General features: G+C 35.4%; 3 protein-coding genes and 3 pseudogenes across 4 annotated transcripts; 5 read left to right on the top strand and 1 right to left on the bottom strand.

Annotated features, from left to right (window-relative positions):
* The first annotated feature begins 7,413 nt into the window (after nucleotides 1-7,413).
* LOC112863639 (olfactory receptor 6C75) lies at nucleotides 7,414-12,684 on the top strand. 2 transcript variants are annotated; one of them, XM_086713143.1, is made up of 2 exons: nucleotides 7,414-7,434; nucleotides 11,743-12,684. In XM_086713143.1, the coding sequence occupies exons 1-2, from the start codon at nucleotides 7,414-7,416 to the stop codon at nucleotides 12,682-12,684; spliced, it is 963 nt and encodes a 320-aa protein (XP_086569269.1). The 2 variants fall into 2 exon arrangements, with proteins under 2 accessions (XP_086569269.1, XP_086569270.1); XM_086713144.1 differs by lacking the exon at nucleotides 7,414-7,434 and having other exon boundaries at nucleotides 11,746-11,960; nucleotides 12,009-12,684.
* A 15,125-nt stretch (nucleotides 12,685-27,809) lies between these two features.
* Nucleotides 27,810-28,745, top strand: LOC112863640 (olfactory receptor 6C76-like). Its single transcript, XM_025926796.1, has one exon. It carries the CDS (start codon nucleotides 27,810-27,812, stop codon nucleotides 28,743-28,745), a length of 936 nt encoding a protein of 311 aa, XP_025782581.1.
* Nucleotides 28,746-35,995: 7,250 nt separating this feature from the next.
* On the bottom strand, nucleotides 35,996-36,936 carry LOC112863645 (olfactory receptor 6C70-like; annotated as a pseudogene).
* An 18,829-nt stretch (nucleotides 36,937-55,765) lies between these two features.
* LOC112863977 (U2 spliceosomal RNA) lies at nucleotides 55,766-55,860 on the top strand (annotated as a pseudogene).
* A 1,136-nt stretch (nucleotides 55,861-56,996) lies between these two features.
* LOC112863737 (olfactory receptor 6C2-like) lies at nucleotides 56,997-57,944 on the top strand. Its single transcript, XM_025926878.1, has one exon. The coding sequence runs from the start codon at nucleotides 56,997-56,999 to the stop codon at nucleotides 57,942-57,944; it is 948 nt and encodes a 315-aa protein (XP_025782663.1).
* Nucleotides 57,945-65,025: 7,081 nt separating this feature from the next.
* LOC112863647 (olfactory receptor 6C2-like) lies at nucleotides 65,026-65,946 on the top strand (annotated as a pseudogene).
* The last annotated feature ends 6,143 nt before the right edge of the window (nucleotides 65,947-72,089 follow it).

Below are 72,089 nucleotides of genomic sequence, written 5' to 3'. Positions count from 1 at the left end.
TTTGGTTAATAAGATATACCATCTCCATCTTATAAAATTTCAGGCAATGGATAAGAAGGTGGACATTTAGATATAGAATGAATCTTTATAAAAACATATACCAAGGGCTATATCAATATAAAATATGGGATTGCTCACAATATTTGCAGTAATGAAGTAAGAACGCCAATTCGATGTAAGAAATATCATCAAATGGATATTCTGGACAAGGAGAATAATGATTGCAAAAAACACAAATGTAAAAGTGAGAGAAGTGAATGTGAACCATATGGAAATAAATGGAAGGTAACAAGTAGCCACTACTTCTTTTTTATGTTTTCCTTGAAAAGCTAATTTTATTGATTCAATTTATTATACACAGGTAAAATGATGCTATAAAACCAATACTCACTTTCCTCATGTGAGTATCGTATGTTTTAAATGATATTAAACATTTTATCTACCCCTATGAGTGTTAACAATCCCCTCAAGTGGGTATGTTTCTCTTCTCCTTTTAAAGAATGAGACATAGAAATTCACAGGAAACAAATAATGTATATATGGCCAATATATATTAGAACCATGATTCAAATCTAGCTATGTCCCCAAATAAGCCATTGTGCCAATTCCTGTGGGAAGGGAGAAATCTTGCAATATAAACATATACAAAGAAACAGACTTTCAGAATAGGATGGCATTCTTTCACGAAAGTACTTTCTTTCACAAGAGTACTAAATAAGTCCACCAAAATGCCACACTTGGCTTATGGGGATTTCTCTCAAAATAACATCTCTCAGAAAATTAAAAATTCAGAAGACAAGCACTCCTTTGAAATTAAAATTAAATCCCTAAACCTAAAACCAGAAAAATAGCCAAAGAAACTCAGAATCCCAAACTTTTCCATTGCTAGTCTCAGATACAACATATACCTGTATGATAATATAGACACTCAATTGGCAAGACTCTCTGTTATTTTTGGATTGAACACTGAGTTATCCACAACAACAACTGCAGCCATCACCATAGAATATGCAATTGATAATTCATTATCTCACTCATAGATATTACTTAGTCATTCTCCATCATTCTGATTTGAGTCAGAGTAAACCTCTGTATTCTTAAATAATCAGAACATTTTGGTGTTCATCATGCCCTCCATCACCCTCTGATGGTAAATCTCCAGTGCTAAAGTTCTCAAGCTCACTTGCCTTTTTGGCTCCATCTATAAAACTGGACGTGGATTGTTATAATTTACAGTCATATAGGATTACATGATCCACGTGGTACAGTATACTTATCAATATAATTAGAAGTTTTCACAATATACTTGAATTTCAGTTTTCATGACTATATTAGTAGACCATGAGCATTTTTCTAGCAAAGGGAATACTATGTCCATTATTGCCTACCAAAGGGTTTACTGTAGTGTAGTCATTTACTCAAATATTTGTTAAATTAATCAACAAATGGATGAAAGTGTCAAAATGCCTACTTCCTATCTAAATGATTGGTATCTCCTGCCTTGAAATAATCATTCCTCTGCTGATACCTTGTTTGAATAAGTTTCTGTATCTGGGTTTTCTAGGACTCCTTGTGTTTAGAACCAAAGACAGAAATTGCTATACCCCTTCAAACAATACCAACACCTCTTAAACTCCTTACTCAATAGATAGGACCTCTCTTTTATTTATAGGTCTACCTCCCAGGATCTCCACTGTAGACATATTTAGGGCAAAATCCTATCTTTTAATCATTAAGGTACCATATGGAACCCCATGATTAGACTATCATGGTTATCACAATTTTAATGTTTTCTTAACTTGAGATGTTTTCATATAGACAATAGTGAAACATCACAATGGTGCTCAACAGTATTATTTACTTAGCAGATATAAGTGGCTTCCTTGAGACAGATTTCTTCAAGTCTCAGCAGCTCATCTACTCTATCATTCACTCTATATAATCCCCAGAAACACAATTCCATTTGTGAGACTTTGGAAGAATTAGCGCAACTCTCAATGAGTCAGCTTCAGCTTCCTAACATAAAAATTAAGGAGAATAATAGGATTTCCTCTGGTGGTAGTTGTAAATATTTATTTAGACAAGGCTTATAAATGGCTTACAAACATGCCTGGTACCTTCCAAGCACCTGATAAATTAAAACTAATACTATTATTTTACACAATGTCAGTTTTAACCACATGGTATTTACTCAAAAATAATTCAGCTTTATGTATCACAACAGTGTCTGCAGGAAAACTGTCCTTCTACAGCACATTATATGCTACTCCCACATCTGTAAATTGAGGATTACAATAATGCTTACTTGATTTATTGATGTGAATAATTTAAATTTATCTTTCGTCTATCACTACTCTAAAAACATTATGAACTTAAACATTTTGCATCTTCCAAATTCCATCAAATATGTCTATCTATATGCAAGGACTGCAAAGACTACATTTTAAGTTGTCCTTGAAGCTAGGATTCTAAATGTAATTTTAGTTCTTCCAATCAGATACATTTGTAAAAGGTACAAACTCTAAACTTAGTAGCAGTTAAATATCTGTATTGCTAGTATAGATCATAGTAGATTCAGATGACTCTACATTTTGTAGCAATAGTACTAGATTCCTGAGGAGCAGCTCTCATGGGCTCAGTTTTGTGAGGCAGCTTTGAGATCATTCCAGAAAGCTCATCCTAAAATCTGCCTTCAGCTGTCTTGATAATTCCTTAAGCCATACATTATACAGATAGTTTTACAGTTAGCAATTTTATATCCATGCAATTTTAACCACCCATAGAACAGTAAACAACCCATAGCGTGTGAGTTCACCAAATGAAAGCAACAAATAATCACCCAGGATGTCAGTGGAAATCAAGAGGGACATACACTGACAAATAAATCTATTTTATAAAGAATGAAGTCTGAAGAACCGACATTGGAGGGATCATGAACTTACATTCGTTTTACATAAAGTTGTTCCTCCTTATTCAGACTCCTTATTTGTACATTTTCCTACTCTCTAGCATGTATTTGCAACCCCAAAATCAATCTATGGGACACTTTTTGAGCCAGTCCAGGACATGTGCAGAGCAGCAAAAAGTTTGAGTTACCCATTACACCTGTTCCCAGCAGAGGTTAAACAAGGTGATGCTCTGCCTTCTTGCTTCAGCTCTCATACCTTAAACAAAGTCTTTGTCAAGGCCTACATAATGCCACATTTTTCACATTTTTTTTGTTTTAATTATTTCACTGCTTTTAAAGAACCCAGAGCACAGTGCTATAGCACTGTCTTGAGAGCAAGAACTGTGATGTGACTTACAGAGAAAATACCTATCTATTGGGTAAGTTTGGGCCAGGCATGAGTTCTAGGACTGTTGGCTTAATGCTAATAGATCAACAACATAGTACATTCAGAAAAAGGAAGAGGAAATTTTGTCACTCTGTACGTGAGGCTTCTATTGAAAATGCTAAAGTAGCATCTTTACTGTGTCATGAAGCCATAGAGAAGATGAAAAGCAGACAAATTTGTAGACGCATGAAATGAAAACAGATTTTATACTTTTTTTTAAATCCAAATTAGTAACATATAGTGTAATAATTGTTTCAGGAGTAGAATTTGGTGATTCATCACTTACATAGAACACCCAGTGCTCATCACAACAAGTGCCTTCCTTAATGCCCATCACAAATTTAGCACATTCCCCCACCCAACACCTCCAGCAATTCTCAGCTTGTTCTCTGAAAACAGATTTTAAAAAAGGAGGGGGGGGGCATAATGACAACATTGTAAGTCTGAAAGCCGAAGAAATTTATGGTCATGTTTTCTCATTATTAGGAAATGTTAAACTCTACAGAGCTAGTGCTGTTGACTAACATTTTTCAAAAGGTGACAAGGTGTAAGAAATGTTAAATTTGCAGGTTAGGCAAGCTCTGAAGATCAAGAGGCTGTGGAAGAATTTTTAAATATCTCTAAGATATCATACAGGAAAATGATTATGTAGAGCAGGGTTTCAGTGCTAATTAGACTGGTCTGTTCTAAAAGGACACTGGAAAACTAAGCCATATAGCACAAATTGCATATAACCTATATAATAACAAGTGGTTTGAGTTGGTGAAAATGATGTGACAGAGGCTTGAAGGAATGTACCTTTCTATTCCCCCTAGGAACAAAAACTCAATATTGCTAATTCAGTGTGGAGAGCTTATGGAGCATAACTACCTGGAATAATGAGAATCAATACTCTCTACAAATGTATTTGTATTTGTAGGGGGACCTGGGGGCTGGGTCAGTTGGGCATCTGACTTCAGCTCAGGTCATGATCTCATGGTTGGTGAGTTTGAGCCCTGTGTCGGGCTCTGTGTTGACAACTCAGATCCTAGAGTCTGCTTCAGATGCTGTGTCTCCCTCTCTCTCTGACCCTCCCCTGCTCATACTTTGTCTCTCTCAAAAATAAAATAAACATTAAAAAAATGTACATGTGTATATATAGGTATACTGATACATAAATGCATGCTGATGCTTTGTATACATGGATTAGTGTGCACAGAAAGATTTCTCATCACTGTCCACTGACAGACCCTAGGAAAACCTCAAAACTCAAAAAAAAATTTTTTTTAAGATGGAGTCAGGTTGAAATGATTCAAGAGCCATTGAAAGATCCAAAGGCCAAAGATAGAGAATTTAAAAAATAAAGAATCTAGTATTATATTATAATCCAAAGGATACAATTTATATTCATTAGTGTTGGGGCGCCTGGGTGGCACCTGGGTTGGTTAAGCAGCTGACTCTTGATTTTGGCTCAGGTCATGATCTCATGGTGGGTTTGTGAGTTCAAGAACCATATCAGGCTCTGTGCTCACAGCGCAGAGCCTACTTCAGATCCTCTGTCTCCATCTCTCTGCTTCTCCTCCATATACTCGTTCGCTCTCTCTCAAAAATAAATAAGTGTTTGAAACTTTTTAAAATAATCATTTGGGGCGCCTGGGTGGCGCAGTCGGTTAAGCGTCCGACTTCAGCCAGGTCACGATCTCGCCGTCCGTGAGTTCGAGCCCCGCGTCAGGCTCTGGGCTGATGGCTCAGAGCCTGGAACCTGTTTCTGATTCTGTGTCTCCCTCTCTCTCTGCCCCTCCCCCGTTCATGCTCTGTCTCTCTCTGTCCCCCCCCCAAAAAAAAATAAACGTTGAAAAAAATAAAATAAAATAAAATAAAATAAAATAATCATTTGTACATACTATAAAGAAATGATTGTATAATTAAAGTGGAAAAAAGTGAATCCTTCTTACAGAATAATGCCAATTAACAAATACAGGGAAAAAAATGACAAATACAAAATCATTACCTTAAAACTATAAGCAGAAAGAGTTTGGGGTCCCCTGAAAAAGATGAGACATAGCTTTCTTGACATAAGAAAAGTTGTTTTAGGCCCCCTGCCATCTTGGGACCTATACCTGAGCAGCACTACTTGTCCAAAGCACATTTCTTGCAGAACTTCCTAGGATATGTTGAAATTGCAGAAGAATAGACTTCAACAGTCAATAAAACAAGGTAAGACCAAATAGCCACTATAAGGTCAGGAGACAGCACAGTCATATGAGAAACAATAAATCAGTGGTAGAACTCCCAGGGCTGATTCAAAAGTAAAGATTGGCCTGATGCATTCTTGTTATCTTTGCAGGATTTAAATGCCTTTGAACAATTTAAGAGATCACACCAACCAAAGCCAGAGAAGTGACCCTTGCCAGCCCTGCTGATTTCAATTAACTCAGTCACCTTGGAATTTTCTCCCAATCCCATGCTGAATTTCCCATTTTGCAAGCCTCTGGATGAATATGTATTCACCCTTGGTTTAAAATTTCTCCAGTTCTGTTGATGAAGGACACACCGCTTTAGGAAATATCCCAGGTGTTCTCCTTTACTTGTTGCAAGTAAAACCCTTCCTTTCCTATTCTTTAACTTGCTCATTGTTTTTGGCTCAACATCCACCTAAAGGCAAACCCAGTTTCAAGTCACAAAACCATGTGATAATTCTGCAGCGAGATCATTGTAGAATGATAAAATTAGGAAAATATTGTTTAAGACATTTTTTTCTGATTGGGGGTAAGCCCTTAGATGTCTAAGAAGCATCGTGTTGCTTACAACAGAAGGTAAAATGAACTACTGAGCCACATGAGTAGAAAGGAGTTTATTAATATGCCATATATAAACTTGACTCATTTCTTCCTTCCAACTGTCTTATTGCTTATTTATAATTTTGTATATATTCATTGTATTCATTTTTATTTCACAACTTTAAATGAAGGTGAATACTAGATATCCATATAGTTAATATTTTTACTATGCATAGTGGATAGCCAACTGATGAAGTGTATCACTTTAATCACTGGTGGTGGGGGTGGGAGGGATGGTCTCAGGTGTGAATTTAAAAGTAAACTAAAGCTAAAATACAAACATATAGGTCTTATCATGAATAACTTATATTGCATGCCATTGATTTAAGACAATCTTTAATCTTTGGTGGATATGTCGTTAAAAGATAAAAGATTAAGGTTTTCTTCATTGATAAGGTTATGCTTAATGTAACAGCTTTATTACTTATATTCTGTCAATCTTTATGCATCTCCCTATAATCTATTATTGAAAATATTGATATAAAAGCAAATTCTGCTAAAAAGTTTGAGGCACATAAGTTGCTCTGCTCCCTGGAAATACATTATTGCTTAAACTGTTACTAGAAGTATCTGTTTGGGTCCTGTACTGCTTTGCATAGTGCCCTTCAAAGGTCATGCCCATCTGAAACCTACAGATATGACCTTCTTTGGAAATAGGGTCTTTGCAGAAGTACTGAAGGGGAGCAGACTATGTCACCCCCTGATATGTGTCTTTGGCATAGGATTATTTTTTGCTGGTTTTGTTTAAGAAATAACAGACAAAGGAAAAGCTCTGGAAGCTGAGAAGTCACTTTTTTGTAAGGTATTTGCATTATGTAAGAAAATTCCATTTGTAAGGGTATCTCCCTCTCTGTACCAAGAAGTGGAGGATAATCAAATCTCTAGAAACTCTTACCAAAGGAGAAGGCAGCAATGCAAATCTGTACAACAACCATACCCTCCTTCACTGTGTTTCCCTTGATAACTTCCTATAACTGGCTCCCTCCCCACTCCACAACATCTTCTTTTGTCTACAGGTGAGGATATTATTAAAGGTGGTGGCTTGAGCCATTTGGGGGAATTACTCCGTTTTCCTGGATCTCTCCCATGTATACAGGAGGTACGCATGCTATTAAACTTCTATTTTTCTCCTGTTAATTTTTTTTTTATTATGGGGGGGAGGGGAGGGCTCTCAGCCAAGAACCTAAAAGAGCAAAAGGAAAATCATCTTTCCTCCCATACATAATCAAGTTGAGGTCATATACATTAAAGCAATTTCCATGTATCTTGATGTGACAACAGTTTCTGTATAACATAAAATTTTAAATAATATGATGACCTACACATAAACGTCATGTAGATACTATTCTGACAATGTTTATAATAAAACATGAGCACAGGGATGCCTGGCTGGCTCAGTCGGATAAGCGCCGACTTTGGGTCAGGGTATGATCTCACAGTCTGTGGGTTCAAGCCCTGTGTCAGGCTCTGTGTTGACAGCTCAGAACCTGGACCCTGCCTCAGATTCTGTGTCTCCCACTCTCTCTGACCTTCCCCTGCTCACTCTCACTCATTCTCTCTCTCTCTCAAAAATAAATAAACATTAAAAAATTTTTTAGAAAACATGATCACATGTATGGCATAGTATTCAAGTTCTTGACTTTTCTCATGAACAGACTAATATACTTTGAATTTAAATAGCTGTTCTGCTTGCTTTAATAGTCTCTTTCTTTAGTGTGTACTCTTTATTACTTAGTCATATACCTTGAATAATTTCATGTCTCCAAAAAAAAATCTTAAAATCTTTCTTCAGAAATTGTCTAACATTTTAAGATCAAGTAATCCAAATTTCCATTGATTTTAAACTATTTATATGTCTTATGGAAATCCTCTTTTATTTTTTTTTAAATATAATTAATTGTCAAATTGGCAAACATACAGGGTGTACAGTGTGCTCTTGGTTTTAGGGTGTGCTCTTGGTTTTAGGGGTAGATTCCCCCCATCACCCCTCGGTTTGTTCTCTGTCCTCTTTTAAAATAGCAACTAAATATAAGTTCCAAATGATGAATGCAAATGGGATATTACAGACATCTTTTCAGATCACTGCACTGAAAAATAAAATGATGCACGGGATGAGGGACATATCGCTTATCTTGGACATGAGAAAAGGAATCTGAGGTTTCTAAAATAACGTAGAATTCTCACCTTCTGTTGTAAGAAGTGAAAATTATGCGCACAGTTGTCTTTTACATCTCTCTACCCTCAGAACCTAAGCTTGACCCCAACACATAGAAAACATCCCAAAAGTAATCATGGAGTGAATAAATGGTAATGATTATAATCATGACAGGTTTTCTATGTCACCATTCAGTGTAAAAATGTAAAACCTTAAAAAACATGGCATTTCTTAAGGTGTAGAATGATTGAGACCTCAGCCCCAGTCTAAAACATCACAGTGAATTCTTAATATTTTCCCTAAGATTAGAGAAAAGCCCACTTGTTCACAATTTAAAATCTATTGCCATTGAGAAATTGTTTATCTCTTACACCATTAAATTTCTTCTCCTTGTGAAGTTATGGGTTCTTTTTATAATTTACTTTTGTGTCTTAACACTGTGTCTTAACACTGAGTAGGTATACTTAAGTTTTAGTTTTGCACAATGTGAATATTTTTATAATTTAAATTCTTCTATGTATTTTTTCTGCTCTGATTTCAGGCCACAATCACCAAAATAATCTATTCTAAATTATTTACTAATTTGGACTATTGTTGAATGCTGGTGTCTGGAGAACACCAATCTCCATGGTACCTTTTGTTTATTTACTCAGCTAATCCCCCTGAGTCCATTGTGAATGGAGCAGATAAAATGATAACTAGCCTGAATAACATTACTAAGATCATATCATCTTGCCCACCATACCTGGAAAGACATTCCAACTATAACTTCATTTCAACTATAACTTATTTCATTCAACTATAACTTATTTCATTCAACTATAACTTATTTCATTTCAACTATAACTTATTTCATTTCAACTATAACTTACTTCATTTCAAGTATCAAGACAATACTTCTTAAAGTGGCAATAGGTAGGATATCTTGAGAACTCAGATCCTTCGAGAAATCTGGGTTAATGCATAGAAGTAAGTTGATGTATGCCCTTTTTATAAAAATTGCTGAGAAGCTCCCTGAATTATGCTTTATCAATATTTTGAATACTTGGTTACAAGATTACAGAGAAGAAACAGATTGCAAAGACTTTTGAAAATTCCCAAAATTCTTACATTTGAACAAATTAAATAAGCCATTAGAAATGACAATGACTAAACCAACCATATTTACCATAAAAGTATGTCTTGGGGCACCTGGGTGGCTCAGTCGGTTGAGCATCCGACTTGGTTCAGGTCATGATCTCATGGTTTGTGAGTTCAAGCCCTGCATCAGGCTTTGTGCTGACAGCTCAGAGCCTAGAGCCTGCCTCAGATTCTGTGTCTCCCTTTCTCTCTGCCCTTCCCCCACTCATGCTCTGCCTCTCCCTCTCTCTCTCTCTCAAAAATAAATAAACATTAAAAAAAAAAAGTAAGTATGTCTTTAGTAGTTTCTTTCAGGAATGCAATTTTGCTTTAATAGGATAAATTTATGCTTTATGCAAGTTTTCTCAATTATGCACAATACTATATATGACTAAATTAAACCACATAATTTATATGAAATATATAAATGAAATTTTTAAACTGCAACAATGTAATAGTTTCATGCAACATTTTTGTTCATTATAATGTAAATATTCAGTGATTGATAAGACTACATATTTTTGTGTTCTTAATCTAAATGTCTTTTAATAATTATTTTTAATATAATCAATATCAAGATACCATGTAATCATTTTTGTGCAAGATTTGAAACCATTTCATGTGTCTTAACGCTGAGCAGATACATTTTCTGTTTTAATTTTACACAATGTGAATTTTATACAGTGAGGGTTAGCATCCATCATGTAAAGGCAGAAGACAAAAAAAAAAAAAAAACAAAACAAACATGCATATCTTATGACCACGAGGAGGACAGATGATGGAAAGTAGGAATAATCCCCTCCTAGCAATCAGGTAAAGATTTTAATGTGTTCATTAACACACTAAATTAATTGGCTAATCCTCAGAAAATAGCATTCCTTTTGAAAGCTCTGAAACCTCAGAAGGATGTAGAAAACAAAGGAGATATTACAGACTTAGGCTGTATGGACAATTAAGCATTTTTTAAAATTATCTTAGATGACAGCGCATCTAAAGCTTTTATGGAAAATAAAAACTTTAAACAGGAAAAAATCAAATCCTGATAAACATCAAGAGTTGCATTAAAGCCAAAGATGAAAAATAAAAGAAATAAGAAATAATCCTTGCTTCCCAAAAGCGTACCTTTTGTCTCCCTCAAGAAAACAATAGGCAATATTATGGAAAAGTACTAAATGATTTTATTTTTTTTTAAGTTTTATTTATTGAGATAATCTCTACATCCTACATGGGGTTTGAGCTCACAACCCCAAATCAAAAGTAACACGCTCCTTTGAGCCAGCCAGGAGCCCCAAAATCATTTTAGAATTTACAAAATTTACAATTTACAATTTACAAAAATAAAATTAGGACTTAAGAAACAGTAGTGCTTTATGTATCAGAGAGCAGACTCACGATAGGTAGATAGTAAATACAAATATATTTAAGAATATATTTATAATCTTAGAAAAGACCACTATGGCAAATTACTAATTAAAACTAGAATGTCTTGTGACACAGACATTGGAATTCGATTGGGACTACCCTCCCATGCATTAAATGTGTCTGTATACTGTTATCATGGAACATTATTCCACCAGATGGGCAAGTAAGTGGTCTCTGAAGATTGTAAAATTTTGAATGGGAGAAGACAAATGGTTATTCAAAATAGAAAAGTTAAAATATATATGATGAAGAAAGTAACAAAAAATACCTTCAAAATTTTGTAGTATGCTGGGAGTAAGCTGAGTTTTATTAGAAAAGGTTTTCATCTTAGAGGTTTTAATCTTTTTTTCTTGTTTTCAGGTATATACCAAAATATTCAGAAGACAGGGATTTATACTGAGATATGTGAGAATACAATGAAAGATATATAAGAATAATGAATTAATATATGACATACTAACATTTATTATTATATATTATTATATTATTATAAATGTCAGTATCATGTTTCTCTAAAAATATAAGGCAGCAATGACTTAAAACTTACTTATTTATTTATTTATTTATTTATTTATTTATTTAAGTTGGAGTGCCTGGGTGACTCAGTCGGTTAAGCACCTGACTCTTATTTCAGCTCAGGTCATGATCTCACAGTTCATATAATCAAGCCCCAGGTAAGACTCTGCACTGACAACACGGAGACTGCTTGGGATTCTCTCTCTCCCTCTGTCTCTGCCCCTTCCTTCCTCTATCTCAAAATAAATAAACATTGTTTAAAAGTGTGTCTATGTGTTTGTGTATGTGTGTATGTTTTTCTTTTCTGGTGTCGTAACTTTTCTTATTTTTTCATCTATTTTACAGCTACACAAAAATATCATTATAAAGAAGGAAGATAATGAAAAATTACACCTCAGTAACAGAATTTATTCTTCTTGGATTGACAAATGACCCACAGTGGCAGGTTGTACTTTTCGTATTTCTTCTTGCTACCTACATGCTAAGTGTGACTGGGAACCTGATCATTGTCACCCTCACCCTTTCAGATGCCCACCTGCAGACGCCAATGTATTTCTTCCTTCGAAACTTCTCATTCCTAGAAATATCATTCACGTCTGTCTGCATTCCCAGATTCCTTGTCACTTTTGTGACAAGGGACAGAACCATTTCCTACAATGGTTGTGTGACTCAGCTATTTTTCTTCATCTTCTTGGGGGTGACAGAATTTTACCTTCTGGCTGCCATGTCCTATGACCGCTACGTGGCCATCTGCAAGCCTCTCCATTACATGACCATCATGAGCAGCAGAGTCTGCACCCTTCTTGTCTTTAGCTCATGGCTTGCAGGATTCCTGATCATCTTTCCACCAATACTGTTGCTTCTACAGTTGGATTTCTGTGCCTCCAATGTAATTGATCATTTTATCTGTGACGCTTCTCCAATTCTACAGCTTTCTTGTACAAACACTCGCTTTCTAGAACTCATGGCATTTTTTTTAGCAGTGGTAACACTTATGGTCACCTTAACACTAGTTATTCTCTCTTACACATACATCATCCGTACAATTCTGAGAATTCCTTCCACAAGTCAAAGGAAGAAAGCCTTTTCCACTTGTTCCTCCCACATGATAGTGGTCTCTCTCTCTTATGGAAGCTGCATTTTCATGTACATTAAGCGTTCTGCAAGGGAAAGGGTGACTTTAAGCAAAGGAGTAGCTGTGCTTAATACCTCAGTGGCTCCTCTCTTAAATCCTTTCATATATACACTAAGGAATCAGCAGGTGAAGCAAGCCTTTAAGAATGTGGTCCAGAGAATGGCCTTTTACTCAAATAAATGAATGTTATTATGAAAAAAGTATACCCTTAAAAGTAAAGCTGAATGAAGAACTCTCTGCCTTTCTCTACATAAATTCTTCAAACACCTCAATTCATTCTTTCAGTTAGACATATGTATATAAACAACGCCTCTTTTTCTTACTAGCCTAAAAACCAGGTCTTAACTGGCTTTCTGTATAGAAAATAGTCAATCTTATCCTGTGTAACTAAAATTCATGTGTCAATAATCTCCATTGTTTCTCATATCAAAGCAAAGCAGCTTAAACATTCATAGAAAAGATACAGATTGCTATACTATAAGAAGCTACTAAAAACCACAAGCACTATGAAATGTATTTTATGAGAAATAATAATATGTATCAATATTTCTTAAATTTCTACTTCTGTGTCATCAATAAAACGTTTAAAATTAAAAGCATTATTAAAATATCTCCATGAGTTTATCAATAAAATGTAATTAAAACATGCTGAAAAATCAAATAGAAATTTAAGATCAAATCTCCTGCCAGCCTTATCTTTGCCATTTGAAATGAGATGGTATCTATTTTATATTAGTTTTTGTAGGAAAATATATAAGTTTCAGTACAAGACATGAAATTTACCTTTTTCTTCCACTGATATGTTCTTAAAAGAAAATAGATTAACTGAAGAATTCCCTATCTGCCAATCATATTTGAAAGGGAAAAGCATGGTATATAAAGGTAAATTAAGCTATCCTGATAAATGTCATATTTATATTCAAACTCTTTCAACTGATACAAAAATGGTCTTTCCTACTGATATGAAACAACAAATTCATAATCTGGAATGATAGGATATATAGACTCCAAAGAGTTTCTTGGAAATGATGATACATGACTTATTTATGCCTTAGTTTTCCTTTATTAGCAAATCTACACACTGTGTTTATCTGTCCTTTGCCTCTTTTACAGCATGTTCTACCTCCCTCAATAATATCCAAGAAAATGACTCTGACAACTTCAGAATTGTAAAAAATGTGTCCAAGCCTGGCTCCTACAGTTAATATCCCCTTTGGCACCTATGTATCACTAAGAAAACTGGTTGTCTTAAGACAGCAGTTGTGAATATAACTAGATACTAGGTAAGTGGATTTGACTTTGGTTTCTTGATTTCCAGCTTGGTCTGATACATAGGTTAATGTAAAGAGCTGTACATAGTTTCTAACTCCCAGACAGAAATACCTTTTCTTGTATCTCATAGACAAGAGTGTCTGTGAACACTCACTTATTTCTTACCATTGTCCTTTCATGGAATGGGTTACATTTTTTTAAAAAAGGACTTAACATAATATTACCACAAAATGAAAATTAATTTATCATTTTATTCAATTATAAATTCCATATTGGGGCAATTTGTAAGAAATGAAATTATATAGGTTTACTTTTGTAAGAAAATAACAAGTAAGCTGAAATGCAAAAGCAAGAACTTATCAAACTCAATACCCAAAAACAAATAATCCAGTTAAGAAATGGGTAGAAGGGGTGCCTGGGTAGCTCAGTTGTTTAAGCATCTGATTTCAGCTCAGCTCATGATCTCATGGTCCGGTCCATGGGTTTGAGCCCTGAATCAGGCTCTGTGTTGACAGCTCAGAGCCTGGAGCCGGCTTCAGATTCCGTCTGTCTGTCTGTCTGTCTCTCTCTCTCTCTCTCTCTGCCCCTCCCCTACTCACACTCTCTCTGTCTGCCTCTCTCTCCCTCTCTCAAAAATAAACATTAAAAAAATAAAAGATAAAACAAAAGAAATGGGCAGAAAACATGAATAGACATTTTTCCAAGCATCCAGATGGTTAACAGACACATGAAAAGATGTTCAACATCACTCATCATCAGGGAAATGCAAACCAAAACCACAATGAGATACCACATCACACTTGTCAGAATAGCTAAAATTGACAACTCAGGAAACAACAGATGTTGATGAGGGTATGGAGAAAGGGGAACACTTTTGCACTGTTGGTGTAGATGTAAACTACTGCAGCCACTCTGTAAAATAGTATGGAGGTTCCTCAAAAAGCTAAAAATAAAACAACCCTACAACCCAGCAAGTGTACTACTAGGTATTTACCTAAAGGATGCAAAAACACTGATTTGAAGGGGTACATGCACCCTGATGTTTATAGCAGCATTATCAACAAGAGCCAAATTATGGAAAGAGCCCAATGTCCATCGACTGATGAGTGGATAAAGATGTGGCATCTATATACATACATACATACATATATATATATATATATATATATATATAAAATGTGTGTGTGTGTATATACACACTACTCTGCCATCAAAAAGAATAAAATCTTGCCATTTGCAATGACATGGATAGAACTAGAGTGTATAATGTTAAGTGAAATAAGTCAGTCAGAGAAAGACAAATACAATATGCTTTCATTCATATGTGGAATTTAAGAAACAAAACAGATGAACATAGAAAAAAACAGAGAAGGAAGCAAACCATAAAAGACTCTTAATAATAGAGAACAAACTGAGAGTTGATGGAGGGAGGTTGGTGGTGTGATGGGCTAAATGGGTGATGGGTATTAAGGAGGCCACTTATGATGAGCATTGAGTGTTATATGTAAGTGATAAATCACTAAATTCTACTCCTGAAACCAATATTACACTGTATTTAACTTAAATTTAAATAAAAACATTTAAATTATAAAACTGATTATATATATATATATATGTATATATATATATATATATATATATATGAGTGTATACAAACAACATGAAAATGTTAACTAAATGAATATATACTATACATATGGTATATATAATAGGTATGTAGGTAGACATAAGAAAGAGAGGAACAAAAATAAGAGGGAAGGGAAAGGTGATCCTCTTGATTGACAGAAACTTCTCTGGAAAAAGTTGATTCTAATATTCACATTGTTCATAAGCATAAGGTGAAATATTATTGTAAAGTATTATGAAATAATGAAATTTTTATTGCAAATGTGATGGTTGGTGAGAAATGTATCAGATATATGTTATGTTTTAGAGGCTTTCAAAAGTATTAAGTTCATATTATTTTTCACACTAATATTTCTAAAACGCCTTCCCTTTAACGACAAGGGAAATTACATGTATGTAATGATCACACAAACACACTTGTGCCATAACCTTTTTTAAAATCAAATCACAGTTACTGTCACTTTACTGTTTTGTGGTTATTGAAAACATAAGAAATCATTTATTTTCATTGGTGAATTATCATCCTAAAAGTTGATTCTATTAAACATAAAGTGGGAGCTTAGAATAAAAATTTCTTAATAGCACTGCAAATTGGAATTTCATTGACTCCTATTCCCATGAAGCATTCCTCAAGCTCTAGAGATTACAAAATACTCTCCAAAAAGTATTAACCATTCATGGGCCATTGAATCTCTTGGGATCTTAATACCAAGTGATGATTGGCTAAAGAAAAAGTAATCACTAAAACTTACAGATCACAAAATCTAAGAAAGAATCACACAATCAGACAATTTTGGAAAAGCCTTTATTTTGTCTTATAAATGCTCAGGGGTGCCTGGGTGGCTCATTCAGTTGAGCGTCTGACTTTGGCTCATATAATTATCTTGCAGTTTGTGAGTTGGAGCCCCTTGTAGGGGCTCAGAGCCTGGAGCCTACTTCAGATTCTGTCTCCTTCTCTCTCTGCCCCTCCCCTGCTTGCACTGTCTCTCCCTGTCTCTCAAAAATAAACATTAAAAAAAATTTTTTTTAATGCTCAGAAGGAAAAGTGAGCTAGATGAATAGATAATTAGAATAGAAAAGGAAGAAATCAGTTATTTTGTACCTTCCACATTTCTGCATTGATCTTAACCAGGCTGCCTGTACTTAATTAAATTCCTCTAAATACTAATACAGTAAATGTGATAACATTTTTCTAAGGCATTCCATTTATGTTTTCTATAAAAGGCAAACTACATATTCCTTTTTTTAGAAGCAACTTTATAACTCAGGAGAGGTGTGATATTTTCCAGTTCTCTAGAACTACTTTTTATATTATCCATTTGCTTTCATAAATATTCAGCTATTTTTTTTTATCTCTAATACATGCAATGCTAAGGGAAACTTTTCAATTCAATCTTTTAAGAATTCTATCTTAAATCCCTCCTTAAACTGAAGTCATTAATAAAGTTCACGAGGAGAGAGGTAGAAATGGGTGAAAAGGCAGAGGAGGAAGAGCCTAAGAGCACAGAAAGAATATCAAGTTTTGCAGTAAATAAAGTTTGAGTTGGATGCACAAATGAAATTATTTACCATTTAAAATAACATTCAGAGAATATCAGATAAATCATGGTCTTCTTCCCCCTTTATGTGACCAAACATGCTATTTGGCAAATTCCACATGAAAAGAATTATTATTAGAAACTATACATTAGTTAAGAATTAACTTTCCTGGGGAGTGCCTTTGGTGGCTCAGTTGGTTAAGCCTCTGGCTCTTGCTTTTGGCTCAGGTCATAATCTCATGAGTTTGAGCCCCATGTCAGGCTCTGTGCTGACAGTGCAGAGGCTGCTTGAGATTCTTTCTTTCCCTCTCTCTCTGCCCCACCCCCTCTCAAACTTAAATAAATAAAGATTTTTTAAAAATAAATATGGATGACATAGTCTGAATGACACTGCATCTCAAAATTAATGGAAAAAAGGGAAGGGAGAAGGAGCTATCAAGGAACAAAGGCCTTTCTCCAGGAATGCTCCATTCCTTCCTTATGTTGCTCCTTCCCAATTATATAAATATTGAGGAAAGAATTAATCTCTTACCTAATGAAAGACTCTTTCTGTACACTCATCAAAATCAGTGACATCTAGAATCCACATACAAATTACATGATCTGAGTACATCATAAGCCTTGGAACAATATTATGTAGTCAATTCCATTACTATATAAGGGAGAGTATTACTCATGCAACAGCATTTTAAAGTTTTATTCTTAGTTTGATAGCAATAACCAAGAAAACCTTAGGCTAAAGCATGAGGTACTAATCCATACTCTACATTGATATCAGTCACAATAATTTTCATGCATTGAATGAAAGCAGAAAGTTTCTACAATTATTTGATCACTGCATATGTATTATCACATTTCATTCTCACAGGCATCTTATCATCATTGTTGTATTTCACGTAAGTAAAATCAGCCTTGCCTGTCATGTTCCCTGTCCTCCAACCACAAACCTCATGGTATTATTATGTTTCCATGACCATACAATATTGCAAAGGTTTTGAGGACAGGAACTCACGGAGAATTAAATTCCAACAGATGTCAAGTTCACAAATGGAAGCGCTGGGTCTGAAAGTCAGCTTTCTATATACAAAAGATGTACTCACACTCATAAGTGAAAAACAGTAACTTTATAATTTTTAATCAAACAGATCTAAAAATAATTTGAAAATAAACTATATGACCCATTGCAGAGTTTAATTTAACATTTGACATTTTTATCATAAACATAAACAGATCCAAAATTAAATAATCTGGGTATGATGAAAATATTGAGATTTTAAGATTAAACTCTTACATTACCATCTGGTTTGTATTTATTGTCAAATGTATCCTATGTGGAGAAATACATAGGAAGTTAATGATGTTCATTTAAAATGATACCTAAAAAACATGCATACTTCCACTTCCCAGGCTAACATACCAAACACCATATTAACATAGAACCCCCCAACTTTTCTGTCCTCCAAAATACAGATTTCAAAAGACACGTCGACTGTACTGACACTGCTTTGCTTTTCACACTACCAAAATTAACTCTTTATATTTTTCTTTCCTGGGTTTTGGTCAGGTTTTAGAGAATTAAAAATTACAAACAGTAAATTTCAGCTGCATGCTTTTATAAAATTTGACAGATGTATGCAGTTGTGTATCCACAAGCACAGTTGAAATAAATATATTTTGAAAAAATATCCAAAATATTTTCTTATGTACTTTAGTAGCCAATCCCTACATCTTACTCACAGCTCTTGAAGAATCCACTGATCCATTGTCCTATGGTTTTGTTTATTTTGTATTGTCATAGAAAATGAATCATATAGTATGTACCTTTTAAGTGTTCCTTTTTCACCTCATAAAATGCTTTTGAGATTCATCTATGTATGAATATATATATATGATTTGCATATATCATTAGCTTATTCCTTGTTTGTATGAATACATGGATTCACCAGTTGATGGAAATTATAAAGTTTCAGGTTTCATATTTAGGTAGATCTGTTTTGAGGTTTTTGTATAATAAAATATATATGCTGTGGTTCAGATTTTGCTTATGGAAGTCCAATTTTTCCAGCACCATTCGCTGAAAAATAATGTGTTGTCATTGAATCTTTGGGGCACCTAAAATATATATATTTCATATAATCACATTATAAATAATGATTTAATAATTTTATGATATAAAAATTCACAAAAGTATATATAAATAAAATCATGTCTAGTACTCTTTTATTTCTGACATTCTAATACATGCATTAAATCTTTAAGTCTTTAAAGGATATATTAAAATTTAAATATTGCATATTTCCCAGTTTTGTTCTTCTTTTTCAAACTTACTTGGAGTATTTTAGGTTTTTTAGCTTTCAATGGAAATTTTAGATTAGGCTTGTAATTTCAACAACCACCACCACAAAGACTTTCAGTTTCAGCTTGACGTGTAAAGAACTTGGAGTTCCCATTCTTAGAACATAAAATGCTAAACAAACTGAAATTGATGACTTGTCTTTGACCATTCAGAGAACTGAGGTCACAGGATAAACTGCCACACTGCAAACTGAAGAGAGGAACAAATTCAGAGTCATGGCTAAGATCCGCTTACCTGGAACACAACTGCTAGAGCCATTAAATGGTAGGAATTCTTAAACGGTAAGTTTTACAAACTGCTAGGGGCCTAGTATAGACTAGAATTAGAGAATTCTGAATGACCTGACACTTACATGGAAGTTACCTCCAGGGGTAACTTTTTGTTTTGGGAAAAACAAAGAAAATCCCTTCATGCTAAAGGAAATGTAACTGATCTATGTTTTTAATGTTTACTTATTTTTGAGAGATAGATGTGATCAAGGGAGGGGCAGAGAGAGAGAGAGGGAGACACAGAATGTGAAGCAGGCTTCAGACTCTGAGCTGTCAGCACAGACCCCAGGCTTAAACTCATGAGCTGTAAGATCATGCATGACCTGAGCTGAGGTCAGATGCTTAACTGACTGAGCCACCCAGGTGCCTCAGAAAGTAACCATTTAAAAAAAATTTTTAACGTTTTATTTACTTTTGAGACAGGGAGAGACAGAGCATGAACAGGGGAGGGTCAGAGAGAGGGAGACACAGAAACAGGCTCCAGGCTCTGAGCTGTCAGCACAGAGCCCGAGGCGGGGCTCGAACTCACGGACCTAGAGGTCATGACCTGAGCCAAAGTTGGCGGCTTAACCCACTGAGCCACCCAGGCACCCCAGGAATTAACCATTTAAAAAAAATTTTTTTTTTCAACGTTTATTTATTTTTGGGACAGAGAGAGACAGAGCATGAACGGGGGAGGGGCAGAGAGAGAGGGAGACACAGAATCCGAAACAGGCTCCAGGCTCCGAGCCATCAGCCCAGAGCCCGATGCGGGGCTCGAACTCACGGACCGCAAGATCGTGACCTGGCTGAAGTCGGACGCTTAACCGACTGCGCCACCCAGGCGCCCCGGATTTAACCATTTTAAAACACACCAAAATTGTTCCTCATCACAAAAATTTTCAAGGAACTTTACTATATCCTTATCCCACCTGGGCAAAGCACCTTACTCACAGTCCAATCTTCTCTAAACTTCATGTCTCAACTCAAAGGCGAGTATTTGGGACAATTATACCACTGGAGAAACAGTCATGAAAAATCACAGTTTAGAGACACAGGCCTAAGATACTGAGGTGTAATCACAAGATTACAGAACACTATCCCTTTGCCACAACTACCATCACACAATATACAATACAGTAACAGTGGATTACAGCTGCAGAGCTCTTCTCATTCCTGGAAAGAAGCCTGAAGTCAAGAGGGGGGAGACAAAAGCAAAGACACTAAAAGATACGAGAACTTCTTCAACCTACAGCTTCAGCAACAGCAAATAGTAAACACATCGAAGCAAAATTATCCTAGCAAGATTATACTAAATCTTCATACTAATGGCCTATTTACATCAGTTTACATTTTTTTTTTTCAACGTTTATTTATTTTTTGGGACAGAGAGAGACAGAGCATGAATGGGGGAGGGGCAGAGAGAGAGGGAGACACAGAATCAGAAACAGGCTCCAGGCTCTGAGCCATCAGCCCAGAGCCTGACGCGGGGCTCGAACTCACGGACCGTGAGATGGTGACCTGGCTGAAGTCGCACGCTTAACCGACTGCGCCACCCAGGCGCCCCATCAGTTTACATTTCAATGACAAAAAAAATTTACAATACATAGCAAAGGAAACAAACAAAAACCAACAAACAAAAACACCATACCATCTGAAAGGATAAAGCAAGCTACAGAATCAGAGTGGATATGCCACAGATGTTAAAGATATCTAGCAAGGAACTGAAAATAACTATGATTAATATGGTAAGGGCTCTAAAAGAAAAAGTAGAAAACATATAATGACAAATGACAAAATTAAGTGAAGAAATGAAAATTATAAGAATCAAAGGAAATACCAGGAATCTAAAACACTGTAACTGAAATGAAGAATGCCTTTGATAGGCACATGAGTGGACTGAACCAGGCAGAGGAAAGAATCAGTGGTTTCTGAAGACAGCTCAATGAAAAGTTACCAAAATGCAAAGAGAAAAAAGAAAAAAAAAAATTAACAGAGAATATGGGACAATCCCAAAACTTGTGACATAGGCATAACTGAAATACCAGAAAGAGAAAAGTGAGAAAAAAGAAATATTTGATGAAATAGTGGCTGTAAATAGAACTTTCCAAATTAATGACAGAAGCAACTACACAGATAAAAGAAAATTAATAGAACACCAAGCAGGACAAATAAAAAATTTTTTTTCAACTACTCATATTATATTCAAATGCAGAAAATAGAAAGAAAATCTTGAAATAATCCAGAGAAAAATACAGCATACCTAGAGAAGAACAAGAGTGAAATTACAACACATTTTTAATCAGAAAATATGCAAGCAAGCAGAGAATGGAGAGAAATATTTAAAGTGTTTAAAGAGAAAAAGCACTAACTATACACAGTTAAATTATACTTCAAAAGTTAAGGAGAAATAAAGACTTTGTCAGACAAACACGAACTGAATGAATTCACTATCAGCAGGCCTGACCTGAAAGAAGTTTTTCAAAAGTTCTTCCATCAAAGGAAAATTATATAGATCAGAAACCCTATTCTACACAAAGAGGGACACTGAAGAAAAAATAATTAAAAGTAAAATACAGTACACTCACTATAAAAATAAATTAATGAGGACAGCAAGGTATTGTCAAAAGAATATCCATAAAGATCAAAATTAACGAAGACAGCATGGTATTGACAAAAGAATATACCTAAAGATCAATGAAACAGAATAGAGATTCCAGAAATAACACACATGCAGTCAGTTGATTTTTGACAAAGGAACAAAGGCAATTTAACTGAGAAAGGTTAATCTTTTCCACAAATGGTACTGGTAGAATTAGACATCCATATAAAAAAAATAAACCTAGGGGCACCTGGGTGGCTCAGTCGGTTAAGCGTCCGACTTCAGCTCAGGTCATGATCTCACAGTCCGTGAGTTTGAGCCCCGTGTCAGGCTCTGTGCTGACAGCTCAGAACCTGGAGCCTGCTTCGGATTCTGTGTCTCCCTCTCTCTCTTCCCCTCTCCTGCTCATGCTCTGTCTCTCTATGTCTCAAAAATAAATAAAAACATTAAAAAAAATTTTTTTTAAATAAATCTAGACACAGACCTTTCACAAAATTAACTCAAAATGGATCATAGACCTACTATAAAACTTGAACAATAAGTAATTGGATGGTGGGTGGTAGAGTCAGAATTCTCACTTTTGGAATAGGAGGTTACAGCGAAGAAGGGAAGGAAAGTTACATATAGTAATATTTATACATATGTATTTATACACAGGTTATTAGGATCACATGTATTTCCTGGTTCTCTCCTCTTAGTCAAGAAACAATGACACTATGGTAGCAATCAACACACCTAGAGCCCAGATCTTGGTTTCTAATACTCTTTGCCAATAAAAGTAACTGGGTACTGCAGAAATGTTTGATTACAGGGCTGTGGTAAGGAATATACGAGATGATCCTGAAGCATCTTACAGTACCAGAAAATAAGTAAGCGATTTTTTTTTTAATTTTTTTTTCAACGTTTATTTATTTTTGGGACAGAGAGAGACAGAGCATGAACGGGGGAGGGGCAGAGAGAAGAAGACACAGAATCGGAAACAGGCTCCAGGCTCTGAGCCATCAGCCCAGAGCCCGACGCGGGGCTCGAACTCCCGGACCGCGAGATCTTGACCTGGCCGAAGTCGGACGCCTAACCGACTGCGCCACCCAGGCGCCCCAGTAAGCGATTTTTTAAAAACAACTATGATGGATGGATGTCAAATGAAAGAGTAGCCAACTTGAAAGGCCCCCAATGGCCAAAGCTAGAAAAATTTAGCAACAACATAAATTAGTAATGAATATAATTCAAAGTACAAAACATTTCCATGAGTCCATACTGATATAAATAATTGAATAAATTAATAAATGAAAAAGAATACACAAATTTTCCATGTAAAGGAATCCCAAATAATTTACTCCATCTTCTAGGCAGAGTGTAATACCCAACCATGCAGCGTGGACTGCACATACTACAGAGTACAGTGTGGAAAGTGGAGGTAGGTGGGATAGCATCCTTAACAGTGAAGTATCTATCAGTACCTAAGGTGATCAAAGTTCACACCAGCAGTGATAAATCACATTGATTGTACCAACTCATGACATGGATGTGATGAAAATGGTAAATTTAACTCAATGGTCTTCCCCAAAACACATGACCCTAATTTAATCCAAGAGTAACATCATATAAATCCCAGTTGATCAAAATACTTGATCAGAGTTCTCAAAACTCTCAAGATCATCAAAATTCTGATTGTCACAGCCAAAAGAAGCCTAAGGATGATTATAGTACTGTACTATCCTCAAAGAGATCCAGGAATAGAAACAATATATTAGGTAAAAATCAAGGAAATCTAAATAAATTATGTTCTTTAGCTAATAATAATGTGTTAACCCAATAATGTATTAATAACTTATCAGTTCACTAATTGTAATGACTATACCATATTAACGTGTTAATAATAGGAGAAACTGTGTCAGGGATATGTAGTAATTCTCTGTTCTATCTTTACAATTTTTCCATAATTCTAAAGCTGTCTTAAATAAAAAATGTATCCAAAAAAACCCTGATGATATCTTGACTGGAATGTTGTTGAATCTATCAATACATTTGCTAAATATTGACACCTTAAAAATATTGAGCCTTCTAAAGCATGAGGATTTCATAGCTTTCTGTTTAGTTATTATGCTATTTTTTTTATTCTCCATGACAAAGAATTAGTTTATTTTTTTTATTGAAGCAGAAGTAACATTCGATGTTATATTAGTTTCAGGTGTACAACATAGTGATTCAAAAATTCTATACATTACCCATTGTTCACCAAAGTAAGTACTATACTGGATAATATTATCACAATAATGTTGACTATATTCCATATGCTGTATTTTTCACCTATTTGACTTATATAACTGGAAGTTTGTACCTCTTAATCCCCTTTACCTACTTCACTCATTCCCCCAATCACCTCCCCTCTAGCACCAGTTTTTTCTCTGCATTTAAGAGTCTATTTTTTTGTTGTTGTTCGTTCATTTTTTTTTAGATTCCACATATAAGTAAAATACATTATTTGTCTTTCTCTGACTTATTTCACTTAGCATAATAACCTGTAAGTCCATCCATGTTGTTGCAGATGGCAAGATCTCATTCTTTCATATGGCTGAGCAGTATTCCATTATATATATGCCACATCTTTTTTTATCCATTTACCTATCAAAGGACACTGGGTTACTTCCACATCTTGGTGAATGTAAATAATGCTGCAATAAGTATAGAGGTGCATATATCTTTCTGAAGATTACTGGATCATACGGTATTTTTATTTTTAAATTTTTGATGGACTTCCATGTTGTTTTCCACAATGGCTGCAACAATTTTACATTCCCACCAACAGTGCATAACGGTTCCCTTTCTCTTCCACATTCTCACCAACACTTGTTATTTCTTGCCTTTTTGATTCTAGCCATTCTGATAGTTGCAAGGTGATACCTCATTGTGGTTTTGATTTACATTTCCCTGATGATTAATGATGTTGAGGACCTTTTCGTGTGTCTTTGGCCATCTCTATGTCTTCTTTGGAAAAATGCCTACTCAGATCCCCTGCTCATTTTTTATTGATTCCTTGTTCTTTTGTAGATGTTGACTTTGTATAATTTCTTTATATATTGTGGATATTACCTCTTATTAGATTTATCATTTGCAAATACCTTCTACCATTCAGGAGGTTGCCTTTTCATTTTGTTGATGGTTTCCTTCACTGTGCAAAAGCTCTTTATTTTGGTGTAGTCCCAATAGTTTGTTTATTCTCAATATACTTTTATTAACAAAATAATTGAATAGCACATTTTATACACTTGTAGCCCTTTATTCTTTCTGTTTTCTGTTTCTTCACAAGTTTACATGTAATTATGTAATTGGATTATAGTACCTCAACAGACAATTATCTAAGGTCAAAATAAAATAACATTGACAATAGGAAATCCTAAAGAATTCTAAGACTGCTTTTTCCTCACTGCTATTCTTTGCACTTATATACCCCTCTGAAATGGAATGTGGTTGTTTTTGTTTTTTTTTTTTAATCATTTCCCAAGGATACCTAATCAAAATTATTCAACTAAACTTTAGGGTACATTCATCAGGAACATCTCTCTCCAGAGACATTTTAATCGTTTTCCTACAAGAATCCCCTATGACTACTTTTTTTGAATCCCCTGTGACTACTTTTTTTGAACATCAAGAAAGATGATTAATTTTTGAAATTACATTTCACCAGCATACCAAAGTGATCCCTTGTGACTATTTTTAGAAAAAAAGATACCTGTTTGTTTTAGTAACAATGGTTAGAAAACCACAGGAAGGTAATAAAAAGTTTACAAAAATGAACTCATGTTTATTTTATAAAAGTTACTGTGAGTCAGGTAAATGTTTTATTAGTAGGTCTTCCTAGGGTCTAGGGTTAGGAAGGATATTGTTTTTATGGAAATTTTGGAAAACAAGGGATTTTAATGTGTGGTCTTGGATTGTGCAATTTAAGATAGTTTCTTAAGTTTCAAGGATTTTCTGTCTCACAAATTTTTATCCATTCGCAAGCAGTTCACCTCTTTCCTATAGCTGTTATACCTTGACTTTCACTCATGGTTTGAGCCTTTCCTTCTTATGAACAAAGAGCTCTACTTAATTAACGAGCAAAATGGACAACTTTGTCACCCCTATTTCACTGTAACTACTTTTTCTTTATTTTGAGAGTCTTACCCACATTCCAGGAAAGTTTAGTCTCTAGTTCTGCTGTGTAACCAGGCAGAAACTTAGAGCAGGGGTCTGTTTTGCTGCTGGCTCTCCCTTCTCCACCTCTCTAGTTCTATTCCTAAATAATGAGTTAGTGCCAGAGACACTGCTACCCAATGAAAATTTTTTGCAATACCATTTGAGTCTCGGTCTTCCAGACTTAACATGGATTGACTACGTGGGACTAACCATAGAGCTAGTTCCACCATGTGTGTCACCAACTATTTTCTGGATCACCTGTTATAGAACCTCTTGAATACTTGCACCTTCTACCTGCAACTGGGACTGTGTCAACTTTCTATCAGGGCCTCCCTGACTTTACTTTCTCCTGAATTTATTCTTCAGTACGTTCCATCTCACTCTATGTGACCAGGATCATCCTGCCAAATTCCACCTACATGGTACAGAAATATGTTCTTGCATCATAAAATTAAAGGCAGAAACAAATTGTGAAGTCTATAAAATGCTCCAAAAGTAAAGCCTCCAACACTGACCCTCAATTAAAGTAAGGCAACAGGGGCGCCTGGGTGGCTCAGTTGGTTAAGCAGCCGACTTCGGCTCAGGTCATGATCTCACGGTCCGTGAGTTTGAGCCCCGCGTCGGACTCTGTGCTGACAGCTCAGAGCCTGGAGCCTGTTTCAGATTTTCTGTCTCCCCTCTCTCTGACCCTCCCCCGTTCATGCTCTGTCTCTGTCTCAAAAATAAATAAATGTTAAAAAAAAATTTTTTTTTTAAAAGTAAAGTAAGGCAACAGAACATTTGTATTTGAGCAGTTACATTTTTACCACGTGGGATTATATAACTGTAAGTATATTTTTCATTTCTTACCTCATTTTTTTCCAATTTCTAATCAATTTATAACTTAAATCACTCAAGTTTGTCTTCTAAAAAGTAATAGCTTATTATTTAATTCAGAAAGGGAAATGTTTAATTCTTACTTTGCTTAGGATTATATAAATTTTTTATTTTATAGCCCTGATTCTTTTAAGTTGGTAATTCTCTGTATAGGCGGGACTGACATGAAACATCTTGAAAAACTTGTAGAAACTATTTAAAAAAGGAAACTTCAATTGTTTTATTTTGAGAAAAATTATTAGAACATGTAGTCATTGGTAAAATATTTTAATAGAAATAAAATAATATTTTTTATAGTTTTCATATACACATAAGATTTTTAAAAGAAAACAAAACACATTTAAGTATATTTTCATATACAGATGTCAAGTGACTCAGTCAATTTTAAATGGCTAGTGATCTACAAAGAAGATACTAGGTATAAGTTTGTTTGTCCTGGCTCATACAGATTTTCAGAATTCAGTACAATTTGGTGGCTAATTTATTGGTCTGTTACATATCTTATATATTTCTTAACTATCACACAGAAGTGATAAAAAATAATACTGGACTCACACAAATCATTGTTTCTTGTTTGCATTTATAGACCTGGGAGAAGTCAGCAATGAGAAATGAAAAATCAAACATCTGTAAAAGAGTTCATTCTTCTTGGATTAACAAATGACCCAAAGCTAAATGTTTTGATTTTTCTATTTCTATTTTTCACATATATACTGAGTATAACTGGAAACCTGACAATTATCACCCTCACTCTGATAGATCCTCACCTTAAAACTCCGATGTATTTCTTCCTTAGGAATTTCTCTTTTCTAGAAATCGCATTCACGACAGTTTGCATTCCTAGATTTCTGGCCAGCATTATAACAGGGGATATGACTATTTCCTATAATTCTTGCATGGTCCAGGTGTTTTTCTTTATACTCCTTGGCTCGACAGAATTTTTTCTTCTGACTGCTATGTCTTATGATCGGTATATAGCTATCTGTAAGCCATTGCATTACACAACAATAATGAACAGCAGAATTTGCAACCAGCTTGTAATTAGCTCTTGGCTGGCTGGATTTCTCATTATCTTTCCACCTGTCATGATGGGACTTCAACTGGATTTCTGTGACTCCAACATCATTGACCATTTCACCTGTGACTCTTCTCCTATGCTGTTGATCTCCTGCACGGACACAGCATTCCTAGAGCTCCTGGGATTCTTCCTAGCAGTATTCACACTCATGGTGACCTTAATATTAGTGATTCTTTCCTATGTATTCATCCTTAAAACAATTCTGAGAATCCCCTCGCCTGAGCAAAGGAAAAAGGCCTTTTCCACTTGTTCCTCACACATGATTGTAGTTTCCATTTCTTATGGAAGTTGCATTTTCATGTACATCAAAACTTCAGCAAAAGAAGGAGTGGCTTTGACCAAGGGTATAGCAGTGCTCAATACTTCTGTTGCCCCAATGCTAAATCCTTTTATTTACTCCCTAAGGAACCAACAGGTAAAGCAGTCCTTCAAGAACTTAGTCAACAAATGCTTCTCAAATAAATCTTAATCATTAAGAAATTCATGACTTGAACTTTAAATGGAATCTTATGACTAACACAATATTATCACTGTTACATTTCTCCACCCACTACAATATTCAACTTCCTTTCCTTCAGCTTTTGTTCTCCATTTATCCTATTTTGACCTTACGTGGTTCGACTATCTTTTTACATTTACATGCCCTGAAAATTTTCTGAGGATGAGTGATTTGATGTCACATGAATGCGAATAACATTTAACAATGCCAATATTTAGTTTTAATCATTGAAGAACTTTCCCTTTGCACACCAAACAGATGCTAAATAAAATTCTAAGCAATTCTTTTTTTTTTTCCTGTGAGAGAGAGAGAGAGAGAGAGAGATAATGCACACACATGAGCGTGAGTGGGGGTGGGTCAGAGACAGAGGGAGACAGAGAATCCCAAATAGGCTTCCTGCTGTCAGCACAGAGCCTGACATGGGGCTGGACCAACCTTGAGATCATGACCCGAGCCAAAGTCAGCAGTCGGATGTTTAACAGACTGAGCCACCCAGGCACCCCTAAGCAATTCTAAAAAGTTATTTCTCCCAGTGCATAAGCATTGATAATATCCATTTTGGACTAAATTTGAAAGTTATTAGAAGTATGGCATTGCCATTTCTGTAAGATCTCAATATTTTCACCACAAAGCATCTTGAATGAACTACCCTGATGATTGTTACACAGCCCATTATGTTCTTTTAATTTGCTAATGCTGAGTCTGGAGCTTATCTGAGGCTCTCTTAGAAAGAGTCAGGTATGCCTTTGGTTTCCTATGATCCAATGTCGTCTCTTTTGTTTTGTTTTTTTTGGAAATTAAACCATATGCTTTCTTTCTCTCAGGTAGTTCTCAAAATTTCTGGTACAATGATGGTACCCCAAAATGTTTTCCAGTGTTCATATGCTTTCATTCTTTTAAAAATGAAAAATATAGGGGCACCTGGGTGGCATCCGACTTCAGTTCAGGTCATGATCTCACAATTTGTGGGTTCGAGCCCTGCATCAGGCTCTGTGATGACCGCTCAGAGCCTGAAGCCTGCTTTAGATGCTGTGTCTCCCTGTCTCTCTGCCCCTCCCCTGCTTGTGTTCTCTCTCTCTCAAAAATAAACATTAAAAAATAATAATTTAAAAATAATTTTAAAATAAAAAATATAAAAATATATCTCTTTCAGAATTTTTGCAGACATTGAAGGATATGGATTTAAGCATGCTTGCACCATCCAAACCTTACAATAAATCTTTCCTATAAGAAATTTTTAATTATTGCTCTATATTTTAAGAAAACTTAAATTAATATTTGTCTATCTGCTTCTTTCTTCTTCCTCAAGCAATGCGTGAACACATGAAATCATTTAACTTACCATCAGAACACTTTTCCTCACTGTTTATTTGAATTTTCAATGCTTGAGTTCCCTTTTCTCACCATAAAAAGAATGAGTTCTTCTAATAAGTGTTTATAGAAACAGAGTTACACATAATCAAAAACAGTTGAAAACTAAATTCTACCTGAAAGCATGAATGTCTAAAATATCTGTATAATATTTACAATTGTGTCTCAACAAAAACATTTACTACATCTGCTGGTAAAAACTGTTTTACTCAATTTGATAGTAACTTTAATTAGAATTGGAAAGTACAGTGGACTCTCTTCTTAGGCATCAGAAATGTGAATTATCCAGCTATTCCAGAAATATGTTCTTGTTTCCCTCTTTGTTTTACAAAGCTTTTCATTTTTCAGTTGTTGCTTTGGAGTTGGATTCTATGTAAATCTAAATACTTAATTTGCATCTATTGATGGCAGATATGACTCAATCAGTGTGGTGCTCAATAAAGTCCAGATCATTCAATGCATAGACAGAGAACTAGTGTGTTTGTATTTAAAACAAATTATCAGAAAAAAAATACACAGACATATTATAAATTTTACTAATATAATTTACAAATGATAATGAAACATACAATGAACTTCATTGGAAATTCTATGTAACCAATTGATTTTCACAGAATGATTTCAGAAATTTTTACCAAACTCATCTCCATAATAATCTAAGTTTGCAAATCAGCCATAGTTTGACAAATTCAGCTGATTTAACACTGTAGCTCTCAAATGCACAATTACAGTCAGAAGTTTCTACACACTCATTAATTGATAGAAAAGGTTGAAGGTTATGGAAATCTTGAACAACCTTATCAATGAAATTGACCAAATTGACATATTCAGAATGTTCCATCCAACATCAACAGAATATTCTTTCCAATATTACACAAAACATTACCATAATACATCATAATCTGAGTGACAAAAAAGTCATAATAAGTTTACAATATTCAAGTCATGCATAGTATGTTTACTGACCACTATGTAATGAACTTAGAAATCAATTATGGTAAGACATATGGAAAACCCACTATTATTTGGAAACTGAATAACACATATATGACCCATGGGTTGAAGGAAATCAAAGAAAAAATAAAATGCCGTGTAAACCAAATTATAACAAAATTTGTGGGATGCAGGTAAAGCATAACTTAAAAAGAAACTTAAGACTCTAAAATTAGAAGAGAACATGAGGCGCCTGGGTGGCTCAGTCGGTTGAACATCCGGCTTTGGCTCAGGTCATGATCTCACGGTTTGTGAGTTCGAGCCCCATGTCAGGCGCTATGCTGACAGCTCAGAGCCTGGAGCCTGTTTCAGATTCTGTGTCTCCCTCTCTCTCTGCTCCTCCCCTGCTTGTGCTCTCTCTCTCCCTCTCTGTCTCTCTCTCTCAAAAATAAACATTAAAGAAAAAAAGAAAAGAACAAAATTCTCAGATCAATAACCCCAGTATCCATTTCAATCAACTATCAAAATAGTAGAGAAAATTCGGAGTAGGCAGATGAAAGGGAATAATAAAGATCAATGTGAAAATCAGTGAAATAGAAAACAAAAAAATAAGAAAATATCAATAAAACTAAATATGATTTCCAAAAAAAATCATCAAAATTGATAAATTTATAGGCAGATTGAAGATGAAAAACACAGAAAAGATACAAATTACCAGTATCAGAGAAGATCAGTATCAGAGAAGACCAGTATCAGACATTCTTAGTGAACAATAACATGGAGATTTTTGAACAGATTTAGGTCAACTAATTAAAAAATATAAAAGAAATGGAAAATCCCTTGAAAGACAAGAACAATAAAATGTCAGTCAAGGGGGGAAAAAAAGATATGATAGGTCTATATCTGTTGTAGAAATTGAACTTATAATTAAGAAATATTCCACAAAGATGGGGCATCTGAGTGGCTTAGTAGGTTAAGTGACTGACTTCAGCTCAGGTCATGATCTTGCAGTTCAAGCCCTGTGTCAGGCTCTGTGCTGACAGCTCAGAGCCTGGAGCCCGCTTCAAATTCTGTGTCTCTCTCTCTGTCTGCTCCTCCCCTGCTCATGCTCTCTCTCTCAAAAATAAATAAACATTAAGAAAAGAAATATTCCATAAAGAAAATTCCTTATTCACCAGTAATTTCCACAAAATATTTAAGGAAGCAATACTAATAATTACACACTGCTTCCCCAGGATATATTAGAGTAGGGAATACTTTCCAACTCATCCTATGAAAATAAAATTATCCTTATCCTAAGAGAAAAATCAGAAAATAGACATTATAGATAACTAATCTCACACATGAGTAAGTTGTAAATATTTAAAAATAAATGGCATATAAGCCTAGCAATATATAAAAAGTTTAATTTTGGTCAAGTGGAATTTTTCTCAATAGTTGCAGAAGAACAATTGAAATGGTCAGTATGCATATCTAATAAAAACTCTTAGAGTGTATTTCTTGTGATGAGTACTGGGTGTTGTATATAAGTGTTGAATTATTACATTGTACACCTTAAACTAATATTACAATGTAAAAAAAAAAAAAAAAAACCTCTCAACGAGTAGATCTAATGAATGACAAATACCAAACTGTGGGGAACAAGCTTAGGAATTCCCTGAGCCTGCACTGATGGAGTTAACAAGGCATAAAGAATTACAAAACCATAGAATGCTCACACCCAAGTTTGGGAAAACAAGATTAGGTAAATAAGTATAGAGAGGGCGGGGCAAAGGCCCCAAAATAGAACAAAGATATATGAGGCAAACGAGATTAGGTATTCAAGGCCGAAACACCCCCCAATTTAGTACTATAGCTGAAAGCTGCTTTCACAGGAAGGAAGGACCAAATTAGGTAAACAGGTAAACAGGGCTATAGACCACAGCAGGGTAAAGTTGCCTGAAGTGGCACTTATTAGCAAAAGAAAGGTGCCTTGTTGACCCTGAGGTAGCATGTTTTGTTTTTTGTTTTTTGTTTTTTTAATTTACCTTGTTTTATTTTATTTTTTGAATTTACAACCAAATTAGTTAGCATATAGTGCAACAATGATATCAGGATTAGATTCCTTAGTGCCCCTTACCCATTTAGCCCATCACCCTCCCACAACCCCTCCAGTAACCCTCAGTTTGTTCTCCATATTTATGAGTCTCTTCTGTTTTGTCCCCCTCCCTGTCCCCTAGGCCATTTTAGGTAAACAGAGGCAGAGCCTCATGTCTGCCCTTAACAACCATCTACCCGGCGCCAGGATTTTGTTTTATATTAACCCAAATCCCTAACCCCACATTTCTTCAAAACCCCCTTTTCTTCACATCCATGAGTTAATGTTTACAGTTTCATTGTCTCTTTGTGCATATCCATCACCATGTTTTGTAAACCTTCTGATAATAAAAACAGAGCAAAGACCCTTAACCTGGGCTCTTGTCTTCTCTTGGACATTAGCCATCTCCCTGATTTTAATCCTGCATCCTGCTTTCTTGCTAGACAAGAAAGAACTCTAGACCCAGAGTCTACGATACCAAAGGACATCCAAAATATAGTAAAAAACAAAAGAAAAAGGAAAGAAATACTATAGCTAACATACTACTTCATTGTGAAAGTCTGAATGATCTCATCCTAAGAAAATGAGTAAGATCAAGATGGTCACTCTTGCTACATCTAAATATTGTACTGTAGATTATAATTTACGTAATAAAGTAAAATAAAAGAAGGAAGAAAGTATTCATATTAAATAGGAAGAAGCACAACTGACTTTATTTATGCAGGCAACATAAGCACCTTTATAGAAAACCCTATGGACTTCCGGCTTCAGTTCCATCACTTAGCGTTTGAAAGTCATCACTTCTGCTTTATCAAAGTCAATAACTTACTTGAACTTTACCCATTGGAGAAGTGAAATTGCACAGAAACAACACCCTGAAATCTGAAGAGACTGGAAAGTCCAGAGTCACAGTTGAGATCTACTTTCATGGAATATAAATCACTGGAACTATATGTAGGTAATGGTTCCACTAATAGTCATTTTGGCAAATTGCTGGAGATGGAGTGTTTACCACCATGAGAATTAGAAGATACTGAAGATCATTGTGAAAGGGGGTCCCCACATTTGTTTAGGTTTTGCCTCCAACTAATCCCACCAGTTTCTCAAGCTGAAAAACCAAGGATCTCCCCCTGACTCAGGCAAGGATAGGGAAGAGTAACTATTCTGAAATAATCCCAGAATATTCTTCACACAAAGGCCTGTACTCCAAGGGAAAAGATTTTTATGAGAAACACTTACGAAGGCCAAAGAACACAGGCCCACTAAAAGACTGAGATTTAATCATAAAATTATAGAATGTTGTCCCTCTGCCACAATTTACAACCACAGCAACACATATCAAAGTGTCTCCACCAAAATACATAATAATTTCAAAGGAGAACTTTATGATAGAAAGAACTGGAAGACACTCATTAACCAAGTTAACAAATTTAACATCAGTAATACGATGTAGATATCATATACTCCCTGATACAATACCCTAAAAAGGGGATACCACCTCCATGGCATTCTCCACAAAAATGTACAGCCTCAATATAAACATGAGAAAACATTAGACAAACCAAATTGGCAGGCTTTCTACCAAATACCTGATCAGTACTCTTTAAATACATTAAGGTCATGAAAAACAAGGAAAGACTTAGGAATCCCACAGATTGGAGAAAACTAAGGTGCATGATCTCCATACTACAATTAAGCAGCTACAACATCTCCCTCTTATTCAGACATGCCTGTTAATTCCTTATTAATTAAAGAGAATTTAAATTACATAGACATCATCGTTACTTTATTTATGACTAGCTCATAGGTTTTAACATAATTGTGAAGGGCACTGATCAATAATTCTCTATCTTATAGAGTCAAGTATAATTATATCAAGTTAGCCCCTGAGGAATACTTCTGTTGCAAAGCCAACAGTGAAACCGTCTCATACACATATTTTAAAGAATCAGTTTTCAGGTAGCTGAGCCAGTATTCAAAACTACATGGTTTAGATACTAAACTGTTCTGCTTGAGTTATAATTACTTTTAATGTATACTAGCAGGGAGAAGTCAGATTATAGAAAAGATCTATAAAATCTCAATAACAGGGGCGCCTGGGTGGCGCAGTCGGTTAAGCGTCCGACTTCAGCCAGGTCACGATCTCGCGGTCCGTGAGTTCGAGCCCCGCGTCGGGCTCTGGGCTGATGGCTCAGAGCCTGGAGCCTGTTTCCGATTCTGTGTCTCCCTCTCTCTCTGCCCCGCCCCCGTTCATGCTCTCTCTCTGTCCCAAAAATAAATAAACGTTGAAAAAAAAATTTTTTTTTTAAAATCTCAATAACATATACTCTTTTTTAAGCTTCTCCATAATTCTAGAATAATGGTTTCTTAAGGATACAAAAATACTGATTCAAGAGGATATATGCACCCTGATGTTTGTTTATAGCAGCATTATCAACATAGCCAAATTACGTAGACCAGCCCAAATGTCCAAAAGCTGATGAATGGATAAGGAAGTTGTGGTATATATGTAGAATGGAATATTACTCAGCCATAGAAAAGAATGAAAACTTGCCATTTGCAACAATGTGGATGGACCTAGAGAGTATTATACTAAGCAAAATAAGTCTGTCAGAGAAAGACAAATACTATATGATTTCACTCATATGTAGAATTTAAGAAACAAATGAACATGGGGGTGGGGGTAGGGGGAAGAAAGGTTCTCTATTCTCTATTCTGTTCCATTGATCTGAGTGTCTGTTTTTGTGCCAAAAGATCATTTCTTAAACTAGAAGTGTCTAAACAGTTTTTGTTCACTTTTTTTTTTGATGTTTTCATATTAATTATTGCAAAAACAGTATTACTTGTCTGAAGCACAGAGTATCTTTCTAAATATGTCTCTGAAGGTTTGTTTAACTTACTGGTTTCTCAGAGTATAAATGAATGGATTCAACAAAGGGGCAACTGAAGTATTGAGCACAGCTACTCCTTTGCTTGAAGTAACTCATTTGCAGATGGCTTTATGTACATGAATATACAACTACCATAACTGATGGATACAATAATCATGTGAGAAGAGCAGGTAGAAAGGGCTTTTTTCTTTTGCTTAATTGAAGGGAATTTTAGAATTTTCTTGATGATATAAGAGTAAGAAAGGATTACTAAGAACAATGTGACAGTAAGGATCATCACAGCTAAGAAAAAAGCAATCAGTTCTAGTAAATGTGTGTCTGAGCAAGAAAGTTGCAGGACAGGAGAAATGTCACAAATGAAATGATCGATGATGTTTGAGGCACAGAAATCCAGGTTAAGAATTAAGATCAGTGGAGGGAAAATGACCAGGAATTCAGTTACCCAAGAACTGAGTACAAGCTGATGACAAATTCTGTTGTTCATGATAGATGTATAATGCAAAGGTTTACAGATGGCAACATAGCGGTCATAGGACATAGCTGCCAGAAGGAAAAATTCTATAATCCCCAATAATATGTAGAAAAATAACTGAGATATACAATCATTATAGGAAATGGTCTTTTCTCTGGTTACAATGGTGATTAGGAATCTGGGGAAACAAGCACTTGTGAATGAAATTTCCAGGAAAGAGAAATTACGTAGGAAGAAATACACTGGGGTCTTGAGATGAGAGAATCCAGTAGCGTGAGGGCAATGATGGTTAAGTTTCCTATCATACTCAACTCAATTTAGAAGTAGAAATAAAAAAATTACAATCTTTAACTGAGAATAATCTGTCAGTCCCAGAAGGATAAACTTTATCTGTTTTGTATGGTGCTTCATTTCTCTTTTGTGATGTCAAACAAATTCTAGAAATAAAAAGGTACAATAATAAGAAACTATCTCAGTTTTATACGTAGCTTTATACTATCTAGCTTTATATGTAGACAATGATATATGAAAGGTTCCATATTCACAAATATACCCACTTATGAGGTAAAACTCTAAGAGGCTGAAGATACAATCTAGAACCATGCAACAGAAACTATTTTTAAAAAGCACTATAGAAGTCAACTCAGTTTTGAAAATTGACCTGCAAAATCCATAATACTTTTTCACCCTTACTTACAAACTTCCAACTCAGTTGTAACTAATTCCAAATTCATCCATTTCTTTAAATACATTAGATACAATCTTGGTTCCAGATTCAAAATTCATTCATTCATTTTTAATTTTTGACTATGTAGATATAAAATATGCCAGTATAATGAACTAAGACCTACAGTTAAATTCTGAAATTTTAGATTTCATATTAAAAGTTGTATTTGCTTAGAGCCCCATTATCGCCTCTTTCAACTTTTCTATGAACTACTGATAAAGACATAGAAAATGACAAAAGAAAAAGAATGTAAGGGGTGCCTGGTTGCTCAGTCGGTTAAGCATGAGACTTTGGCTCAGGTCATGATCTCAGGATTCATAGGTTCGAGCCCCACATGGGGCTCTGTGCTGACAGCTTGGAACCTGGAGCCTGCTTCAGATTCTTTGTCTCCCTCTCTCTCTCTGCCCCACCCCTGCTCTCTCATTCTCAAAAATAAATAAACATTTATTTTTTAAAAAAACTTTTAAAAAATGAATAAAGAATATCCAAAATAATAAATTGAAACTATTACAAGTTCAGCAATGTGAAAAAAACACAAATTTCTAAAAAGCAAAAAAATATTGAGAATATATAATGGGATATTTACCTCTCTCAAAAGGCAATTCAATTTCCATCTTACATATAAGCCATATGTCATGGCGTAGTTTGAGTGAAAAGTAGAAAGCGAACTAAATATTTTTAAATAATCAATTCTTTAAATAATTTTATTCATGCAGATAATTTCATTTTGAAGTGAGGACATTGATGAATATAGTCCCTTTACAAATATTCTGAATGTAATTTTAGATGCAAAATTGCAAAAAAGTTTATACAAATTGACCCCATTTTTATAAATGTCTATATAGGATACATGAAAGTATGATTTCTGCAAACATATACAAAAATAATAGTAATTAAAAATAAAGGAATTTCAGTAAGTTGTTAAATTATAGGGCATTTACATTTTTCATCAAGAATTCAGTCATTCTTAGGGGCGCCTGGGTGGCGCAGTCGGTTAAGCGTCCGACTTCAGCCAGGTCACGATCTCACGGTCCGTGAGTTCGAGCCCCGCGTCAGGCTCTGGGCTGATGGCTCGGAGCCTGGAGCCTGTTTCCGATTCTGTGTCTCCCTCTCTCTCTGCCCCTCCCCCGTTCATGCTCTGCCTCTGTCTGTCCCATAAATAAAAAAAAAAAAAAAAAAAAAAAAGTTGGGAAAAAAAAAGAATTCAGTCATTCTTAGTAACACATCCTACCATAAAAACCATACAAAAAACATGTTTTTTTCAAACTTCTCTAATTTATTATTTTATAAAAGCAAAATAAAAAGTACTGTGAATTCAAAACACTAATTGGTTACTTATTTTAGACCCATATTTTCAATTAAAATAAATCTAGTGATGTATTTTACATTCCTCTTAACCCGAGGAAATCTTTGTTATCAACTTGCTAAATAATTGCTAAATAAGTAAGCTATTCCCAAATAAACTTAGAACATAAGCACTGGCAGAGAGGGAAAAAAAAAAAAAAACTATATCATATGTATTCTTTATTTTAAATAAAAATATTCAAACTACATCCTTCTTAATTCTGCCAATCAATATCTTTACCTGTTCTGAAGTCGTTATTTTTATTATTGAATACATATTTTTCCTTTTACATGATTTTGCCAATTACCTCATATAAAAATTCAGAAACCCCACTAATTATCAATGATAAGTTTTCATTGCTCAAAGTGTTCATCAGAATTAGCACCTCCAAAAGAGCTATTTTTCCTATTTAAAAAAAGCATATTAACATATGTGAAGCCAATTCTCCAAGAAAAATATCCTCCAACTCTGTTACATTTGACTGACTTGTAGAGTTGTTCAGGCACTCTTTCTCTAGAGAACACTAGGATACTCTTCAATCCCTCTACAATATTGTAGTACAGTGTCTGGTTTATACCACTAGAGTATTAGAAATGCAGGTGCAAGCGCATAAATCAAATGTCAAGCTCTTGTATTTATGGGTTTAGAAAATGAGGAATAAATAATGCTTTATACAAGGAGTAATAACAAAATATCACTTTCAAATCATTGCTTATTTGTATGTAACTTACATAGTATTTGTAATTATTCTTATATTTTTGAAAAAAGCACCATTATTTTACTTACCATAAGCACTACATGTTGGTCTTTTTTTTCTGGAAACTACTATGGGATCGACTATAATGAAAGACAAACATACTCACTGGGAAACGATATTTAATTTTGTAGGTAGAAAAATTAATATAAAATATCCTCATATTGATTCAAAGCAGAGAGATATAGTGCGAATAGTTCAAGAATGTGATTTTTCTGCACTATCAATATATCTAAACATAGGGTACTATGCCCTGGGTAATAAAGATTTTTGTAAACTCCTCTTTTTAAATATCATGCAAAGAGATTGGAGGAAGATGGCGGCATAGGAGGACACTGGGCTCACCGCGCGTCCTGCTGATCACTTAGATTCCACCTACACCTGCCTAAATAACCCAGAAAACCGCCAGAGGATTAGCAGAACGGAGTCTCCAGAGCCAAGTGCAGACGAGAGGCCCACGGAAGAGGGTGGGAAGGGCGGCCAGGCAGTGAGCACTCCACGGACTGGCGGGAGGGAGCCGGGGCAAAGGGGCGACCCGCCGGCCAAGCAGAGACCCTGAGTCTGGCTGGCAAAAGTGGAGGGGCCAGACGGAGTGTGTTCCCACAGCAAGCACGACTTAGCATCTAGGAGGTCATAAGTTAACAGCTCTGCTCAGAAAGCAGGAAGGCTGGAAGACAAAGGGAGGGAGAGTTGCTGAGCCCCGGGAGGACAGAGCTCAGTTTGGCGGGAAACAAAGGCGCTCGCCAGCTCCATCTCCCTCGCCCATCCCCCAGCCAAAATCCCAAAGGGAACCAGTTTCTGCCAGGGCACTTGCTCCCTCCGCACAAACACCCAAGGCTGTGCTTCTGCGGAGCCACCCCTCGGGCAGCAGGTCTGACTCGCTCCCGCTGCCACAGGGCCCCTTCCTGAAGTGGATCACCCAAGGAGAAGTGAGATAAGCCTGTCCCTCCTGCCCCCATGCACCTTGCCTACTCACCCCAGCTAATACGCCATATGCCCAGCACCACAAGCCTGGCAGTGTGCAAGTAGCCCAGACAGGCCACGCCACCCCACAGTGAATCCCGCCCCTAGGAGAGGGGAAGAGAAGGCACACACCGGTCTGACTGTGGCCCCAGCGGTGGGCTGGGGGCAGACATCAGGTCTGACTGCGGCCCTGCCCACCAACTCCAGTCATACACCACAGCAAAGGGGAAGTGCCCTGCAGGTCCACACCACCCCAGGGACTATTGAAAATGACCAAACGGAAGAATTCCCCTCAAAAGAATCTCCAGGAAATAACGGCAATGAACTGATCAAAAAGGATTTAAATAATATAACAGAAAGTGAATTTAGAATAATAGTCATAAAATTAATCGCTGGGCTTGAAAACAGTATAGAGGACAGCAGAGAATCTCTTGCTACAGAGATCAAGGGACTAAGGAACAGTCAGGAGGACTGAAAAACACTTTAAACAACATGCAAAATAAAATGGAAATGACCACAGTTCAGATTGAAGAGGCAGAGGAGAGAATAGGTGAACTAGAAGGTAAAATTATGGAAAAAGAGGAAGCTGAGAAAAAGAGAGATAAAAAAAATCCAGGAGTATGAGGGGAAAATTAGAGAACTAAGTGATACACTAAAAAGAAATAATACATGCATAATTGGTATCCCAGAGGAGGAAGAGAGAGGGAAAGGTGCTGAAGGTGTACTTGAAGAAATAATAGCTGAGAACTTCCCTGAACTGGGGAAGGAAAAAGGCATTGAAATCCAAGAGGCACAGAGAACTCCCTTCAGACGTAAATTGAATTGATCTTCTGCACGACATATCATAGTGAAACTGGCAAAATACAAGGATGAAGAGAAAATTCTGAAAGCAGCAAGGGATAAACGTGCCCTAACATATAAAGGGAGACCTATAAGACTCGTGACTGATCTCTCTTTTGAAACTTGGCAGGCCAGAAAGGCATGGCAGGAGATATTCAATGTGATGAACAGAAAAATATGCAGCCAAGAATCCTTTATCCAGCAAGTCTGTCATTTAGAATAGAAGGAGAGATAAAGGTCTTCCCAAACAAACAAAAACTGAAGGAATTCATCACCACTAAACCAGCCCTACAGGAGATCCTAAGGGGGATCCTGTGAGACAAAGTACCAGAGACATCACTACAAGCATAAAACATACAGACATCACAATGACTCTAAACCCGTATCTTTCTATAATAACACTGAATGTAAATGGACTAAATGCACCAACCAAAAGGTATAGGGTATCAGAATGGATAAAAAAACAAGACCTATCTATTTGCTGTCTACAAGAGTCTCATTTTAAACCTGAGGACAACTTTAGATTGAGAGTGAGGGGATGGAGAACTATTTATCATGCTACTGGAAGCCAAAAGAAAGCTGGAGTAGCCATACTTATGTGAGACAAGCTAGACTTTAAATTAAAGGCTGTAACAAGAGATGAAGAAGGGCATTATATAATAATCACAGGGTCTATCCATCAGGAAGAGCTAACAGTTATAAATGTCTATGCACTGAATACGGGAGCCCCCAAATATATAAAACAACTACTCATAAATATAAGCAACCTTATTGATAAGAATGTGGTAATTGCAGGGGACTTTAACACTCCACTTACAGAAATGGACAGATCATCTAGACACACGGTCAATAAAGAAACAAGGGCCCTGAATGATACATTGGATCAGATGGACTTGACAGATATATTTAGAACTCTGCATCCCAAAGCAACAGAATATACTTTCTTCTCGACTGCACATGGAACGTTCTCCAAGATAGATCACATGCTGGGTCACAAAACAGCCCTTCATAAGTATACAAGAATTGAAATTATACCATGCATACTTTCAGACAACAATGTTATGAAGCTTGAAATCAACCACAGGAAAAAGTCTGGAAAACCTCCAAAAGCATGGAGGTTAAAGAACACTCTACTGGGGCGCCTGGGTGGCGCAGTCGGTTAAGCGTCCGACTTCAGCCAGGTCACAATCTCGCGGTCCGTGAGTTCGAGCCCTGCGTCGGGCTCTGGGCTGATGGCTCAGAGCCTGGAGCCTGTTTCAGATTCTGTGTCTCCCCCTCTCTCTCTGCCCCTCCCCCGTTCATGCTCTGTCTCTCTCTGTCCCAAAAATAATAAACGTTGAAAAAAAAAAAAAAAAAGAACACTCTACTAAAGAATGAGTGGGTCAACCAGGCAATTAGAGAAGAAATTAAAAAATATATGGAAACAAACGAAAATGAAAATACAACAATCCAAACGCTTTGGGATGCAGCAAAGGCAGTCCTGAGAGGAAAATACATTGCAATCCAGGCCTATCTCAAGAAACAAGAAAAATCCCAGATGCAAAATCTAACAGCACACCTAAAGGAAATAGAAGCAGAACAGCAAAGGCAGCCTAAACCCAGCAGAAGAAGAGAAATAATAAAGATCAGAGCAGAAATAAACAATATAGAATCTAAAAAAACTGTAGAGCAGATCAACGAAACCAAGAGTTGGTTTTTTGAAAAAATAAACAAAATTGACAAACCTCTAGCCAGCCTTCTCAAAAAGAAAAGGGAGATGACCCAAATAGATAAAATCATGAATGAAAATGGAAGTATTACAACCAATCTCTCAGAGATACAAGCAATTATCAGGGAATACTATGAAAAATTATATGCCAACAAATTGGACAACCTGGAAAAAATGGACAAATTCCTAAACACCCACACGCTTCCAAAACTCAATCAGGAGGAAATAGAAAGCTTGAACAGACCCATAACCAGCGAAGAAATTGAATCAGTTATCAAAAATCTCCCAACAAATAAGAGTCCAGGACCAGATGGCTTCCCAGGGGAGTTCTACCAGACTTTTAAAGCAGAGATAATACCTATCCTTCTCAAGCTATTCCAAGAAATAGAAAGGGGAGGAAAACTTCCAGTCTCATTCCATGAAGCCAGTATTACTTTACTTCCCAAACCAGACAGAGACCCAGTAAAAAAAGAGAACTATAGGCCAATATCCCTGATGAATATGGATGCAAAAATTCTCAATAAGATACTAGCAAATCAAATTCAACAGCATATAAAAAGAATTATTCACCATGATCAAGTGGGATTCATTCCTGGGATGCAGAGCTGGTTCAACATTCACAAATCAATCAACGTGTTAGATCACATTAATAAAAGAAAAGATAAGAACCATATGATCCTGTCAATCGATGCAGAAAAGGCCTTTGACAAAATTCAGCACCCTTTCTTAATAAAAACCCTTGAGAAAGTCGGGATAGAAGGAACATACTTAATCATAAAAGCCATTTATGAAAAGCCCACAGCTAACATCATCCTCAATGGGGAAAAACTGAGAGCTTCTTCCCTGAGTTCAGGAACACGACAGGGATGTCCACTCTCACCGTTCTTGTTTAACATAGTTTTGGAAGTTCTAGCATCAGCAATCAGACAACAAAAGGAAATCAAAGGCATCCAAATTGGCAAAGATGAAGTCAAGGTTTTACTTTTTGCAGATGACATGATACTATACATGGAAAATCCGATAGACTCCACCAAAAGTCTGCTAGAACTGATACATGAATTTAGCAAAGTTGCAGGATACAAAATCAATGTACAGAAATCAGTTACATTCTTTAACACTAACAATGAAGCAACAGAAAGACAAATAAAGAAACCGATCCCATTCACAATTGCACAAAGAAGCATAAAATACCTAGGAATAAATCTAACCAAAGATGTAAAAGATCTGTATGCTGAAAACTACAGAAAGCTTATGAAGGTAATTGAAGAAGATATAAAGAAATGGAAAGACATTCCCTGCTCATGGATTGGAAGAATAAATATTGTCAAAATGTCAATACTACCCAAAGCTATCTACACATTCAATGCAATCCCAATCAAAATTGCACCAGCATTCTTCTCGAAACTAGAACAAGCAATCCTAAAATTCATGTGGAACCACAAAAGGCCCCAAATAGCCAAAGTAATTTTGAAGAAGAAGACCAAAGCTGGAGGCATCACAATCCCAGACTTTAGCCTCTACTACAAAGCTGTCATCATCAAGACAGCATGGAATTGGCACAAAAACAGACACATAGACCAATGGAATAGAATAGAAACCCCAGAACTAGACCCACAAACGTATGGCCAACTCATCTTTGACAAAGCAGGAAAAAACATCCAATGGAAAAAAGACAGTCTCTTTAACAAATGGTGCTGGGAGAACTGGACAGCAACATGCAGAAGGTTGAAACTAGACCACTTTCTCACACCATTCACAAAAGTAAACTCAAAATGGATAAAGGACCTGAATGTGAGACAGGAAACCATCAAAACCCTAGAGGAGAAAGCAGGAAAAGACCTCTCTGACCTCAGCCATAGCAATCTCTTACTCGACACATCCCCAAAGGCAAGGGAATTAAAAGCAAAAATGAATTACTGGGACCTTATGAAGATAAAAAGCTTCCGCACAGCAAAGGAAACAACCAACAAAACTAAAAGGCAACCAACGGAATGGGAAAAGATATTTGCAAATGACATATCGGAAAAAGGGCTAGTATCCAAAATCTATAAAGAGCTCACCAAACTCCACACCCGAAAAACAAATAACCCATTGAAGAAATGGGCAGAAAACATGAATAGACACTTCTCTAAAGAAGACATCCGGATGGCCAACAGGCACATGAAAAGATGCTCAACGTCGCTCCTTATCAGGGAAATGCAAATCAAAACCACACTCAGATATCACCTCACGCCAGTCAGAGTGGCCAAAATGAACGAATCAGGAGACTATAGATGCTGGCGAGGATGTGGAGAAACGGGAACCCTCTTGCACTGTTGGTGGGAATGCAAATTGGTGCAGCCACTCTGGAAAACAGTGTGGAGGTTCCTCAGAAAAAAATACACCTACCCTATGACCCAGAAATAGCACTGCTAGGAACTTACCCAAGGGATACAGGAGTGCTGATGCATAGGTGCACTTGTACCCCAATGTTTACAGCAGCACTCTCAACAATAGCCAAATTATGGGAAGAGCCTAAATGCCCATCAACTGATGAATGGATAAAAAATTGTGGTTTATATACACAATGGAGTACTACAGGGCAATGAGAAAGAACGAAATATGGCCCTTTGTAGCAACGTGGATGGAACTGGAGAGTGTGATGCTAAGTGAAATAAGCCATACAGAGAAAGACAGATACCATATGGTTTCACTCTTAGGTGGATCCTGAGAAACTTAACAGAAACCCATGGGGGAGGGGAAGGAGAAAAAAAAAAAAGAGGTTAGAGTGGGAGAGAGCCAAAGCATAAGAGACTGTTAAAAACCGAGAACAAACTGAGGGTTGATGGGGGGTGGGAGGGAGGGGAGGGTGGGTGATGGGTATTGAGGAGGGCACCTTTTGGGATGAGCACTGGGTGTTGTATGGAAACCATTTTGACAATAAATTTCAAAAATTGAAAAATAAATAAAAAAATAAATAGTAACAAAAAAATAATAAATAAATATCATGCAAATTATAAGATGTGTGTCCACTAATCCCACTTGGCAATCATTCATGAAGATTACAATAGCTGAGATGATTACCTTGTAACTTGGGAAATACTTATTAGTTTCAAATGATCTAAAAGGAATGAACACATTTCTACAGGAAATCTAAGGGGAGAGTGTCTCTAAGGAGAAATAAGAAAGATGAAAAAATACTCAGAAGAGCCTACAAAACACCAGATGGCCTTTGTCTTTATTGTTTCAAGCATGATGATAGACAACCGTTTGAGTTGTCACATTAAAACAATCATGTAGCCAATAAGCAAGACAATCATGCTGTAAACTAGCAGATTATTTTGGATCATACATAATAATATGTGCCAAAATGGCAATAATATGTGCTAAATTAACTACTTTTTGAGTCTTTTCTTTCAAACATGTAAATCTATCACTAGAAGAGCAGCATATGGGTACCTAACTCAAATACTACTCCTACTTATCTTTTTTTAACAAGCAATTGTGTTCAATATTAAGAATAGAAATAGGGTTTTGCACACTGAAATTTGAGAATGAATATTTTCTTCAGTGATTTGACAATGTACACCTAAGTTCAAACTTGTTTTTGTTTTAAGTTCAAACTTTTTGTAGTTACTAATCATTGTAGCACCTATCATTTATTGAATTTCTACTATGCAGAAGTACTATGCTAATTGTATATGTTTTCAATGTAATCATGATAAGAGGCAAAGTATACATAATAATGAAGTTTTCGGTTGTTGAAAAAACTGAGAATTAGGGAAATCGTTTTACTTGCTCACACTCATTACAAAGTTTAGAAATTATAGAGACAGGAGTGCAATTAGAGCTTTAATTCCAAGTGTAGTTTTTTAACCATTATGCAATATTTCCAATTAGGTTAATGGATAGTTAGATGACAGGCAGATAATGATAGATGATGATGATAGATAGATAGATAGATGGATGGATGGTTAGGTGGATAGATGGATAGACGGGAATAGACAGATAATAGATGATAGATAGATAGATAGATAGATAGATAGATAGATAGATAGATAGATAGATAGATAATAGATAGATGAGAATTTGGAAAATAATCAATAATCTAATGCCTGATTTCATAGCTAGGATGTGAGTACTGAACCTTTTTTTGAATGAATAGATACATGATTGAAAAATTGACATTCTTATACCATAAATCCAAAAAAACTTTTTCAAGAAATGAAATGAACTCATGAAGCTCTTTTGAGTATACCTTTAAAATAAAATTTTAATTTTTCAACTATATTTTAAAGTTTAAGGGACCATATTATGGGAAAAATTATAATTGAACAAAACAGAAACAAATGAAGTAACAGTAATTTACATTGAACAAACCACAGGGGTAAAAAGCAAAGAAACAAAAATAATTTAGTGTGTAACTCTTTAAAATATCATGCTCTGATCCTTGACTGTCCATGGGATATGTTCTAAAGAGTAAAAGAATTAACAAATGAATCTTTGTTATCATTGGTGGTACTGATGGAGAAATTCTGATTTCATCTTGTAAAAATTTTAGCACTGGGCAAATTAATAAATATGTTGATGTTGACAACTAGGAATCTTACTGTAGAAAAAAGGGGGTAGAAGAATCAAATATGAATGGGAAAATAACTCAGCAGTGTTGGATTAGAATTACAGGCAGCAATGTCAACTAATGATTTCTTCATGTGTTTTTTACCCTGGCTTTGTCCTTTAAAAGATACTAGAAAGCATTCTGACAGATTATGTTCAAAACCAAGTGGTACATTACAAATGACATGGGAGACTTCTTGAAGGACAAATTCTCTATGGATCCGTCCTTCTTTTTCTGACTTCTGCATGTTGGATTGGCCCAAGGTTCATTCAATCTTTTGATCTTTTCTCTCTTCTTTCTACACTTATTCCCAAAGTTCTCTTATTCAGTCTCATGTTCCATCTATTTGGTGGAATTTAACTACATCTCACTATTTACATTGCCACTTTTCTGGTTAAAACCACCTTTTTTTTAATTTTTACTTACTAACTATTTTAGTAAGCAAAGATGCTGATATTAAATTTCTAGCATATGAGAAAAGAGTGTTGAACATCAATTCGTGATATGCTGTTTTTTCAAATTCTTCAACCTTAGCTAATATATTATTAACATACTGGGGCACCTGGGTGGCTCGGATGGTTAAATGTCCAACTTCAGCTCAGGTCATGATCTCATGGTCCATGGGTTCGAGCCCCGCATTGGGCTCTGTGCTGACAGCTTAGATTCTGTGTCTCCCTCTCTCTCTTCCCCTCTCCCACTCCTTCTCTCTCCCTCTCTCTCAAAAATAAATAAATATTAAAAAATACAAAATACACATACACATTATTAACATACTGATAAAAATTAGCATTTTATGTGCAAAATATTACCACAGGTTTTTCTGCCAGATTGTATCTTTCTCAACCCCTAAAATGGCATTAAAAAAACTGTTTAATCATTTGGGGGAAATTTTTATATCCTCATATAATCCAGACACATTATAGAAGCTAATGTAAATAGGTCATAAAGCTACTGGAAGAAAATATAAGTAAATATATGATAAGATCAGAATCAGTAAAGCCTCTCAAGTAATGGCAACAGATTCAAAAATAATAAAACAAAAGATATATATTTTACTACATATTAACCCAATTTTCTTTATACCAGCAACACCCTAAATTATATTAAATGTTAAATAACAAAGCATTAAATAGGATTTGTAACACATTAAGACATGCATAAACTTAATATCCTGAATATATAAAAATATCTTAGAAAAGAATAAGGTATCACTTTTGTTAAAATAACACTGAAAGAATAGTAGTATTATACTCATAAATAAAGCATAAATTGCCAGTAAACATTTGAAAATTGCTATATATCATGAGCAGTCAACAAAATGTGAATTCAAGTGAAGAACATAATATTATTCAGATCATCATTTTGGCAAAGACTTAATACACTGATAATACACCCTGACCTTGTGTTATTAATGCATCTTCCAATCTCCAAGGACATGTCCCTATTCCTAGGTGAATCAGTCAGCTTTTGTTTTCTTTTACTTTTCTATACCAATTACATTGTCCATTCATTAGTGACTTCAAAGTAGGCTCACCAAGGACACTTGTTTTTTGTTTTTTTTTTTTTTTTAACTTAGGTGATGTTACCTACATAACAGGTTAAGGAAACCACCCCACACTAAAATTGGTCACATCATCGACTTTTCAAAAATCAAAGAATTTCTGGTTTTCCTTGCCTGTTTACTAGTCTTTCCTTCTATATAGCTAATCAGATTATGCAGAAATAGCTCCTTTTCTAATTTAGGCAGATACTGTGATTTGTGATAAATGTTAGACCTAAGGATATAAAAATTGATATAGGCTGTGTATGCGTTTCTACTGTTACCTTTGAGTGACAGTAAGAAAGCATGACTACATTATATCCATGTCACTACTGATAATTCTTATTTAATTGTGAGTGCCACTGAGGATCTGTGTGGAAAGAAAACTGGGGCCTGAATGAGAGACTAAACTGTAAGTATGTTCATCTCTCTCAAATCCATTTTTTCTATTACGAAATTTGAAAAAGTAAAATATTTCCTGTCACTTTCCTAAGTGTGTGTGTGTGTGTGTGCATGTGTGTGTGTATATATTTCCATATATACACATTTATATACAAACATTCATTTTTATAAATGCATGTGTGTATTAAAAATTTGGATAGTTCATAAGGGTATGAGAAATTAATTTCATTTCTTGAATGTTATTTCTTTCTCGAGAATATTAATCATGGAAGCAAATGAAGAGATTTCTAAGCCTGCTTTATGAGTTGGTTAAATATGTGAGCAATAAAATGGTCACATTTGATAAGCATATAATGCAGTATCTATTGCCCTAACTGCTAACACATGCACATACACACACTCACACACACACACACACACGCAATCTCAATTGTACAAATACATCTCTTCAACTAAAAAAGATCTTGTTTTTTTAAACAGTTTTGATGTCTAGGCATGTTAAAAATTAATAACTTACATCTGCAATATAATTAATTTGTCAGAATGTTTCTGAGGCACGTTTCTGAAGCAGGTAAATAGAAAGCAAAGGGTTATTCTGCATCCTAGGATGATATCCAGGATCAGCAGGGACTTTTACTGGAGGCTACAATAGGAAATGAAGGAAGCATGACTGGAAGAAGAAAGGAAGGTGGGTTTTGGGTAACAATTCTGTGCTTCTTATTTGAGCTACTGCAGGCGTTTCAGGTGTGCCTCTGCAGAAGAGAATAGAATAACAGCATTTAGACAAAGTTTTTTGCCCATAAGCATAATTCAGCATTCATCCTCTCTGATAGTGTCTAGAAATTCTGAATGCTCCTTTTGGTTACACAGGTCCATCCTAGACCGTTTTGTCAAAGAAGGAACCCAGAAGCAGGCTTTGGTTGAAACTAGCTATCTCACACCACACCATACAACAGAAATGCTAAGTCCATTCTAACTGAACTACAGTCTAAGTGGTTTGCCCTATATATAGTCAGTAAAATCAAAGAGTAACCCCATACAATTAAGGGACTTCCTAGCAACAAGTTCAGGTAAATAGAATATTATAGAAAACTATCATTAGCTCATATCTAGAACTTTTTAAAGACCTCATTACCTCATCCTTATTTTTTTATGATATCTATTTTTTTTCACATGGTCTACATTAGAATTTAAATGAAATGTCCCATGGAACTCTGAGCAGGCAGAGTCGATGAAACGCCCAGCCTGAGAGACTATATTCTAATACTCAAAAAATGGGGCACTGAAGGGTTAGGGGAGCATGATACAAATTCTTATATGGAAGGAAGATCTTTCAACATTAGTGTAGTATCTTCTATATGAACCACAGGAATTAAAGGACTTCTGTCAAGTAGAACCTTAAAATATAAGTAGAGGATATATCCTGGTCTTTGTAGATATCTATGTGTTTAATTAATATACAGAGAAACTATTATATTCCAGGAAATGTGATAAGATCTGAGTCTACTACTGAGAATAAGATGGGCTCTGTCAAGAGTGTCACAGTATAATAGGATGACAAACAGTAAATAAGTCATTCAATACAGCTCTGATGTAGGGATGATGGATATAGGAATACGGTGGAGATGTAGCCAGCCTAGTCTATAGGAATTGAGATGGTGTCTCAGAACTTACTCTAGGTGTGGTGAGAATTAAAATGATCAAAACAGGAGACAGGAAGTCCAATTAGAGTATGAATGCTTCATATCGAATATGAGATCAAAGTGATCTAAAGTAGGAATGGAAGAGATGAACTTGTTTTTTAATAACATATTAAGGATGTAGAGTCTAAATAGCCTTATCCAGATGTGAGCAATAGGATGGAAGGAGGCCTTCTAAAAGCAGAGTAATAATAATGAATTGAGCAAGAGTGGTGATAGTACATTAGTGGATAAAGATGCCAGGTTTTGGCAGCCTGAGTAATGAATGAAAGATAGAGGGGCAGAGGAGAGGAGACTGAATAAAGATGTGTACATACACACACACACACACACACACACACACACACACACACACACACACACACAGATATATTAATTCACTTAAATGGCATGGTCTTTGAAATTCAGTGATTGGCTGGATGTTAACCTGAGCTATCCTAATGAATACAACTTGTGACAAGCATTGCCTCATATTTTAATAAGCTGAATGTATGTAAAAGGGTTTGGTGCATTACTAAGAAGTATAGAAATAAGGAACTATTATAGAACACTAAAGTGTCAGATAAAATGGTGAAATCTCAGGGTTTGTCTGTTTCTTAATTGTTAAATTTTGCAATAGTTTAACATTACAGAAAAGTGAACAAATCATAAGGGCACAGTTCTGTATATAGCACACGAATGGCATCATTTAAGCCTTATAACCTAAGCCTAGACCTAGTCCATACCCTCACAATCCTCCCTGAATAGAGACACTATCCTGATTTCTAACTCCAGAGATAAGTTTTGCTTATTTGTGAAATTCACGTAAATGATCATACTCTACGTATTCTTTTGTGTCTCGTATCTTCATTCAAAATTCTGTTTGTGAGAACTTTTCATGCTATTGCATGTAGCAATATTAGTTTTATCTTCATTACTATACTCGTCCATTTTATGAATATATCACAATTTAAAAACTGATTCATATCATTAATGGACATTTTTATATTTCAAGTTTTTGGATTATTGAGAATAAGGCTAAACCTTTCTTAAACATGCATATATTTTTGCATACATATGTATACATTTTGATTGGGTAAATACCTAGGATCATAATTTCCTGTTTCACAGTTATCTGGACATCAGCATAATAAATATATTCAAAAAGTTCTCATAGTGTTTATATGAATGTACACTCTAATCTTCAAGATACTTGGTATGGTCCATCTGTTTAATGTCACTTATTCTCATGGTTGTGCAGTAGCTGTGAATTTAATTTCCTTTTCCCTAAGTACTAGAAAGTTCACATTTCACATGTTCACTGGCCTTTAGATATGCTTTTTATTCAAGAAATTAGTCTAATTGTTATTAGATTGGGTTTTGTTTTCCTATTGGTTTGTAATAAATTTTACAAATTCTTATTACAGTCCTTAATGATTATTACAAATATCTTCCCCCACTGTGTGACTGGTCTTATTTAAATCACTTTTATTCAAGTATAACTTACATATATACAATAAAATGCACTTAAGTGTAGCATTCCATTGAGTTTTGACAAACGTGTATATACCTCCTTATAACTACTAATGCAATCAAGATACACAAATTTCTATCACTTGTAAATGTTTGTGCTCTTTCCCAGTTAATCCTTCATAATAGATTTGGTTTGTCTTTTCTGATTAAATTAAATCTTAAAGTATTTTCTCTTTAATATGTATATATTTTCCCTTGGCATACTACTTTAAGATTTATCCACATTATCACATACATGAATTCTTTATTTTTATTGCTGTGTAGCATTCCATGTAAAAATATACCATTTTTCCACTTCTCGATGTTTACTTGTATTACATTCCTCTTTTGGTTATTATGAATAAAGTTGCAATTATTAAGTCTTTCTAAGAACATATTTTTTTTTCCTCCTGGGTAAATTCTTAGGGATGGGTTTACCGTATTATATAATAGATACATTTTAAATTTTATAATAAACTATAAAACTAAAAAAGTAGTTTTACTATTTTATATTTCCACCAGAAATATACAAAAATTTCAATTACCTCATTTTTACCACACTTGCTATTGTTAGTACGTTTAATTTTTACTATTCTAACCAATGTTTAGTAATGTCTTATTATCAGTTTTTATTTCCTTAATGACTAATGATGTTGAGCATCTTTTCATGTGCACATTTGATATTCGTGAATCTTCCTATGTGAAGTATATGTTCAAATATGACCATTTTTTATTAGTTAAGTATGTGTATATGAGTATGTGCATATAGATGTTATTTTGTATCTATATTATGCATACATATATTAAAATAATATACATTTCATATATATAAAATATACCCATAATATTTTTGCATATATGTTTTCTATATATATATTATATATACACACACTAAATACATGACCTTTGTCACATGTATGTTTTATAAATTTCTTCTCCTAGTACAGGGCATTTCTTTTCATTTTTTAACAGTATCTTTTGAAAAATCATTTTTTATTAAGTCTATAATCTATTTCAAGTTTATTTTTCATTGTGTTCATTTTTATCCATATGTATATCTTATTGTAGTAGCACCATTTGTGAAGACATTATTTTTCTCCTCAGTTTGCCTTACGATACTCTATTTCAATACACATTGTTCTATTCCAATGAATTCTATGTTTATTCATATCTCAATGTCAGTGTTTTAAAATTTCCATTGTATTGCTATATTATAATTTGTTCATATTATGCCCAAGTATTTCATGTTTAAATGGTGCTATAAATGACATCTTTAAATATTTTCGAGTTCAAAAAAAAATGTCAAGGTCAAATGCTTATTGTTCGTATACATAAATACAGATATATACACACTTATATTGACACTCTATCTTTTGCTTTTGCTAAACTCACTTACTCATTAAAGGATATTTTGTAGATTACTTAGGATTCTATATCTACCCAATCATGTTATCAAGGGAACATGATTTAACTCCTTTATTTCTAATCACAATGTTACCATTTTTCTCACCTTATTTTATTGGCTAGGAACTCCAGCACATTGTTGAATATGAACTATGAAGTAGTCATCTTTGCATAGTTCATGATTCTAGAGGAAAGCTTTTAGGTTTTTCTCCTTATATTTGATATTAGCAGAAGTTTTGTTTTTTTATAAGTAGGTGTCCTTTTCACATTGAGATAGTTTTCTCTGCTTCTACTTTACTGAGAAATTTTTTAATTTTTTTTAAGTTTCTTTATTTTTGATTGAGAGATCCCAAGTGGGGATTGTCAGAGAGAAGGAGAGAGAGAATCTCAAGCGAGGCTTGGGCTCATGAATTATGAGATCATGACCTGAGCTGAGATCCAAGAGTTGGATACTTAACCAACTGCTCCACCCAGCTGCTCCAAGAAATTTTTAACCTAAATAAGTGTAGAATTTTGTCAAAGATTTTTTTCCTGAAACTATTCAGAAATTACTCATTCTCCCTTTTTCTGTTATTATGGAGAATACATTGATTGATTTAAAATATATTGAACCATGGGCAGGGGATGGGCTAGATGGGTGATGGATATTAAGGAGGGAACTTGTGATGAGCACTAGTTGTTATATGTAAGTAATGAATCACTAAATTCTACTCCTGAAACTAATATTACACTTATGTTAACTAACTAGGATTTAAATAAAAACTTAAAAAATAAATAAATAAAAGGGTGCCTGGGTGGCTCAGTTGGCTGAGTGTCCGACTTCAGTTCAGGTCATGGTCTCACCATTTGCGGGGTCAAGCCCCATGTCGGGCTCTATGCTGACAGCTCAGAGCCTGGAGCCTGCTTCAGATTCTGTGTCTCCCTCTCTCTCTCTGCCCCTCCCCTGCTCATGCACTGTCTCTCTCTGTCTTGAAAATAAATAAAACATACATACATACATAAATATTGAACCAACATTGAATTCCTGTGATAAATGTCACCTTCTCATGATGTGTTATTCTCATAAAGTTATTGAGTATAATGAGCTTGATTTACTATTCTTTTGTGGAAAATTTCTATCTTAGCTGTAGACGATATCATTCAGTAGTTTTCCTTTTTATGTAATATCTTTGTTTGGTTTTGCTATCATAGTAATACTTGCCTAATAAAAGGAGATGGAGGAGTACCTGGGTGGCTCACTTGGTTAAGCATCTCAGTCTTGATTTTGACTCAGGTCATAATCTTGCAGTTCCTGAGATTGAGTCCCACGTCAGGCTCTGCACTGACAGTGCAGACCCTGCTTGGGATTCCCTCTCCCTCTCTCTCTCTATTCCTCTCCCCACCTCTCAAAATAAATAAATTGTATAGTTTTCTATGCCTTTATTGACTTTAAACCAACTAGTTCCATCAATTAGTAAGACGATCTCCAACTATAATTGCCAATTTATGTTTCTTCTTTCATTTATGCCAGTTTATTCTTTTTATATTTTGATGCTCTGTTAAATACATAAATAGAATCTCTTGGTGTTCTTAGTGAATTGGCTTATTTATCAGATAATATGTAATTTCCTCTAAATGCTTGTTAATTTTCTTTGGTGGTGATACTAACATAGCTACTCCAACATTCTCTTGATTATGGTTCACATGGTACTCATTGTTCTATTCTTTACAGAAGTAATATTTGAAGTGAGGTGTTTAAATATAGCATCTAGGTGGGTGATTTTTAAACACATCTTATTGCTTCTTGGCCTTTTGGCTAAGATCAAGTGTAGTATCTGTTCTTATCAATTTAAGATATACATCAAAATACATCTTATAATCTCTACCTTTTTAATCAGTGTGGTATGTTTTGATTATTTTATATAATGTAATCGTTTATGTTTCGACTTCTGTTTATCATTTTGTTACTTGATTTTTGTTTGTCCCCATTGTTGTTCTTTCTTTTGTTTCCTATTTTCTGGACTAAAATTAACCAGTTTAGTGTAGTCATTTTAACTTATATGTTTTTGACTGTATGATTTCTTAAAAGTTTGTGACTTATGGGCGCCTGGGTGGCGCAGTCAGTTAAGCGTCCGACTTCAGCCAGGTCATGATCTCGCGGTCTGTGAGTTCGAGCCCCGCGTCAGGCTCTGGGCTGATGGCTCAGAGCCTGGAGCCTGTTTCCGATTCTGTGTCTCCCTCTCTCTCTGCCCCTCCCCCGTTCATGCTCTGTCTCTCTCTGTCCCAAAAATAAAGGTTGAAAAAAAAAAATTAAAAAAAAAAAGTTTGTGACTTATAATATAAACAGTAAACATTTCACAAACTTGAATCAATATCTTACCAATGGAGGTAGAATTTAGAAAATATATTACTATATAGGACCCTGTACTCTTCCCTTTTTATTGTGATTATCATTTATATTATGTTTATATACATCAGAAACTCCATTAGATAATGTTATAATTTTTGCTTTCAACAATCAATTTTATGAAAGGAATTATATAGAACTGGTGTTTTTGTCTTAAATTTTCAGTAGAAATCTACAATTAAGCCACCTGAGCCTGGAGTTCTCTTTGTCAGATGATTTAACTATATGTTTGTTTACTTCAATAGATACAGGGCTGTCTAGGTTAGATATTTCATCTTGAATTAGCTTTGGTAAATTGTACCTTTCAAAGAATTCATTCATTTGAGTTATCAAATCTACTCTGCAGATGTTTTCAAAATATTTCATTTTTATCTTAACAGCTTTATAACATGTAATGTTATTGCTCTCATTCCTGATAAATCTTATCTTTTCCTTTTTTTTTTCACGACAATTGTATGAATGTTATTTATCCTTTCTAAAAATCAGCTCTTGATTCCTTTAAACTTCACTCTTGCTTTTTGTTTTCTGTTTCATTGATTTCTGTCTTGTTTTCTGTTTAGACGCTTCCTCTTTGACGTTTCAGTTTTACATGTAGATTGCTTAAAACATCAAAGGTAGCAATGAGAAATCACACAGCAATAACAACATTCATCCTGTTGGGACTTACGGAGGACCCACAGCTGCAAGTTCTCCTTTTTATCTTCTTATTTCTCACCTATGTGCTGAGCATGACTGGAAATCTGACCATTATCATTCTTACATTCATGGATTTTCATCTTAAAACACCTATGTATGTTTTTCTTCGAAATTTCTCCATTTTAGAAATCTTATTCACAACGGTATGTATTCCCAGGTTCTTGTACAGCTTATCAACTGGAGATAAAACGATTACTTACAATGCTTGTGTCAGTCAAGTATTTTTTATTGGGGTTTTGGGGGCCACAGAATTTTTTCTCCTGGCAGCCATGTCCTATGACCGCTATGTGGCCATCTGCAAACCCCTTCATTACATGACCATCATGAACAACAAATTATGTACCATCTTTGTCTTCTGTTGCTGGATCTCTGGGTTGATGATCATCGTCACACCACTCAGTATGGGCCTCCAGCTGGAATTCTGTGACTCCAATGCCATTGACCATTTTGGCTGCGACCCATTTCCTCTTTTTAAGATTTCATGCTCAGATACGTGGCTTATAGAACAGACAGTTATAATCTGTGCAGTATTGATATTCATTATTACACTGATTGGTGTCATTCTTTCCTACATATATATCATCAGGACAATTCTAAGATTCCCTTCTGCTTCCCAAAGGAAAAAAGCTTTCTCCACTTGTTCATCTCACATGATTGTTATTTCCATCACATATGGCAGCTGTATTTTCATCTATATCAAGCCTTCAGCCAAAGAACAGGTGGGCATCAATAAAGGGGTATCCGTGCTTACTACATCTGTTGCTCCTTTGTTGAACCCGTTCATTTATACTTTGAGGAACAAGCAAGTGAAACAAGCTTTCAATGACACAATAAAAAAAATTGCATTTACCTTACAAGTAAGAGCACATTGAATTTGAAAAATTAATGAAAACAATGATTTGTTCCTTAGCATTTTTTTCTGGAAGTCCTAACTAGTTCAGTCAGGTTGACTTACTTCTTCAATTGAAGGAGCATGAGATTTTGTTTCCAAGAAATAAAATCTTCTTCCATTTCTAAGCTTTTCTAATATTATTCAAAAAGAGATTGATTATATGAAATGTGAAATATAGTGTCTATGAGTCCTGAGAAATCTTTGGATCAATAGCTTTTCTAAACTCCTTCAATTTGCATATGTAAATATGCCAAAGGAAACATTTGAAATATAAAAAAAATGTTTCATCTATGTTTTAAGGTATTAAGATAAACTCTAAAATAAAAGAACTCAAAATGGGCCTATCAAGTAAAATTAAAACATATTGCAACCAAAGTAAGAAAATAAATACTAGGAATCTGGAAACAAATATGATATACTAAAGACATAAGCAAGCTAGAATATTTAGATTTTCATCAAGAAAGAGGAGAAAAGTTTAGACCACAACTGCTTGACAACAGGCAAGCACTCATACCCACATGCACACACACACAAAATAAAACAAGATTAAAAAGAAGACTTTTGCTTCCAGCTCTGTCAGAGTAACTAATTTGAGCCCATGTTCTCCGCTTTAAATCATCATGAAACTTAATCAATTTTATGAAGAAATTTGACAAGAAACTCAAAACTGTATCTTTTTAGAAAGAGAGGTTTCAATAAACGTATCCACAATTAACACTAGCTTAGTCTACAGTGTGACACAGAGACTAACCTCAACATGATAGTCTCTCTGAATTGAGTTGGCAAAGATCAAATCAGCTGAAGTGGTTACTACCCTCAGGTCAAGACTACACTGAGCTGGAATCTGGGCAGAAGTTCCCCATTTATGCCTTGGCTGAGGAACAAGTGTAGTCCGTGTTTGCACATGAGTAATAAGGCTGAGAGTTCAACAAAGATACTAGAGGCGGAGTAGTCTGTGGGCTTGGAGTCTGGGCCCAGAGAAAGTGAAAAGACCTTGTTAATATCTCTTCAAACCACAGACTTCTAGCTGAACACCAGGAAAGCCACTTAGGAGTACCTCAGCAGTAAGGGCCACAGTTTAGAGCAAGAGTGAGAAAAATAAGAGCTGAGGGTAAAATCTATCCACCACTGGGTCTAGTAAATAAACCTTTATTGAAACATGTCCACCCCCACTCATCTGCATGTTATCTATGGCTGCTCTTAATGGCATATTTGAGTAGCTTAACAGAGACCTCATGGCCCCAAAAGCCAAAAATATTTACTATCTAGCCTTTTACAGAAAAAGTTTGCCCACCTCTGGTGTAGAATTTATTTTTCTATTTTTTGTATCATTTGGGAAGAAATAATGAGAGGCAGGTTGCTATGCAGCTACATTGTCTTCATCTACCCAGATGTCTCTAGAAGGTAACTTTTAAACTTGTTGGCCATCCAGGAAAATTGAATTCGTCCATCCCTCTACAATTTCCCTCTTTGTCCGTGACTGTACTTGAAAGGATGAAAATGTGAAGAAGCCTGTGCATTCTGTCCACCTATATCTCACACTAACAACTCAAGTTAGAACTACATCAATGTTTTATAACAAATGGGGAATTCACTTATTTGCCATTTAAAGTTAATTTTGTTCAGCCCACCAATTCCTATAAATCTTCAACCTCACCTCAACTTCCCCTGAAAAAAAAAAAATCCTTATTCACAACTCCCCAAGTTCTATATGTGCAATTGAAAATCAAGCCACGGATGGGGCGCCTGGGTGGCGCAGTCGGTTAAGCGTCCGACTTCAGCCAGGTCACGATCTCGCGGTCCGTGAGTTCGAGCCCCGCGTCAGGCTCTGGGCTGATGGCTCAGAGCCTGGAGCCTGTTTCCGAGTCTGTGTCTCCCTCTCTCTCTGCCCCTCCCCCGTTCATGCTCTGTCTCTCTCTGTCCCAAAAATAAATAAACGTTGAAAAAAAAAATTAAAAAAAAAAAAAGAAAATCAAGCCACGGTGTTGGAGAAGAAGCCAGGGGCGCCATAAGAATGTCCTGAAGGAAACGGATGGAGCAGTAAGGAACTGAAAGCAGTTTCATTCCCAGGACGGAAGGCCACCAGGACTGTTTGTTCTCTCCAGAAGGACATCATACATAGTAGTATAAAGAAACAAGTTACTGATACAACAGCTTGAATTAATCTCCAGGGAATTCTGCCAAGTGAAAAAACCAATCCCAACAGTCATGTACTGTATTAACTTGCTTATATAATATCAAAATTACAGAAATGGAGAACAAATTAGTGCATGCCAGTGATGGAATGGGTAAGCAAAATGGAGGTTTCAATGACTACAAAAGAGCAAAATGAGGGAAACTTTTTTATACTTAGATTGTGTGATTGCCAATGTCCTGATGTGTCTCATAAGATGTGACCATTGCAAGAAACTGGAAAGAACATGCATGATTTATTCTGTGTTATCTATTATAAGTGCATGTGAATCTATAATTATATCAAAGTAAACTTTTAATTAAAAAAAGAAAAAATCCACCATACCAAAATCAAGGAGGAAAACATAATATATACTTGAATGATCATAGAAGCACTATTTATAACAAATTCTTACGTCCGATTGCCTTAGAAGAGAAGTCAGGCATTTACTTTGTTTTAATATTATTGTTGTGTTTCTTTATATATTTAATGCTATGGTATGCTACTATGTATCTTAGGAAATGGTCCCACTACTACATGTATTTTTGTGTGTGTCCAAGTTCATTAGAAGATTCATTACCAGCTCTAATATAGTAATCACAAAGGGCACTCTTGTTTATTTTTCACTTGATTCTTATGCACCCATAGCATATTGAACAAATATAATAGAAGTCACTGATAGTTTAAAAATTACAGGTACCCTATCTCCATGTTCAGAAAAGATCAGGCCATCAAACCTTCCATAATCCATTTTTGGTATTCCTTTCCCTCTGTGTCAGTTTTATTTCCCTGTAACCTACTAAATGTAAAAAGTTATTTCCTAACTTTGCAATAGGAAACAATTTCCAGTGACGGTACCTGAATAAAACATTTTTAAGATCTCTGCATTCTTAGGGCTTTTGCGAATGTAGTTTTCTGAAAACACATAGTCACTGTACGTATACACCTCTACTAAAAATCTTTCATTGTAACTTTTACTTGCACTCAGGTCCTAAGGTCATTTTGGTGAAACTTTCTTTTTTTTTTTTAATATATGAAATTTATTGTCAAATTAGTTTCCATACAACACCCAGTGCTCATCCCAAAAGGTGCCCTCCTCAATACCTATCACCCACTCTCCCCTCCCTCCCACCCCCCATCAACCCTCAGTTTGTTCTCAGCTTTTAACAGTCTCTTATGCTTTGGCTCTCTCCCACTCTAACCTCTTTTTTTTTTTTCTCCTTCCCCTCCCCCATGGGTTTCTGTTAAGTTTCTCAGGATCCACCTAAGAGTGAAACCATAAGGTATCTGTCTTTCTCTGTATGGCTTATTTCACTTAGCATCACACTCTCCAGTTCCATCCACGTTGCTACAAAAGGCCATATTTCATTTTTTCTCATTGCCATGTAGTATTCCATTGTGTATATAAACCACAATTTCTTTATCCATCAGTTGATGGACATTTAGGCTCTTTCCATAATTTGGCTATTGTTGAGAGTGCTGCTATAAACATTGGGGTACAAGTGCCCCTATGCATCAGCACTCCTGTATCCCTTGGATAAATTCCTAGCAGTGCTATTGCTGGGTCATAGTGAAACTTTCAACAGAAGCTATGGATTACTGTCAGAAAACTAAGTATTACACTTTAAGTTTTAATAACTACTTTGAAAATTTTCAGGAAGAAAAAAATGATTAAATGTTGCTAAGTTGGAGTAGCGTTCATTTGGGGGCATATTTTGTGCTTGTCCTTTCATTTTTGTGTAGAAATTTGGAAATTTCCTGAGGTGAATTCACAGTACTTTTAAGCTATTTCTGAATGGCACTTGACCTGTAAGTAAGTTACATTATGAGCAAAGCTGGCTTTGCCTATTAGTAAATATAAGATTACCAGCATTAGCTTTCTTCCCACCTCCTTATCGCCAAACAATATGAAGAAAGAAAAAATCAAAACCTATTAGCCTACACTTCTATTTAAAGGTTTTAACATAAGGACAACTCAAGACAACCGTTATGAGAAAGAAGGTTAAAATTTTACAGGGAAGATTTTTGAAATGGCTCAAAGTTCACTTATTTACTGAAAAGTTTTTGCCACTCAAATTCTCACGAAGTACGAGTAAACTGATCTGTGTTAATCATGGGATAGAATGAAGGGGTTGCAAGCCTGGAGCCATGGTTTAATAGCTGTTGGTTGGTAGATTTGGATTGAGCAGAGGAATAGGGAAGAACACTTTAGAATAAAATCTTGCTGGAGTGAATGAAAATTCTTCAGTCCTTCAGTATATATCACAACAGCTGATAAAAATAAAAGGTCAAAAATCTTATCTTTTACCAAAAAAATGCAAAATTGGAATGATAACAAATTACTCGTCACTCTGAGCATCATATTTGCCTGTATTTCCTCCTAATAATTATTGTGAATCCTTGGATGTTGAGCAGATTCAGGAGATTGCCAAATAGTTGATGGATGGAATAGAGAGATAATCCTATCCTACAACACAAATTAGCCTTTTTATCATTCTTTGAGTGGCTCAGCAATAAATTCTAGGGTATAATTATCCTAACATGCAGTCTTTTCCATTAGTCAAGTCCAATACCCCCTTTTGTGATCAAGCCAATAAATCCCAGGGCTATAGGATGAGTTATTGTCTTCATAAAGAAAAATCTACAGTCCCGGGACCACTGATTGAACATTGGAAACATCTGAATACCTACTAATACAAATGAGTTAGCAATAGCTGAGGAAAGCTGTGTATCAGTTATTATCCCACTTTGTGTATGTTAGAGTCCCCAACATCTGGCTTCCTTTCTTCTCTAAAGAAACACTAAGCAGTCAAAAATGGCATTAGCAAAAATAAAGCAGGACATACAATTTAGTAAGCTTGTTGTTTATTTTTATTCTGCATCTGGGTTAGTACGAAAAAATGAAACCCCCAAATAAATATGGTAAAGGAAGATTAAAAATCATGATCCCCAGTGAAGTTCCCTGTCTCAGGCCAAACAAGCAAAGTGAAAAAAAGTTACAGAAAGGGGTTGACTGAAAATACAAGGGGCTTACTTGGCCTAATTCAAAATTATGTCAAGCTTAAATTATCTCACTATCCAAATTAATCTTACTGCCTTTGGAGGCAAGTTTTCACCAGAAACCAGTAAAGGGGTTTGCTGAGTAATCATGAAAGATGAAGTGGCAGTATTACTCACTCAGAATAGAAAAAAAAAAGATGGATGGATGGATACAGACAACCATACTTAAAAGCCAAAGAGTTGTACACAACAGACCCCCAAGTCAAATTATTCAAAATGTAAAGACTGTCTTTGATTCATAATTATCAATCCACTCATTTCTTAATAATAGCATGTAATTAATAATACTATTATCTTCCTTCACCGAATCTTATTAAATTTCTTAAAATGTAATGGATATAAAATATGATTATATTTTTAAGAGCATAGGCATATTGGTTGTAAAAACCTAGAGAACAGATGCTATAGGTAGTATGGCTGGAGAAGGATAGGAAAATGGAATAACCAAGAAAAGGAAAAGTGATTATCGGCAACATGATGGAATTTTTATCATGCACTGGTGTGATCAATTATGCTCATCTTTATGATTAATCGTCTTTCTGTGGTAAATACATTTTCTTAGAATTCTACTTACCTGTATGAGGAGAGGAAAATAGGACACCGAAATTAGTAATCTTAGAGATGCTTAAAGTTTAGGTAATCAAAGTACAGACATGAAAAAGAGAAAATATAGTCATAAATCTCTGCTATTACAGTGAACCTTATTGTTGTGAATCGGGCAGTGAATGAGAGATTGAGACGGTGGCATTGAAGTGGAGACTGTAACGGGTAGACTGGATGGAGCTTAGATAATAAAAAAAAATAATAATGTGCTTATGATTTTTGCCTCAGTGACACTAAAACTAAAGTAATATTAAATTTCAATTTGAGGCAACCTATCTGAAAGTATGCAATTTCTGTGATGATACTTTTAGCCTGGATCCAACATTTCTTCCTGGATGAGAATCAAAATAATCTACATGTTCAAAGATTCCTAGGATATGTTGTGAAGTATCAATACTTGTAGAAAAGTTTCAAGATCCAAGAGAAAGGACCCAAAGCCAAGAGATGACTTTTAACTGGAAGAATCTCTTCTGGATCACTTTAAGTGAGAAAACAGAAAAACAGAAAAAATGTGTCCAACTCAAATAATGGTGAGAGAAGGCAAATTCTAGATAAGGTGATGATCCAAATTATGAAAACATCACTACCATCTCAGTATCTGCATTTCAAATGTGAATAAATTTGAGGATTGAGGAACAACACTTATATATGCCATCAGGTTTAAATTCTAATAGTAATTACAGTACTACAAAGACCACACTGGGTTAGGGCAGTGTCCACAAGTATGAAAACTGTCCTGGAGAAGTTAAAAAGAGACTGAAGGATACCCATTCCATTAGGTGAAGTGGGGACCTGAGCCAGAAATATTCTTCTGTTTTTGCCCAAGTGTACCAATCAGGTAAGTCAATCAGATGAAGTAAAATAATGAAAGGTGAAGAAAAAGCGAAAAGGTTGCCTTAGAGTGTTCATTTAATCTAGCTCACTCTTCCTAGAAAGAAAAAACAACAAAAGAAGTGGAAGAATGCTGTGCTTCATATGTAATTCAATAGCAAGGGTTATTAAGCAAATCTCTTTTTGCTAATTGCAACAAAGACAGGGCCAAAATTATACTGACAATGTACATGATTAAGTGAAAGAAGTAAAAAAAAAAAAAAAATCACATATCATCTGGCATGCCTTTATGTTCCACCCATTATTCATTACCATGTGATTGAGAGACCCCTCTCTCATCAAATTCAATTTCTCAAATTGTCCTTGCAGATTGGAGAGAAGTCAGAAGTTAGTAATGAGAAACTATACACCATGCTGAAACCAATTCATCCTTTTGGGATTGACTGATAATTCAGAGATGAAGGTTCTTTTTATTTTTCTACTTATCACATACATGTTGAGAATAATAGGGAATTGGACTATCATCATGCTTTCATTTATTGATTCTCATCTTAAAATTCCCATGTATTTTATCTCAGAAATTTCTCATTCTTAGAAGTCTCACTCACAAGTGTTTATATTCCCAGGTTCCTTTATAGCATATCCACTGGTGATAATACCACTACTTACAATGCTTGTGCTACTCAAATATATTTGTCATAATTTTTGGAGCAATATAATTTTTTCTCCCGGTTGCCATGTCATATATCATTTTGTGGTTAATGTATACCCCTGCATTATGTGACCATCATGAACCAAAGGGTCTGTACTATCCTTATCCTTGGCTGTTGGCTGACTGATTTATTGTTGTGTTTACTCGATGTTGTGTGGGCTTTCAGGTAGAATTTTGTGACTCCACTGTCATTGATCATTTTGGCTCTGATGCATCCTCTCTCCTAAAAACTTCATGTTAAGATACACAGTACATAGAGAAAATGATCATTACCTGTGCTTCACTAACATTAATCATGGCCCTCATTTCTGTGGTGCAGCTTTATATTTACATCATCCAGACTATCTTCAGGTTTCCTTCTCCTCAACAGAAAAAACAAAAAAAACTTTTCCATCTGCTCTTCCTACATAATTGCAATTTCTATCACCAGTGGTGGCTATATCTTCATCTAGATTGTTTTCAGCAAAAGAAGGAGTGACCATTAATAAAGGAGTATCAGTACTCATTAATTCTGTGGTCCCTTTTATTTATATCCTGAGAAACAAGCAAGTGAAGCAAGGTTTCAAGAATTCAATCAAAAGAATGAAATCCCTATCAAAGTAAGAATGAAGACACTCAGAAATACTTCCTCTTAATAGTCTAGTCAACTTGGCTGCATCCAAAATTTGTCAGTGTAGGCTTCTTTCAAAAAACTTTTAACGTTCATTATGAAATCTACCCTCATATCATTACCTTCCCTTTTATTGTATGAAAGACAATAAATATGTGCCTTTCCTCATTAAAGTAATATAATGAGTTTTTGGCAACTGCATTGTAAGAGTCCCCTACATATTTTGGAGATTAACCCTTTATCAGATACTAGGTTTGCAAGTATTTTCTCCCATTCCATATATTTTTTAATGACAATTTTCTTATTTTTTTCGTGTTTAGAAAAGTACCATTGAGATTTTGATAGGGATTCCAGTGACTCTGTAGATCACTACAGATCACTGTCCATTCATAGTATGGAAATTTTAACATTATTAAGACTTCCAGTCCATGAACATAAGATATCTTTCCATTTATTTGTACTTTCCTTAATGTCCTTCATCAAATGTCATATCATTTTCAGTGTATTAGTCTTTCACTTGTTTATCATTGTATATTTCCTCTGGTTCCCACCAACAGGTAATATGAATGTGAATGAAATACATGTACATTTGAGGCATCATTTTTTAAATTTATTTATTTTTTTGAGAGAGAGATACAGCACGAGTGGGAGGGAGACAAGAGAATCTGAAGAAGACTCCAGGCTCTGAGCTGTCAGCACAGAGCCCAGCACAGGGCTCGAACTCATGAACCACAAGACCATGACCTGAGCCACAGTCAGACACCCAACCAACAGAGCCACTCAGGCACTCCTAGGCATCATTATTTTTAAGTTGATAATTATGACTAGCAAAATGTCTTCCAAGAACAAGCTAGAAATGATCTCTTTCAGTAAATTTTCCTTGATCAGTCACACACTACTCTGATCTTCATTTCCTATTTCCTCTAGTAGTCATGTATTATATGAATTATATCTGAATGAAGTTACTTAAAATAGTTGATATTGATCTGTATTGCTGGAGATAATTTCATTCTTTTTATGGTATACATTTTACTTCATCCTTCTTTTTTCACATGGACTACATGCAAGTGTTAATAAAATAAAATTTTAAATAAAATTATAAACAGTATGACATAAGTCTCTTCTTCACCATTTTCCCCTGCTATTCAGTCTGCCATAGAGCCATTCCCTATGTGTCCTTTTATATGTCCTTCCATAGACATTTTATACATATACAAAAATGTTAGCATCTTTCATCCAAACTCCAAACTCCATTCTTTTTCAAATGCCCAAGTTTGGGGCAGTTGGGCAGCTCAGTCAATTAACTGTCCAACTTCGGCCTAGGTCATGATCTCACGGTTCATGGGTTCAAGCCCTGCATCAGGTTCTGTGCTGACAGCTCAGAGCCTGGACCCTGCTTCTGATTCTGTCTCCATCTCTCTCTGCTTCTCTCCCTCTCCCCCCTCTCTGTCAAAAATAAACATCAAACGTCCAAATTTTAAGAGCACAATACTAAATAAACAAGTAAGTAAGTAAATAAAAAACAGGGAATGATGGCTCAAAGACCAAACTAAATCTCCAACAAGTGACCCTAAGGAAACATGCTGAATTACCCAACAATTCAAAATAACAGTGTTGAGATGCTGAATAAGAATATGGACAACTAAATGAAATCAGGAAAGGATTCATGAACAACAGTGAAAATATCAACAAAAAGACAGAAACTATAAAAAGAGCCAAACAGAAATTTTGGACCCGAATAATATAACAACTGAATTTTAAAAAATTATCTAGGGAGGTTAAATAGTAATCTTATTCAAGCAGAAGAATGAATCAGTGAACTTGGAGATACAGACTTCAAGCTACAGAATGAATAAATCACAGGGATAAAAGGCACAGTATGGGGAATATAGTGAATGGCATTATAATAGCATTATATGGTGACAGATGGTAGCTACACTTGTGGTGAGCATAGCACAATATATAGACTTGTTGAATGACTATGTTGTACACTTGAAATTAATATAACATTGTGTGTCAATATGCTGCAATAAAAAATTTTTGAGTCAGGGAGCAAAAACGAAAATAGAATGAAGAAAAGTGAAGAGAGCCCAAAGGATTTATGAGACACCATCAGGTGGACAAATATATACGTTATGAGAGTCCCGGAAGGAGAAGAGAAAGGAAAGGGCAGAGAGCAAATTTGAAGAAATAATGGCTGAAAACTTTCCAAATCTGAAAAAAAGAAATGGGCACACAAATTTTAGAAGCTTGAAGAAGTCTACATAAGATACTCAAAGAGACCCACCCTGACAGACATTATAAACAAACTGTCAAAAGTTAAAGATAAAGAGAGAATCTAGAGAGCAGCAAGAGCAAAATACTGTCAGACACAAGGGAGCTCCTATCAGATTATCGAGGCATTTCTCAGCAGAAACTTTGCAGGCCAGAAGGGAGTGGGACTATATATTCAAAATTGTGAAAGAAAAAACTGGCAACAATGATACTATATTCAGCAAAAGTGTCCTTTGAAAAATCAAAGAGAAATTAAGACTTTCCAAATGAGCATAACATAAGAAAAATCATTACCACTTGATCTTCCCTACAAAAAAATACTACAGGGAATCCTCCAAGTTGAAATTTTAAAGGTCTCTGGTAAAGGTAATATACAGGGATACCTTGGAGATATTGTGGATTCAGTTCCAGACCACTGTATAAAGCAAGTACCATAATAAAGTGAGTCAGATGAATTTTTGGTTTCCCAGTGTACATAAGAGTTATGTTTACATTATTCTCTGGTCTATTAAGTGTGCAATAGCATTAGGTCTAAAAAACACTGTATATGCCTTAATTTAAAAATACTTTATTGCTAAAAAATGCTAACGATCATCACTGCTCCCAGAGAGTCATAATCTTTTTGCTGATAGAGGGTCTTACCTCAGTGTTGATGGCAGCTGACTGATCAGGGTTGGTGGTTGTTGAAGGTTGGGGTGACTGTTGCAATTTCTTAAAGTAGAACAACAATAAAGTTTGCCACATCAATTGACTTTTTTCCTTTCATAATTTCTCTATAGCATGTGATGTTATTTGACAGCACTTTTCACCCATAACTTCTTTCAAAATCGGGAGTCGATACTCTCAAAATCCGCCATTGCTTTATCACCTAAGTTTATGTAATATTCTAAATCTTTGTTCTCATTTCAACTATCCTTACAGCATCATCCTTAGGAGTAGCTTCCATCTCAAAAACCACTTTTGGGGTATCTGGGTGGCTCAGTTGGTTAAGTCTCCAGCTCTTGGTTTTGGCTCAGGTCATGATCTCACAGTTCGTGAGTTTGAACCCCACGTCTGGCTCTGTGCTGTCAGTGTGGAACCTGCTTGGGATTCTCTCTCTCTCCCTCTCACTCTCTCTGCCCCTCCCCTGCTTGCACGCGCTCTCTCTCTCTCAAGTAAACAAACAAACACTTTCTTTGCTCATCCATAAGAAGCAACTCTATGTCTAGGTAAGTTTTATCATCAGATTGCAGCAACTGTGTAACATCTTCAGGTTCCACTTCTAATTATAGTTCTCTTGTTATTTCCACCACATCCGCAGTTATTTCCTCTACTGAAGGCTCATACCCCTCAAGACAATCAACATCTATTAAAACTTCTGTTCATGTTGATATCTTGACCTTTTACCATGAAGCACAAATGTTCTTAATGGCATCTAGAATGGTGAATCCTTTCCAGAAGGTTTTCAATTTGGCAAGATTCATCAGAAGAATCACTCTCTATGGCAGCCCAAGCTTCATGAGATGTATTTCTTAAAGACTTGAAAGTTAAAATTACTCCCTGATCCATGGGCTGCAAAATGGATATTGTGTTAGCAGGCATGAAAACAGTATTAATCTCACTGGAAATGTCCATTAGAGTTTTTGGGTGACCAGATACACTGTCAATGAGCAGTAATATTTTAAAAGAAACCTTTTTTTTTTTCTGAGCACTAGGTTTCAACAATATGTTCAAAATATTCAGTAAAACGTATTGCAAATCCATGTGCTCTCATCCAGGCTTTATTGTACCATTTATAGAGTACACGCAGAGTACATTTAGCATAATTCTTAAGGTCCTTAGGATTTTCAGAATGGTCAGTGATCATTGCCTTTGACTTCAAGTTACCACCTTCATTAGCCCCTAATAAAAGAGTCAACCTGTCCTTTAAAGCTTTGAACCCAGACATTCGCTTTTCCTTTCTACTTTTGAAAATCCTAGGCAGCATCTTCTTCCGATATGAGGCTGTTTCATCTACATTGAAAATCTGATGTTTAGTGTAGCCACCTTCATTAATTATCTTAGCTAGACCTTCTCGATAACTTGCTGAAGCTTCCACATCAGCAGTTGCTGCTTCACCCTGCACTTTTATGCCATAGAGATGGCTTCCTTTCCTAAACTTCATGAACTAACCTCTGCTAGGGTCAAACTTTTTCTTTGAAGCTTCCTCACCTCTTTCAGCCATCAGAGAATTGAAGACAGTTAGGACCTTACTCTGAATTAGGCCTTGGCTTAACAGAAAGGAGAGACTAAAGGTGACAAAGACTAGAAAAGATTACAGAAAACCTCCAGAAACAATGGCAAAACAAGTAATAAAATGCCAACAAATGTATTATCAATAATTACTTTGAATGTAAATGGATTAAATGCTCCAATAAAAAGACATAGCATGTCAAAATGCAGGAAGCCCCATCTAGGTACTCCCTACAAGACTCATTTTAGACCTAAAGATACCTGCAAATTGAAAGAGAGGGAGCAGGGAAACACTTATCATGCAAACGTAGGTCAAAAGAAAGTCCAAATAGCAAAACTTATATCAGACAAACTAGACTTTAATTTTTTTTTAACATTTTTATTTATTTATTTTTTTGAGAGAGAGAGAGACAGAGCACAAGCAGGGGAGGGGCAGAGAGAGAGGGAGACACAGAATCTGAAGCAGGCTCTAGGCTCTGAGCTGTCAGCACAGAGCCCGACGCAGGGCACAAACCCACGAACCATGAGATCATGACCTCAGCCGAAGTCGGTCGCTTAACTGACTGAACCACCCAGGCACCCCCAGACAAACTAGACTTTAAAACAAAGACTGTAAAAAGAGACAAAGAAGGGCATTATATAATCATACAGGAGACAATCCAACAAGAAGACGTAACAATAGTAAATATTTATGCATCCAACATGGAGCACTCAAATATATAAACAAACAAAAAGGAAGTAATTGATAAAACACAGTAATAGTAAAGGACTTTAATATTCCACTTACATCAGTGGACATTTCATCTAAGCAGGAAATCAACAAGGAAACAATGGCTTTGAATGACACACTGGACCAGATGGACTTATAAAATGCTAAAAATTTGGCACTCTAATGAAGGCACAGTTACAACTTGGTATAAATATATATTTGTTGGTAAGCCTGATGTTGTGGGGCAGGTCACTTCTGTTTGTTCCGGTTTCTATGACTACTCATGAATTAATTCAAAACATATGTATTGAGAACCTATGATATGATCGATATTGCTATGAGTACTAAGATCAAAAAGAGTAAACAGGTACTGACCCATTTCTACTGATGTGTGTATTACATTCAGAACATTCCATTCTAAATTCTAAAACATTCCATTCCATTCCATTCTAAAATTCCATTCCATTCCATTCTAAAACAGCAAAATACTTCTTTTAAGTGCACATGGAACATTCTCCAGAAGAGTTCACACATTAGGTCACAAAACAGGCCTCAAAAAATACAAATATATTGAAATCATACCACATAACTTTTCTCACCATAATACTATGAATCTAGAAGTTAACCACAAGAAAAGATTTGGAAAAACCACAAATACACTGGAGGGTAAAGAACTGCTACTAAACAATGAATTGGTCAACCAGGAAAACAAAGAAATAACTTAAAAATACAAGGAAACAAAAAAAAACCACAACAGTCCACAACAGTTTTGGGAACACCAAACACGGTCCTAAGAGGGAAGTAAATAGCGATACATGCCTACCTCAGGAAGGAAGAAAAATCTCAATTAACAACCTAACTTTACACCTAAAGGAGCTAGAAGAACAACAAAGTTGAAATCCAGCAGAAGAAAGGAAATAATAAAAATTAGAGCAGAAATAA

Source organism: Puma concolor, chromosome B4, assembly GCF_028749965.1.
Source record: "Puma concolor isolate L17-30 chromosome B4, mPumCon1.1.hap2, whole genome shotgun sequence".
In the NCBI taxonomy this organism is placed as follows: Eukaryota; Metazoa; Chordata; class Mammalia; order Carnivora; family Felidae; genus Puma; species Puma concolor.
Note: the sequence above shows the minus strand (reverse complement) of the source record. Positions and strands in the feature narration are given on the sequence as shown.

What these genes read in the sequence shown, in the direction of transcription:
- LOC112863640 (XM_025926796.1), top strand. Translation starts at nt 27,810, where the DNA reads ATGAAAAATCAAACATCTGTAAAAGAGTTCATTCTTCTTGGATTAACA.
- LOC112863639 (XM_086713143.1), top strand. Translation starts at nt 7,414, where the DNA reads ATGTATCTTGATGTGACAACA. An exon ending in TGTATCTTGATGTGACAACA is followed by an intron (nt 7,435 to 11,742) that starts GTTTCTGTATAA and finishes TAAAGAAGGAAG; the next exon opens with ATAATGAAAAATTACACCTC.
- LOC112863737 (XM_025926878.1), top strand. Translation starts at nt 56,997, where the DNA reads ATGAGAAATCACACAGCAATAACAACATTCATCCTGTTGGGACTTACG.